The following is a 72,089-nucleotide window of genomic DNA, read 5'->3' as shown; positions in this document are numbered from 1 at the left end:
GACGACGAACCCCATCCGAGCGAGGATCAAGGATTTAAAAATGAAATAGTAATAGAAGGGATAAATGCAGGGGCGGCGCGGGATTTTTATTCCTGCAAAAGGTAACACTGGAGTAAGTAAGAAGTATGTACAGCTTGCAAATTTATGAATTTGTAGTTTTTGAAATTAGATTGTGCGAGTAGTAATTTGTGAACAGCAACTCCAGACAACCCGACAAGTCAAAGTGAGAAGGGTTGGATGTGACATTTCTTTTAAAATATATATATATATATATAACGCCATTACTAAGAACCAAAGATTGAGAGATCTCCTAACACCGATAAGAATTATTAATTTCATTTTTTTTTCATTTCGAGCCAACGAACAAATTAATATTTTCACTTATTAAAAAAATAATTTTATTTGAATGATAATAAATTACTTTGCATACAGCACACCACTATAAAATCAAATAAATCGACATGTTTCGAAACCAAAAAACATAAAAAGTGATATATTTTCATTAAATTAATCTTTACTAAATTATATCGCAAGATTTCCGCCACAGCAATTTTTTTTTTTTTAACATAATAGATTATTTCAAAACGATGGTGTGAAGTATTAGTGACTTTATATAAAATTTTTCAGTAGACATCAAATAACAATGATCTACGGAGTATTGTGTCTTTGTTGATTTTACTGTGTCTTTAATCATGACAATGCGTGTGCACAGCTTTATCACTCTTGTCAACAGTCGATGGGACACAGGTCCTCCTTACAAAAATCGATTTGATTTTTTTAAAATGATTTTAACCTTTATGTACAAAGGTACTATATAATTAATACATTCAGAATCGCTTGCTCTAAATATTTCTTTGTAAAAATACTTGATGCATACATTAAAAATATTTAAGGCATGTAGCTTCTCTGACAGCCTTGGAATAAATTTAATAATATTTTTTTCAAGGTAACCGTCGTCACCACAGTCAACTCGTTAAACTGACGTGTTCAAGTGCACACCGGGATATCGTTCAGTTTTATTTTTATAGTTTTGGATTTTTGGTAAAGAAAATAAAATTATGTGTGGACATTTCGAATTATTTTACCCATGTCGGCTAATATCTTCATAATATAATAATTCAAATGTAGCACAAAAGTGCACGAAGAGATGTTTTAAAATGAGGGAATATAAAGCCAAATAGTAAAGCTTATAGGTAATTATGAAATAATTGATTCAGGTGAACACAAACTCGTGTAAAGAATTCTCGATCCAGGAAGGGAGTTGTTTGTTCGGCCGAATGGTTTAGTTCGGGTTTCAGCCGCCCCCCGCCGCCCCTGGCCCGGAGTAAGTGGGGCCGACGCTGGTTCTATCTAGCGGCGGTCTCCGTAATCCTAAGCCGATTGGTGTTCGCCTCCTCGGCTGTAAATAAACCAAACCATTTGAATACGCGCCGCTACTGAATGCTGTTACTAGCAACGCCGCCGCTACACTTCGTAGGAAAAATACACTTCGCTACTCACTTTGATAAGGTGTAGGTTTATTTGTGTTCTCTTGGTTAGAGAAGATTACTTAAATTGGTGGTCTTGTTAAATTTCTTTGATAGGATACGTGAATTTTTATAATTATAAAAAAAAAAGATTTATATAATATGACATAGTGAAACAATGTCTCACGCGGTAGCGTATTTCCTTTTCCATGTTAAGGCGAAGCTTAATGCTAAATCACTATTTTGACTAATCTTTGTACGAATTGGTGTACATTATGAATACCAAAAAATATGCTTTAGATTTATTTTTATTTTTTTATTTATGTCTATTCTTGAATACACATTTTACAATTTTTTACAGTGGTTTATATTGTAGTACAGAAAAATAGGTATAAAAAATAAAGAACATAGGTTGATGTAGGTAAAACTGTGTGTGGTTGATATTGTATGTTACGTGAACACCTCACTAGGAGAACCTGTGCTGAGGTGTTTACGTGTTTGTGATTAAGTGTGACAGGTATTTATGTGTTGTGGTAGAAAGTTATTTTATTTTATTTTTTTTTTCACAGACATATTGAAACATGAAAACACACATATATATGTGCGTGTATGTAATTTTTGGATAATTCTTAAAGAACGTGTATAATATTTAATTTTATTTATCATATTTTCGTTATGTTTGGTTTGGAATTATAATCTTTTGAATAAAGTGAATCTCTTGATTTTTTATCCAGGCTACGATATGTTTTTTGAGAAAGTTTGTAGATGTATTTGTAGTCATTAGTTGTTTCAAAGTACTGGGCATACTGTTAAAAAGTTTGGTTGCGTAGTATTGAAAGTGTCTTTGTCCGTGTGTGGTGTGTGTTATCGGAATGTTCAGTGTTTTATTTGTTGATGACCTGGTTTTTATTATGGCTTTTGGTTGATTTGTAATATGAAGATTATTATGGATGAGATGTAGGAGAGCAGTTTTGGCGTAAAGTTGTCTTATTGACATGACGTCTAGAGTTTTGAAAATTTTGTTTGAGTCTGTGTAGAATGGTACTTGCAGTATGAGTTTTATTATTGCCTTCTGAACTTTTTGAATTGGGTCAATTGTTATGTTTGTAGCGCTTCCCCAAGCTAATATTCCATAAGTGGCAATGGATTGACACAGTGCAAAATATATTGATCTGAGTATTGTTAGTGGAAAAATGTTTTTGATGGATTTTATTAGGTGCAAGACTCGTTTTAGTTTATTAGTGATAAAATTAGTGTGTTCAGTCCATTGTAAGTGTGTATCAATAATAACTCCTAGGTATTTTATTTGTTTTACCCTTTCGATGTGTTCGCATAGGCAATAGGATGATGTTTGTTTACAGTCATGCAAAAACAAGTTCAAGTTAGAAGGAGGTTGACCTCTTTGTGTTATACTATGTGTGATGTATTTTGTTTTGACTGTGTTAACGGTAAGAGTATTTCTGTTTAGCCATTTTATGACAATTGACAAACTTTTTTCAGCTGTTGTGAATAAATCTTTCCATGTGGCTGCTTGACACAGAAGAACTGTATCGTCAGCGAAGGTCACGATTTTACCATCAATTTCAATGTCACATAATTCGTTAATGTATATGAGGAATATTAGTGGGCCAAGTACACTCCCCTGTGGGACTCCGTACGTGATTAAAAGTGGTTCACTTGTCTTGTTGTCAATTTTGACTTGTTGTGTTCTGTCAGACATGAAACTTTTCATTAATTCCAATTCTACTCCATTAATGCCAATGTTTTTTAGCTTCTTGAAAAGTTGTTTGTGCGAAATTGTATCGAAGGCTTTAGATAAGTCCAAATAGATTGAAATTACTTTTTTTTGGCATCTAAATTATGTGTAATAAACTCGGTTACAGTGGCAATTGCGTTTTCTGTATTCCTATTTTTTCTAAAGCCGTGTTGGTTAACTGAGAGTATTTGCATGTTTTCCAGATAATGTTGCAGCTGTTCTTTTATTGCTTTTTCAAGAATTTTTGACAACGTGTTTAATAGTGTAATGGGTCTGAAGTTGTTTACATTATTTTTAGGTCCTGATTTATGAATAGGAATAACCAGACCCTTTTTTAGGATGCTCGAAAAAATTCCTTCTTTCAGGCTAAGATTAATAACGTATGTTAGTGGAGTAAGTAGTTGTTCGCTTAGTGTTATTATTGTTTTAGAGTCTATTCCGTCAGGACCTGATGTTGTGTTATTCTTTAGGGAATGTATTAATTTTTTGGTGTCTTCCAGAGTTACTCTATGTAATTTGAAAAGACTGACACTATTTTTGTGTTTGCACTGAGTCGGAATTTTTTGAGGTTCTTGATTATCGTTACTAGACGACTTTTGTTTTATATTTTCGGCTAGGCTTGCTCCGATATTTGTGTAATGTCTGTTTATGTAATTAAGGATAAGTGTAGGATTTTTGTGGAAGTCGACTTCTTCGTCGTTGATAAGTATTTTTTTTATTTCATCATCTTTGTTTTTTTGTGTATTTGTACTTTCCCTCAGAATAGACCAAACGCTTTTCGGGTCAAAGTTATCAGTAATCAGTTTGTTTCTGTAATATAATTCTTTGGCTTTTCGTATAATTAGAGAACAAGTATTTCTGTACCTTTTATAGAAAGAGTTCAGAAAAGTATCATTTGGGTTGCGTGTGACTTGTTTGTGTAGTTTATCCCGTTTTTTAATGCAATTTATTATGCTTTGAGTAATCCATTTTTTTAGTCTTATTTTGCGGTGCGTGAAAGATTTGAATGTTTTTGTGGTGTTTTGAGTGATGAGCGTTTGTAGGTATGTTATTAAGTAATTCCAGGCTTCTTCAGTGTTGTTAATTTTTTTAAGGTGTTCCCACGTTTGTTTTTCTAGGCATTTTTTTAGGTTCACGTAGTCAGTTTCAAATTTTGTGATATTGTTTTGAATTGTTGGGTTCAATGTCTGTGTGGTCAGTCCTATCATTGTTGTGTAGTGGTCTGTAATTGTGGATTCAAATACTACGCTACAGAATTTGTTTTTGGATTTGATCATTATGTGGTCTAAGCATGATTCCGAGTCTCTGGTAACTCTGGTTGGAGTGTTGATGGCGCTTATTATGCCATGTTCCAGGAGCATCAGTTGGTATTCGATATTCTGGGGATGGCCTTGTGGAAGTATATTTATGTTGAGGTCACCAGTTACGATGATGTTTTTGAAGTGGGTAATTTTTTTTATATGAGTGTCGAGAGCTGTTAGAAAGGGCGTAATGTTGTGTGATGAAGGTGATCTGTAAATAGCGAGTATGCACGTATCTGGGTCAGCGATTATTTGTAAACAATTTGAGTTTTCTAGGGTGAATTCTGAGACAGATACGTTAAGATTATCTTTTATGTAAACCAGGGGTCTCCAAACTACGGCCCGCGGGCCGTATCCGGCCCGCCAGTATCTTCCATCCGGCCCGCGACATCTTATGACCAGTGTCATCAAGGACCCGCCACAGCTAATGGCTAAGACCTTGCTCAGAAGGGGCGAAAACTCCGCGAATTTTTTCGTGCGAATAAATAAATATATATACGTTGGCGAGGTACTTGGCACCAATATATTGCGTCCACAAGTATCGCGCGAATATATCGAGAGGATTTTTTTTAAAATCTTTATTTGATTCGCAATGATATCAAGGTCTGAGAAACGAGTATCAAAAATTATCTTCAAAGCTACGTTATCTAAAGCTATATTTTCATCACTGAAACGGCCCTCTGAACTCACTGGAGTAGTCAATGTGGCCCTCCGGCTGAAAAGTTTGGAGACCCCTGATGTAAACGACAACTCCATCATTTTGGTTTTGGTATTTTGTTGTGAAATATGAGGAGTAGTTATTTTTGTGTTTTACAGTAAAAGAGGTTGGGATCCAGCATTCTGTTAGTATAATAATATTGAAGTCTATTTTAAAGGAAGACAAGAGTATGTCTAGTTCGTCGTAGTTTTTGTTAAGGGATCTTATGTTTTGGTTTAATAGAGTAAGGGTGCCTGGGGTGCTAAATATTGAATCGCATAGTTTTGTATTATTGGTTGAATAATGTGAGTGAGTGCTAGTTGAGTGGATAGTATTTAGTAATTCGGCCATATTGAATTATTAGCAATGTATTTAATTTACTTTAGGTGGATAAGTCGTCTAAGTTTGTTTCCCCATTTTTTTTAGGTCATTTTCGTGTTTTATTTGGAAGATTTTATCGCCAGTTGCTTTGCGGACAAGCACTTTATTTGATTTAAACCACACGTATTGGTAGTGGGTTTCTTTAGCCGTCTGCTTAGTTTTCCACAGAAGTTCCTTAAAGTACGGTGAGAGCACCTCGCTGATGAAAATGGGAGAATTTGAGTCTATGGTTTTGGCCGCATTTTTTTTTGAGAGCATAGATTCCCTTGTATTTTGATTATAGAAGGTGATGTGGAGTTTGTCTGGGGTGTTTTGTCTTCGATCTTGAGTCCTGGTCACCATGCGTATATCTTGTGGTTGCAAGGGCAGTCCCAGTGAGTTGGCTACTCGAAGTACTGCTTCCGAGGCTTGTTCTCCCGGCCGCAATTCCACGCCCGCCATTTCCAAGCTGTCGGAGAGCTTCACTTGCTCTAGATAAATTGAAGGTTTTCCTATCGTTTTGCTTGAGTAGAATACAAATAAAAAAATGAATTACTCAGTAAAAAATATAAATGTAAACTAGTATTTTTTGTTTTCGATAGTAATGTATGAACGCGTAAAGGAAACAACTTAAAAAAATACAGTATTAAAGCTAAGATTATCTGTGAGAGTTTACAAAATAAATAAAAAACCGTTTTGTGCTTGAAATCGAACGTTTCTAGACTCCTTTTGTCAAGCGATTTTAATGCCTATTACCTACAATTTAAAGGTATACCAAGAATATACACACATTTTTGGCTTGTAGCTTCCTCTTAAATAGGAGACAGTTCTTCCTTGAAACAGGAACGGGTTTGTAACGCTAATTTCCTTTCTAAATTCGTGTTCAGGTTTATAATTATCATGCGCATTGATTGAACGGGATGCAGTTTGCGTTGCAAACCCGTGCACGATTGGAAGACCCGCGCTTTTTATTAAACACGAGTTTTAGAATAGAATTAGTGTAACAAACCCGTGCGTGTTTCAAGGCAGTACTGGCTCCAATTGAACACGGAAAAGTTAATATGGCACGCGGTGTACAAACCAGGAGGTCTAACACGGACGATCGATAAAGCACTATGTCAACACGATATTGACTCATCCATGGTCAGTTAGCGATATTTGCAAGTACCGTCAGAATATGATGACTGCATTCAGTAGACAAAAGCCCCTGTTTTTGGCGCGGCCTTTAAGATGTCGGATAAGTTGTCGACATGCATAACTTTTTAGACTATTACCTATGCGTTATTTTCAAAAATATTTTTATTTTTGTTATATTTTTTTTTTTTTAGTTTTATAACGTTATTTAAAAGCTCAATATATACATTTAAAAAAAAAAAAATTAAAAAGACAAACATTCCTGGGTAACAAATAACCTGACAATACTTGGAAATGTATTACTATGACAATAGTAAGCGGAAAATGTTGCATTTGTTGCAATGAAGGACTTAGCCAGTCGAGGAATTGAACACACTACGCCTGGGTGGGACACAATCGAGAAGTCAACTCAGCAACCGACCGGTATTTTTTGTCGAAATGTCTACTTTACCAAATTTCCTTGCAGTCGTTGGCATTCTAAGGTAGATGTCATATAAAGCAATAAAAATGCAATCATTCTACGGACATTCAATCAAATTTCAATCCAAATAAAAAAAAAACAGGAAATTGCAGTGGTTCCACAGTAGTACAAAATAGAGTCTTAATTGACATGAATAGTGATGTGAAACACTCTTGGGGTTTGCAGTGTGCATGCGCCCAAATGTAATTAGTGCACAAATGTGATTACTTCCCGTGACGCCTGCCCTTGCGCGATGACAATTTCCTGCCAATGAAAAAACCAATCAACGGCCAGTAATTGATAAGGAAAATGGCGAATATTGAAAAACGAATTAAAAATTCAAAATAAAATTACGTGAACCGAATTAATTAAATAACATACATCTTTCAATATTGCGTTCTTAAACTGTGCAACCATTTATGACAGGTTTATAAAACTCTATTAATATTGGTATCCCCCACTAGGTTAAATTCGTGTTTTTGTACTGCACTTGCGGTTAGAACTAAAACATGAATCTTTCAGACTCAACGTCGAGTGTTAATCAAAAAGCTTCGGCGGAGATGCCCAACGGTTTTGGGCCCATTGCCCACTTTGCAAGTATATATTTTTACCACCCCTCGTCAAACATCTCGCATGCTACAGATAATAGATTTTTTTGATGTATTAACATTAAAGGGTAACGAATAACCTTTAAAGTTGAACATCTCCTACTAACACCACCGTAGGAGGAAAATTTTGTTGAGATTGATTTTTTTGATAGAGGACTTAGCCAGTCGAGGAATTGAACTCACGGCGCATGGGTGAGACCTTGAAGAAATACCTTCTCAGCCACCGTCCGGTTGAAATAAATTATTCTATATATATTTAAATAAAAATGTAAATGTTCGTTTGTTCAAAATTTTAAATCTCTGAAAGCTCATCACCGATTGCTTTGAAAATTTGACACAACTTTGCATTTGAATACTCGTTTGTTTTTATATACTACACAGATGTCACTTGTGACAGGTAAAAACATGCTTTTAAAAATAAAATATAACAGCGCCATCTGTTGGATGTAAAAGCAACATGCGATATTGTTTCTCTATCTGCACAGACAGACTGAGAGACATTATTTTTTTTTTAATTCTATGATCACTCAATAAATTTACTAGGCCCAAGGCCTAACAAAATGTTTTTCTTATCAGTTATAGAGTCAGATTTGAAAGAAAATTTAGTCGCGTAAACTTTTGGAACAAAAACGCGCTTTATTATCTATTACTTATAAATAAATACAGAAAGTATGCCCATCACCAAAGCACTTTTAAAACGTGATCTTAAGGGAGTGAACACGCCTGCGCTATACTCTCGTGCCTTAGACTATTTCAGCATATCGCTCGCTATATATTCCTATTGGCATTGTGTGGCGAGGGTGAGCGAACGATATGCAGAAATAGGCCAATCCACAAGAGTATAGCGTGATCTGACCCAGGCATAAATCTCTCATTGGTAAGCAATATTACCCAGGTTGGGTATTAGTTGGGTATTACTAAAAATATGAATTTCTGATACAATCGGTGAAATAAGATGTTTGCAAATGTGACAAAACTGGTTTGCTTTTAAATACTCCAAAGAAATTGCTTACAGATTGCGCTGTACACATCTTGGCTTCGCCTATTTCAGTATATCGCTCGCCATACTATCCGAGTGGGAATGCATGGTGAGTGATATGCTGAAATAGGCCAAGCTATACGAATATAGCGTAGCCTGTCACAGTTGACATAAATAAAGTTGATTGTGATTTGCATTGTTCCAATGTGTAAAAAACCATTATAATTACGAAATAAATCACAATAATGGTATCATGGCAACAAAATAATGAAATATACCGTGACATTAAGCCCGCTGCTCTAGGAATAGGAGGGGAGGAAGGGGATGGACGTTGATTGCATTATCATTGCAAAGTAAAGCAGGAAAGAATGGGGACGGAAGAGCGGATTAAGTGGGAATTTATCATTTCCATACATAAATTCTCAGCGTCTCAAATAACTTCCGCTGTTTTATGATTAAGGGTTTTAAAAGATGAAGTAATGTTAGCATACGATGGAAATGTAAAATATTATATTATTAAATTCAGTTTTAGTGCCTGTGCTTTTAGGCTACTATAAGCATTACTTCATTACTCGTATATACTTTCGTATTTTATTACTTTCAGTGGCATATCTTAGCGAGCATTAGCATTATTTTTTAGATTAGAAAAAATGTTTATTTTATTATTTATAGATGAAACAAAAAAATATTTTTTTAAATCTGAATAAATTTGATTGTAAATTTTTATAAAAATCATAAAAGTGTAAAAAAAATTATAGTAGTAGAAAAAAAGTAATACATACATTTTTAAAATGCATCATTCATTTGTATTATTTTTTTTCGAACTGTAAAGATTTGAAAAATCTCTTCCACACAAAAAAGTATTTTGAATGTGGAAAAAATTTCATTCGGCTAATTACGGGAAAAAGTTAATTAACATTAAAAAAAAAAATTCGGTTATCTTTGCGTGATTTGTCAACGTGAAGTCTGATTTAATGAACTCAAATTTACTTTGAATTTAATAATCATTTTAAAAATTCACGACCGAATTATTTAGATACTCGCTTGTACATAGATTACACGCACTTGGCAATAATTTAGTTGAAATTGTAGATGTGTTTAACTTCATGGAATATAGTTACAAGAAGGCTATAATAACATTCTTCGGAAATAATATTAAAAAAATGGGTTCAGTATAATTTGGAAGGCAAATTTTCACTTTCAAAGTTCCACTGAATTATTATGTACATACATATTGTCGCATGTTTGTATAAGCCCATATGGGCGTATAATGTATAAATAAAAGTGGAACTGATTGTAGGCACTTAACCTATAATATAATAAATTAACAGAAAAAATTGTCTTTTTCACTATTGAATGTCATTTTCAAATTTGAATTTTTAATATCCTGTGATTTTTCACTGAAATGTGGATGTATCATTAAAAATATACATTTTTAAAATAATTTATTTTTTCTGCAACAAAATGCAGACTGTCAATGTTTTGAATCCAAACAAATTCGTAGATGATAAATATAATATTGAGGTTCCATCACAAGATTCATTTCAAGGAAGGACGATTTTTCACTCTTGAGCTTCTCCAGGTCTGTTAAACCTGCTAATATATACATTTTTATTACTTTTAATTGGCTTAGTCCTCCCCCATCTAACTCTTACGCTGCATTTGTTCAAGGATCTTACAGTTCCTTGTTTCTCCTTCAGTTTAAGGAATATTATTTTAGATGGAACTAGCTAAGTGCTAAGAATAGTCTATATTGGTACATTTGACGTAACCGAGCCTAGCGCTTGACCGGTTAACAGCCGAATGGTCAGAATTGTCGGGTTTCCAGTTCTACTAACTAGCTATAATAGCAAAAATAACATTAGTCATTTATTCAGTTATTTATTTAACGCCTAGAGAACATGTAGGTAGTACAACTAAAGATGACACAATTTTGAAATATAAGAAGAAATAACAAAAATAAAATTTCAGTACATAAAAATTACCATAAAACAAACAGATGATTTACAAAGAGATCAAATATAATTTGGGTTTGAGAGTAGTTTTGGAATATATGTTCCATGTGATCCGCAAAGTTCGCCAAGTTAACATTAAATATGTCAATATCACCTAGGTATTGGTTATTAGTGTGAAACCGCTGTATAGTAAAATGGGTAATATAGTTGCGTTAGGTTATGCTTCATTAGAAAAGTGTATTTTGTCGTGTTGCTCTTGTAGGTATGTGAAAGTTTATGAGTTGCAGGAGTTTGCAACATTCGAAATAAATTTATAATTAGTAGTTGTGTGAACAGTAGACATCGCGCCCTAAAAAGCATGTTTCTAATTTTCTCTAATTTAATAAAGCAAAAATTACAGATAGATGAAACGCCAAAATGCTCAAGTTAAAACAGGACTTCGCTAAAATCTAATACAGGTGAGGATTTCAAATTTTATTCATTCATTTATAGTCTGGAAATGTTTGAGTTTATTTTTTATTAATTTAAAACTTTTTTCAATGTACATTATTCCTTGACAGATTTATTGCGCAAGCTTAGGAGAAAGGTCAACATTCAAACTTGTCCAGTTTTTTCGATTCTCAATCATACAAAATCCACCTTGTATTTTTATTATACATACTATATGAATTCGCACCTCCTTAAGTTTCTATCAAAAGAATACAAAAAAATTCTACTTAAATAAATAATCACGGTAACTTATATTTATTCAGCAAAGTGTCATTTACTTCTGCGAGAATACAAAACCCTTTCCGGCTGTTTATGTATGGAGGGATATCATTAGGAGGCTCACTCTCGGCTAAATAAATATACTGGAGGCCTAACGAGGGGAAAATTAGTGCCTTTAGACAATGGACTAGATTCCAAGCCCGAGAGTTCTCACCCCACTCTGGGAGAGGGGACCAGGGATAGGAAAACTACCCTAACCAAAAATATAACATGAGAGTCCTTAGAGAAAATGTAATAATTATTCAGTATTTTTTAATCACTTTTTGTCCTTTAAAAGCATAAATGATGATATTTCAGTAATAGATCCGCGTTTGAAACCATTAATTGAATAACCATATCTACTATAGATCACCCTAAGTAGATCGCTATGTTTGGTGACTTAGCAGGAGGTGAGGTTTGTTCAGATCTTGGCAGCAGATGCGACTGCCCACCGACCGGTTCAGGGGTCCTGTTGTGTTCATAAAAAGTCTCCAACTCGTCTTGGACGGAGTTTATAATTAAATGGTTCTTTAAGATTAATCAGGGATTTATTAATACTCCACGTATTATAATGGTGACTCGATAGTCGACCTAACTAAAAGCTTGCTAATTGGAATCTAGGACAGAAAGTTTCTCTGAGAGCCTTACCACTGGCCCTGGCGACTACTGGCCACTGGCTCCATCTTGCGGACTTTCACGCAAGCCTATGCACTGCCATCTATGCGTGCATCTATGAAGCTCTTACTTCCCAACAGGTCCCTTTGACTTCTCCAACTCTCTCGATCGGTCGCTTTGCACCGCAGCGAGAGGGATAGTGATCAAATATTTAGTCTCTAGATTTCTGCCAATCCTTCGTACCCGTTTCTTTCCAGAATTTTCTCTCCGTCCTTTCATTAAAAACAAACACACATAAATAAAGTAATTTAAATAAATTGAAGGAAATTTTATTGATGTAAATTTTTTTTGGATTTTTGATTTGTAAAAGATTGAAGTTTCTTTTAATTTTTTTCTTCAATGTTGAAATAAATCAAAATATAAAATCGTGTAAAAAAACTCGTCCAAATTAAAAATTTTCTTGCGGCTTAAATAAAAAAATGTAAGGGTTAAATTCTCTCTTCAGTGTTCGGTGTTCATCCCTCTCGCCCTCTCCCGGACCAGAGATAGCTCCATCCCTGGCGTGTCACAGTAGACACCTGTAACTGAAGTAACGGTTTTCCCCTGTTAGCTCGGAGCAAACAACGATCCCCGTGGATTTGTTTTGTTTGGCGGTAATCGTGTGAACTCATCCTCGTTCATTTCTCACTTAGTTTAGAGAAGTGGATAACTTTTCCTATCGCTTTCTGAGTCATAATCAATGTTTTGCATGAGTTGTATGTTAAGATTGGTTGGGTGACTCTTCAGGGTAATCCGGTAATGCAGTGACTCATATACCATCCCGTGACAGGAGAATACTTCTATATTTTAAACTTCGGTGGGGGTAAGTAGTTTCACAATAGACGATTTACATATCAACGTGCAATAAGTGCACGTTGATATTTAAACTGTTGTGAAACATTAAACAGTCTTACTAATTAGATTCTTACACACCCCCTCAACGTTGGTGTGGTAAAGCCGGTCTTGCACCTGGTTTAAGACCGTTTTAACCAAAATAATACCATTGTAATAAATCAAGTTTTCACTGTTCTGACCTTAAGCGCCGCGTAATATTTACACCCTGTTTTTTAATAAGGCTTTAAAAGATTATCACTATTATACATTCGTAAGCTCTTTTGCTGTGCGTTTCCAGTTCACTGGCTAGAATAAAGGAAAAATAAAAAAAATACATATTTATAAAAAATCACTTGGTAACTCAATTAGCGCCACTAGTGCATACTAATATCTCGTAAGAACTTGTTCTATTATTAGAACGCAATAAGCGGTGTGCGTAGACCGGATTCGGTAGTTTTAGTTAGAGCGTTGGGAGAGTTGGAGTTCAGTTAAAAAAACGGAACCCATCTTTTCGTTTCATATCTCATCAATTCTTGTAAGTATTCTCTTCACCTATACAATTTCTATTTACCTACCAGTAGTTCTGTGTTTTATATATTTTTTTAAATTAATACATCATAAATGAAATTCGCAGTATGTAGGTACTGACACACCCACCAACTTAATTATAAATCACTTATTTTACGTAACAGTATTGTTTTATTTCAAATAAGGAATTATACAATTCGTCCAAAGAAACATCACTAAATCGTATTTCAATGACAATTCTTTTTTAAACTTTTTCGGGCAGGTAGGTACTATAATATTGAAAATACGAAATATGGTTATTTTTGGTAATATTGTACAAGTACACATTTACCAATATATGAGTTGGGTCATCTATGGAGTCGCTACAACGGAAGAAGACGGTCTGAATCGTGTCAAGTCCTTAGACTATGGTAAATAATTATAAGAATATGCTTTGAATAAGTGAATATGATTGAAGCAAACAGTGTGTAAATGCTTTCATGCTATCTGCCGATCTCTGCAAGGAGACAGTGCATTGGTTATTTAGTTATTTGGTTGGGTACGTAATCACAATAATTTATAAATGTATTTTTTTTATGTGAAACCAAGTGCTCCCAACCATATGGATGATGACGATGATGATTAGATTATTTGTATAGCGCCGTTTTTGTGAGAAAATCACCAGAAGGGCGCTTAACCATTTAATTTATGCATTAAATTAATTCTTAGCATTTATACTTATAACTTATTAGTTTTGGCTTATAACTAAGTTTCATATCTAGTGACTTATAACTAATGGAGCCAATAAGACTGTGGCATCCCCGAACGGGGTGTGTTGTGAGGGTGAAGGTAGTGGGGAGGAGAATGAGATGGCAAAGGGGAAGGTGGGAAAGTACCTGGCTATTTGGATATGGTCAACAAACACGGCTAAAGCCATTTCAAGCAACTTTTCGATTCGGAATCGTGGTCTTTCACAAGGGCTATACTGAGAGAATTTTCCACTCGAAAATATACGACATATTATTTTAAGTTAGTAAATTGTGAAATTACACAAATCGATCAAATAAATTTTATTACGGAGGCTGGGATTTGAACCCACGTCCTCCAGCTTACTAGTCGAGGGCCTTACCCGTCAACCACGGAGGCCGTCGTGTATATTAACTAGAAATTTACCGTCATGTATATTATTTTGATTAATTAATTAAAACAATAACATTCTTCAAGTCATGTCTTACTATGATCATATACATAATAAAGTAACGCAACACAATTTACAAGTATTTGATGTTTTGTGAAATTTAAAAAAAAAATGTTGGAAAAGAGTTAATAAACAAAATGGAATGAATAAATAACAAGATATTCCAAACATCTAACACTCTTTCCAGTGAACGACAGAATTTGTTATTTTCAAAACATTTTGTTCGTTTCCCCTTTTGTACAGCTTTATTTAACAGTGTTGTGTGAAAATTTCTTAAAAAAGCTCTCCGGAAAGAAGCAGGGGAAATCGGGAAAATCATGATGTAGCAGTTGTAACTGCCGAGCTGTTTGTCCTGCCACGTTTTTTGTTCCTCTGTTTGCCGTTTGCTTGTTTACTTCGGCGTGTGTCGACTGATTTGAACAAATAATCAATCGCCTACAGTTCTTGTTGGAAAACAATTGTTTTGAAACAAGTTCCCGGCGGGACGCGTTTTATATCAGTTTTTAATATTTCATGTGTCACATGGCAATTGAAAAGTAAGGCGTAGTATTTTGACTATAGCTATCAACTTCTATGTTTACTTTTAGTTTACCACATATACACAAATGCTTTAACAAACTACTTCTACATTAACAAACAACTTCTGAATTTACTTTTAGCGTACCCCAGATACACAAATACAGTTATTAACAAACAACTTCTAAATTTACTTTTAGTGTACCACGAATATACAAATACAGTTATTAATGAAAACATATACCTAAATTAATAGATATGTTTCATATTTTATATTAAATGTACCCACAATACACAAAATGTATAAAAAAATATTCAATACAACAATTTTTTAAAGAAAAGCAATTAAATAACTTACAACTCCGTATATAAGAATAATATTAAAATCACAAAATTTAATAACAAACACATTCAAAATATTTATCTCTATCTAGGTATGACTTTAACAACCTACAAAATATTCATGAATTTCATGTAAAATTGAAAAATTATCTTTGACTACTGTAGGAATTCACATTTCTATAATTATTAAAAAAAAATCTTAATATCGATTACAGATAGTCATTATTTACAATATTTTAAAAATTGTTTAAATATTTTTTTTGTAATTGAGCTAGAATTCCCTCACCAAACACAAGAGCCGTGTCTCTATATGGTAAGGAAATACTATTTTTTCAACATTATCTTACTGTATGATATGTAAACATTGTACATTTATTGTAAAACATATAAATTTTTACCGTGTCAAATTTTCTCATATACCAACAATGAGAGTCACAAATCAAACACTAAACAATATAAACAGCAAAACGTGAGCAAAGGCAAAAAAAGGAATATTAAAAACAAAACATAGAGATAAATATATGATACAAAAAAACAAAAGAAACAAAAATAAAACAGAAAACAAATAGAGCAAATAAAAAAAAGAAACATTCACAATCTACTGCTAATTTGATTTTTAAAATAAGCGAGACTATTTGCATATATATCTATGTAGTTACACTCAATAATGACAATGGATTGAAGTATGCAATATTGTTCTTAAACAATTCTAGAAGGAATATATTCTGATTCCTTAGATAACGTCTATTAGGAACTTTAATAAGAATATTGCTCACACAATGAGTCGCTTCAAGCTTGTCATGAATAATTTTGTGTATATTATTATTATTATTTTTTTAAACTTCCGATTTAGTTGTCCGGGTTAAGTCTTCCCCAAAGGAAAAACTTAACCCTTCCACTCACTTTTCCACAAATGATCATCTAGTCAATCAACATTATGTAAGTGCATTATATAAGCAAAATAAATACAAAACAATACAAGAACAACACGTCAAATCACCAGAGATCAAATGGGAAAATAATTCACCGTCTCCAGATATTTTCATATCAGAGGGTTCGGCTCGGTAGAACTTCTAACAGGGCCTATAAATCCTACTGATCCCTCAACATAAATATTTAAAAAATCTTTTGTTATCCTACATGTATTCAAAATGACCGACTTTTGCATCTTTATATATAATTTTTTTGATAGATCTAACACGCCTAAATTTTTAATTAGAGAGCTAGGTATAATGCCAGTAGCCGAAATAACGAATGGTAATATTTTTATAGTCTGAGAATGCCAAATTCTTTTTATTTCATTTCCTAAATCTGTGTATTTTCTTATTTTTTCACTAACAGATTTTTGAATATTACAGGAATTTGGAATAGCGACATCAATGATATAAGTTATTTTTTTAATTTTGTCATGTAAAACTATATCGAGTCTATTATGACTAATCGCTCGGTCTGTTAGTATAGTTTTATCATAATATATTTTATAAAATTCGTTTTCTAAAAATGAATTTGGTTCGTATTCATAATATGGTACTACATTACGGCAGTCAATCAAGTTATGTTTAATTACCAAATTTTGGTGAATTATTTTTAAAACTTGATTGTGCCTAAATGTATACTCGGACGGTGCTAATATAGAACATCTTGATATAATATGTTCTATAGTTTCCGGAAAAGCCAAACATTTTCTACACAAATCATCAATTTGATTTGTATCTTTGATTATATGCTTTCTATAATTTTTAGTATTAATGACTCTATCCTGAATGGCAAGCATAAATCCTTCTATTTCTGCGCTCAACTCTCCAATACTCAACCATTTTTTTTTTTTTTTTTTTTTAAACTTCCGATTTAGTTGTCCGGGTTAAGTCTTCCCCAAAGGAAAAACTTAACCCTTCCACTCACTTTTCCACAAATGATCAGCTAGTCAATCAACACTATGTAAGTGCATTATATAAGTAAAATAAATACAAAACAATACAAGAACAACAACACGTCAAATCACCAGATATCAAATGGGAAAAAAAATTCACCGTCTCCAGATATTTTCATATCAGAGGGTTCGGCTCGGTAGAACTTCTAACAGGGCCTATAAATCCTACTGATCCCTCAACATAAATATTTAAAAAATCTTTTGTTATCCTACATGTATTCAAAATGACCGACTTTTGCATCTTTATATATAAATTTTTTGATAGATCTAATACGCCTAAATTTTTAATTAGAGAGCTAGGTATAATGCCAGTAGCCGAAATAACGAATGGTAATATTTTTATCGTCTGAGAATGCCAAATTCTTTTTATTTCATTTCCTAAATCTGTGTATTTTCTTATTTTTTCACTAACAGATTTTTGAATATTACAGGAATTTGGAATAGCAACATCAATGATATAAGTTATTTTTTTTAATTTTGTCATGTAAAACTATATCGGGTCTATTATGACTAATCGCTCGGTCTGTTAGTATAGTTTTATCATAATATATTTTATAAAATTCGTTTTCTAAAAATGAATTTGGTTTGTATTCATAATATGGTACTACATTACGGCAGTCAATCAAGTTATGTTTAATTACCAAATTTTGGTGAATTATTTTTAAAACTTGATTGTGCCTAAATGTATACTCGGACGGTGCTAATATAGAACATCCCGATATAATATGTTCTATAGTTTCCGGAAAAGCCAAACATTTTCTACACAAATCATCAATTTGATTTGTATCTTTGATTATATGCTTTCTATAATTTTTAGTATTAATGACTCTATCCTGAATTGCAAGCATAAATCCTTCTATTTCTGCGCTCAACTCTCCAATACTCAACCATTTGTTTGACTTAATTTTGTCAACATACGTTTGGTTGAGATAATTGAAGTGTTTTGCGTGTAAAATTTTATTTGACCAGGAATCTAATAATTCCTGGTTGGGATTTATAAAAATGTTGGCATTCTCATCGTATAAATTTAAAGGTGTAAATTATTAATTTATTATTATTATTATTATTATTAAGTCAGCAAATTGTCTTCTTTTATCCAGGGTTGTAAAGATAATTTTTGGATTTCAAAACGATTAGATGCAGGAACAGATAGGAATTATTTTAACAATAATGTTTGAACATAATTATCAAAAAATATATTATTTGCGATGCGAGGGAATTAAACTCACGATGTCCCAAGGACTCACGACCTCACAACCTCACGACGTGTTTCCAACTCAGTTACTGGTATGCCCCAAAAATTATATTAAATTGTATGTTTTTTATTTAAGTTATCCTCTTAATGTTCCCTATTGAAAGTGTGATAATCTCACTGGCTTTCAGGCAGCGAAACAATTAAACGACATTCACATATCGCAAAAAAGGAAAACACATAACTGCATTCAAAACACACAGCATGCAGACAAAGCGCGCATATATTTAGGCGCATCCACCTGCAGCTATTGTACCAACATATATTCTGCATGTAGGTTTGCCAGATCTGTTAAATAATGCAATATAACATTTGCGTGAATGATGCATGGAGCAAGTTTCCCCATAAATCACTGAGGGGATTTCCCCGCCATGGCATTGCAGCTAAACAGGTACCTGACTACCTAGAGCAAGTACCAGTATCTGGTAGTTGGATTGGTAGGTATATAGATACTTGAGACGGTTCTGCTCTCGCGGCGCTTTTCTCCCGGAACAACTTCGAGACTTCTTGGGAGATGTTGTGCCGTCAAAATAATATTATTACGCTCAGTTTTTGAGCACTTTGCAATTATTGCAGATATTTAATATTTTTAAAGAACAATAATTTTAACTGATCGAGGTCGTACTAATGTATGTTCCATCACTTCTACCTTCACCTATTTATATTGTATTATTTTATTTTAAATTAGTAGGTTAAATTAAAACCGTTTTTTATTTTTTATTATACTTTTTTTTATTTCAACTGACCGGACCGATTTTAGACAGTCACATCCGTCTTCAAATTTGTAAATTTTATGTTCAAGTTACGATATTTATACCACTTTTGCAGCATGGGTGGATAAATAATGTAAAGATTTTATAAATTGTAGAATGTATCTCAAAAGGTTCGTGAAAATGTTTTACAAAAATTTCCGTAGAAGGTACAGTTATTTGGGAGATTTTCAGTCAGCGCAAAACAATAATGTTGTCATTTGAAAGAATTGAAGGAAAAAAATTGTGATTTAAGTCAATATACTGTACGAGAGTACCTACCCGCTACCAGTAGCAAGTAGGGCAATGGCATCGCTAACTGTGGTACGATGTGAGGATCAAGGGAGTGGGATATAAAGGATGTGGTGAGAGGAAGGTTAGAAAGTGCCTGCCTATTCAGATCTCGTCTCTAAACATGGCTAAAACTATTATGCGAACACACACATCTCTAGTTTTCTAGTCAAGTATTACATTTTCACGTTACATTGTTGCTTCAGAAATAAAAAAGTAAAAACCATTTTCAGTTTTATATTTTAAAAAAATTACTGTACAAGTCAAATTTCAATCTTCAGAAAACTCACTTTAGCGTTGGAAATAAATAATACAAATTTGTGATGAAATCAACGAACTGGGCATAATTTAAGACTCTAAATTTAACTTAATATCCCATATAAACGCTATTTATAATCAGGGAATAAAAATGTTTGGCTTCATTCTTCCAAATAATAAATAAAATTATTTAATGTCCTCCTTCTTGCAATAAAAACCATAAAAAAATAACCGACTACAAAAGAAGTATTAAGATATGGATTATGGACACGGTAAGGAAGAATAAAGATAAAATGTTGCAACCTAACAAAGACTAACGTTATGTTATGTTTTCTTTTGTATGTTTTTCTACTATACATTTTTTTTCTCTAATGTTAAGTTTTTCTTCTCTATGTTTTTCCACTTTAAATTTTTCTTCTATTGTTTCGCTTTGTAATTTACCTCTTGTCTATTTTGAACGTTTACAAAATTACATTAAAAAAATTAACTTACTAAAAAAACTTATAAAATTCACACAAATTAACATGTACAATGTGTTTAACATTTACTACAATAAGGTCACATTGAAAAAAAATTAAATCTAGCGGCTTTAGGAATATTTCAACCTTGAAAATTTTTTATGCTTATTTAGTTCGAAGTTTAGTCGAATATAACCTTTCGATCTAGTCCCCCCCCTCTAAAATCCATTCAGGTTCAATAGAAAAATATCAGCATACACTCATAAAACACATTAATTCTTAACTGGGTATTCCCATTGAAAGCATAAACTACAATTATTTGAAGAAATAATTAAATTTATTAAAACTCTCGAAAAATCGAAGGATTATATTCGTCTCAATATTTATATTCAAAATTGAAAATGGTATATTAGACAGCCATGATTTACTTATGTTCATTAAATGTCATTGAGGTGCCTACGACAGCTGCTCGTTCCAAAATCATGTTTAAATGTAACAATACCAGGTGTGAGCATTTCAAACACTCGCTTGTACCTTGATACATGAAGTAAGTAATAGATACGTAGATGTAGTGAATCTTTTTAATTGTACGGAATTTAGGTACAAGAAGGCTATAATATCATACATTTTCAATCAACACTAATTTATCCTAAGTCTACTTAGAAGTTTTGCATGTACTTTTATCTCTTACTTTCATATAGGTCTAGAGTTTCTGTTATTTTTATACTGATATCATTGTAAATGGTGTATTTGTTACGTGTGGTATATTTATCCCATTGATATTTAATAAATACATCGACTTAAATGCAAAACTTTCTGAACATTATCAATTTATTTTATGGGATCTTGCTATTTTATGTTTTAAAAACGTATTACGTTTGTAAAACGTAAAAATTTATTATAAATCATTTTAAATAGACAAGTTTAGATGTATTTTATAATTGATACATATTAAGCGCGCAGTTTTAAAATAAAATTTCCGACTTGTTTGGAAAAAATAATACCTATTAATAGTAGGTATCCAAGCATACTATCTTGAGGAACGCTTAAGTTAATATCTTGTGGAGTGCTCATTTAGCTAATTCAACCATAACTCACTAATTAAAAGTGTTTTAAAATGTCCAGATAATACTCATAATCCCAAATATAAAATCTAAACTTTTCTGTTTCATATTACGGAGTTGAAAATCTCTCTAATATTGAGTGCAACAACTAACAAAGTTTGGTAACGTAGTGGCCTAGTTATAATCTCTTATACACAACAACGTGCGCACTAATCTGTGGTTGGGTTAGGTAATGTTAGGTTGTTGGGGTGAGTTTTGTAAAGAGAAGGGGGCCGTACTACTGAGTTACGTGACACTGAGAATGCTACTCAAGGTGGAAACACAAATTTTATGCTGATTATGCAAATCGGCGTGTTAGACAACTTATTTAAATCGCGCTCAAAATGTTATTATTCACGTATTTCGGTGTGGTTTTAGCGGTGAAATTTTGCATTGGATCCAAGATTTGAAGAGTTTTTCTGTACGTTTTAATAACAACACAAAATAAATTTTTTTCTAATAATACCTTTTAAAGATATCTTAACATTTCTCTCATTCCACTCTATCTTAAAAAGCTCAGTATCTTAAAAGCTCCTTCCACAAATTTAGTTACCCGTGGTCATACATTCAGTTGCATGTTGGCCTCCTAGCCACAATACTTCACACCGCGATAACACTACAACAACCCCATAACTCCTTCCAGATGATCAAATCTCATCCAGTAAAATGCACGGCGTGTCATTGCTAAACGGCCTCTGATATGCACTACTAGTTGTTACAGTCTTTGCAAAACTTATCTCGTGTGTTTTATCATAAATGGTAACTTTTTCGAATAGGAACGATATCATTGTTCAATAGTCCTTTAAGATAAAACTGGAGATATTAATTAAAATTAGAGACCTCGGAGACAAATTCAATAAAAAAACTAGAATAAGTACACCACATAAATCACATTACAAATATTAGTATGAAAACATAAAGATTTTTGCTATGAACCATTGAAAACTTTGAACCACTTCCTGCCATGAAAATGTTATTTGTCACATTAGTTCATTGCCAATTAGAGTTTAATTCCGTTATTTAGTCACCTCACCACGTTTACGTTAAAAATGTTGAAATAATTGAGCGAAAGTTTTTAAGATTTACTAATTTTAAGTTAAACATCCCCTCAGAACAAATTAACTACACTTTTATTATCAAATATCTTAATAATACAAACGCTTGAGGGACGGCGAAGGATAAGCGACCCATGCTTATTTTACGAAATTAAAATTCAGAGCTCGACTGTTGCTGGTCTGTTTAAGAGGAGCACCTATAAAAATTGCCACCATTCAAAAAAAAGTTCTGGTGTATTCATTAGCTTAGCAAATGAATACACCAATGATATCAACATTTTTAATGTAACAAATTCGATGTTTAAAACATATTAAAACTATTTTTTATGTCAAGATTATTATTATTTAATTTTTTTTTAACCAATGCAATGTAAGATGTTAGATATAAAGACAATATAGAATTATAAACTTTCCCACGTGTTTGATCTTCTTCATTCGTATGGTTGGGGGGGGGGTCGGATAGGAACATCTAAGTTAGTGAGCCATTTTAGGGCCTCCGGTGTCGACATGTGGATCTCATCAATCCCGCCGGGGAATGAAAGCGGCGGGCACTTTTTGACTCTATGTGACCCCAGGTGCGGTGCAGAATACCCGCTCGGTATTCTGCACCGCACCGCATTTACACATCGCCGACTCTTTAAGGCCCTATCTGTGCATCACATGGGCACAGTGGCTATGGGAGGACCTTATCTTATTGGTTGACCACAGTTTACGTAGATGTGAGAATCCAGGCTGTCATTTGACATTTCTCATGTCAGCCGATTGCCACTCAAGTTTCCGCCTCTATTCAGTGGATTGTCGATCAGATGGACCGCCCTCCTTTGCACAGTATCAACTAGGTTTATCAAGTATTGTGGTACCCCAGCCCAGAGGTGCTCCCAAATTCAATTGCAGGGTGTAGTTGAGATTTATATAAGGTTAGCAGCTGGTTGAAGAACCTGCTGGTCCCATACAAAACGTGCAGTTTCTTGTAGGCCTACCTTTATATATGGTCAACAGCTAGTTACTATTAAACAACCTGCTAGTCCCATACAAAACGTGCAGTTTCTTGTAAGCCTACCTTTATATATGGTCAGCAGCTAGTTACTATTTAAGAACCTGCTAGTCCCATACAAAACGTGCAGTTTCTTGTAAGCCTACCTTTTTATATGGTTAGCAGCTAGTTACTATTTAAGAACCTGCTAGTCCCATACAAAACGTGCAGTTTCTTGTAAGCCTACCTTTTTATATGGTCAGCAGCTTGTTACTATTAAAGAACCTGCTAGTCCCATACAAAACGTGCAGTTTCTTGTAAGCCTACCTTTATATATGGTTAGCAGCTAGTTACTATTTAAGAACCTTCTAGTTCCATACAAAACGTGCAGTTTCTTGTAAGCCTACCTTTATATATGGTCAGCAGCTAGTTACTATTCAAGAACCTGCTAGTCACATACAAAACGTCCAGTTTCTTGTAAGCCCACCTTTATATATGGTCAGCAGCTAGTTACTATTAAAGAACCTGCTAGTCACATACAAAACGTGCAGTTTCTTGCAAGCCTACCTTTATGTATGGTTAGCAGCTAGTTACTATTAAAGAACCTGCTAGTCACATACAAAACGTCCAGTTTCTTGTAAGCCTACCTTTTTATATGGTCAGCAGCTAGTCACTATTAAAGAACCTGCTAGTCCCATACAAAACGTGCAGTTTCTTGCAAGCCTACCTTTATGTATGGTTAGCAGCTAGTTACTATTAAAGAACCTGCTAGTCACATACAAAACGTCCAGTTTCTTGTAAGCCTACCTTTTTATATGGTCAGCAGCTTGTCACTATTAAAGAACCTGCTAGTCCCATACAAAACGTGCAGTTTATTGTAAGCCTACCTTTATATATGGTCAACAGCTAGTTACTATTAAACAACCTGCTAGTCCCATACAAAACGTGCAGTTTCTTGTAAGCCTACCTTTATATATGGTTAGCAGCTAGTTACTATTTAAGAACTTGCTTGCCCCATATAAGACGCACAGTTTCTTGGAAACCTACCTTTATACAGGGTTAGTAGCTGGTAACTATTAAAGAATTTGATAGCCCCATACAAGATGCCCAGTTTCTTGTAAACATCTTTTTACGTGCTGTGTATTGTTCTATTTCATTTTGTTTACACATTAATATTATTTTCTTCTTCAATGATTTGATGATACATTGAAAACCTGCAAAAATAATTACAATAAACTTTGACAAACGAAAAATTGACACATTAAGCTACTGTCCTTGAAACTATTGGATTGGATATTAAATAAAACCTCGTTAACACATTCAGTGTGGTAAGAAAATGAAACTCCGCGTTCCATTATCAAGAGAATTTTATTCGTCCAACTATTTACCTGTATAATATTCCATGGTATTAAATTTCTCGGCTCCATTAGAGTTAAAGTAGAGTTGGGGCTGCGGTTAATCTCAGCGCTGTTAGAAATAAGTCCCGTGGATTATCATAAAACTCAAACAGCGCGTGGTTTTAACACCTCCAGCGCAATAATGTTCAGCAAGATGGGTACGATTTTAAATTATGATCGGGCAACTTTCAATGGTTTAATCAGGAACATCTTTTTATATTATACTGTTAACACATGGTCAATTTTGATCATCAAACATGATTTACATTGATCACGATTTACATGTTTGACTGCCCGTTAAAATTAGAGGCAAGCGGATTTTACCATTTCTTGTAACTAATCATTTTTGTTTTTGGAAGTAAATTATCGAAGTTTTTCACTCACATAATTTTGTATTTTTGCCATAACTTTTTTAAAATTTCAAAATTAATATATTGCCACTAAAATGTCTTATGTTCTTTAAAACGTACCTAGTCCTTCATGAAAAATTTCGCTTTAAAATATTTTCCATTTTACGAGATCTAAAAAAATATTTGATTTTTGTTATTAAATTTTTAAGATCATCAATATAGTCACTGACTATTTGTTATGTTTTTGTTACGTTTTTTCAATGTGAATATGCACAAGAGTCCCGAAATGCTCCCAACCGTCTGGAAACAATGAGACTGTGGCATCCCAATTGGGGTATGTTGTAAGAAAAAAGGTATTGAGGACGAGAAAGAGTTAGGGAAGAGGGAGGTGGGGAAGTACCTGGCTATTCAGATCTTGTCACCAAACACGGTCAAAGCCTTTTCAAGCAACGTTTTAATTCTGAATGTTGGTCTTGCACCAGGGCTATACTATCTTCTACTGTGAAATAACACAAATCAATCAAATCAAATTTATTTGCGCACTCCGGGATTTTCACCCGTGACCTCCAGTTTGCTAGTCTAGAGCCTTACCCCTCGACCACGGAGGTTTAGAAACCGATAGCTAATACCAATATTCTTTCTATTAGTGCATGTTCGGAAATTAATCTAAAAATGTTTCTCATTTCAATCTTTTCCGATTAACTTCAGTGAACAATTGTGTTTTAAATAGTTCATTTAGAATCTTTTTATACCATACTTGGTAGACAAAGTCTTAAAATGATCATTTTACATTTTTTTACAAAAAAATGTATTTTTGGCAGCAATCTTCAGCATTTGATGCCCAGTCGTATAATATGTTTCCACTAAAACAATCATTGACTACAGTGGTGTACCAGTACAGGAACATCTGAAGAAACACGTTGCTTAAGTGCTGATAATGAATATAAAGTTCATCATACAGTCGAAATGCATTACACGCTTCTAAAAATGAATTTAAATCAAGCATTTACTTTCAGGGCAGATACAAATAATACCGGGAGATAAAATAATATGTGATTTAAACTTCAACAATAAACAGTTTAGCTTTTTTAATATATTTTTTTGATTCACTCAATATTATTCAGCATTCAGTCAATGTTTTTGATTCAGCCAGTGCATGGAAAATATTGTTTACGCTATCGAGCAGAAAATCATAATACAAGTAGCTCCATGTCTTGGCGTTCTGCCAGTACACGATCCCCAAGCGAGTGCCATTATTATTTATTAGGATGCAAAAGGCAGGTTTCTTCATAACTTTGAACTTACGCCATTTTTTGTGTATTTTATGATTTGACTACAAAGTGATTCAGATAACACTTTGGTTTAAACATTTTAAAACATTTCTTTTAATAAAGCGAGAAATATTATTCATATTTTTTCTTAATAAGTGTTCCAAATTTTATTTTTTCATATTTCTGTAGAAATTTACAATTATTGAAAAAACATTCAGACGGGTTGTTTCACGGAATTTGAACAATTCATCAAGTTTCAAAGTTAAAATTCTAGTTGTGTTACCATCCAAGTACTGTAAAAAAACAATTAACCCACCATGAAATAATAACAAACTTTAATATAAGTTTCACAGAACTTGAATTTTATCTTTGAAATTAGATGAATGGGTTTTTTTCACAAACTACGAATATTAATTTAAAATGTGTGGAAGATTTAAAGTTTATTTTTACTATTATCGTACTTAAAATATGTGTCTTACATAATTATTGTTTTCAAGAACGATCTAAAACTACACATTCCAAATTGGTTGCAACTGGCTACAACGTCAGTATGACATAGAAAACGCCAATGCCTGGTAAGACGGCTGTCCTCAAAGCTGCTGAATTAACGAATAAAAACGAACATGTCGTTTTGGCGACAAATCGAAAATGGCACATTTTAAATCGATAATTAATATAAATTAACCCGTTCAAATTTTGTGAAACAATCCGTCCTTACCATGATCTTTACTTCATTAAAATGTTTGTTTTGCAAATTTTAGGAGGAGGAATAAAAATTGGTAGAATACCATTATTTATTTTGAATGCGAGCTAACGTATTTTTCTCAAATAATCGCTAAATATTTTACAAAAATAATGTTGAACCAAACCAGTGCAACGAAATATTTTTTAATGACAATTATTATTGAAGTTTCAAACTGATCTTCTGAATGTATGTTTCACGTTTTTATTATTTGAGCTTGGATATAATCAAACATAGTACTAACTTGGATAAGGGTCTGTCTGTGAGTGATTGTAACCCAGGTTCAAGGAAATCGAATTAATTTTGAATGTTTTTTTTTTCAAAACTAGAACTGATTGTGTCAAGAATTCAGACAAACGGTGAAGTAATATATTATTTTTTACCACATATTTTAGTTCTATTTGTGAAAAAATTTAAATTAATTTTTTTAAATTTTGTAAGGACGGGTTGTTTCGGAGAATTTGAACAATTCATCAAATTTCAACGTTAATTTCCGGGTTCTGTGAAAGACTTATTCAAGTTCTGTTTTTATATCATTGTAGGCTAGTTGCTTGACAAAACTGAAATAAAAACAGAACTTGAATAAGTCTTTCACAGAACCCGGAAATTAACGTTGAAATTTGATGAGTTGTTCAAATTCTCCGAAACAACCCGTCCTAAGGTTAATCTTGACAGGTAAATTGAGATATCTGATTTTTCAAGGGTCTGCGCTTTTTCCTTTTTCAAGAAAGCGTTATTATTTCATAACTAGATTTAATAAAATAATATCACGTGAGTGTTTATGGGTCTTTGCTAGTTAAATATACTAACTTTATAATAAAAGTTAGAAGCCGAGACGGTAGGTTGGTAACTGACCAGGAAATAGCTAATATTAAACGTTAATTAGTATAACATTCTAGTTGTAGTAAAGTTAGTTTGCAAACCGCAGCCTGGCAGGAGGAGCAGGGACGGGGGCAGGTCGGGACCAGGTAGGGGTGAGGAGGCGAGGGATGTATTAGACCGCGGAGCTGGGTGAGTTTTTAGCCGCCGCGGGTTCCGTAAATGCGCGGTCTGTTCCGAATCCACTATAATTTATGTGTTGTCCCAAACTTCTTTTAGGCGTAAAAGTTGCCCGCGCATTATTTGACACCGGCCGGAGTTTGGGGCGGTTTGGTCGGGAAGTTGGACTCACCTGATGATTAAAGTTAATTTATGAGATCATTTTTACCCCCTGTCTCCCAATGATGAAGGTGCTTTTCAAGTATGTGCACGGTTCCATGATAAATCTACAAAATGACAATTCTACACAATTAAAAAAGTGAAATAAATACATTAAAAGCGATGAAAAAAGTAACCCATTGACGTATTTAACCTTTTTTTTGTTTGCTAGTTTTATAAATTAACTTTAGTTGTGCGGTAATTGAATTCTACAAAATTCTGAAAATGAACCTTAAATTCAAAGCAAAAGTTCTATAGACCACTAAACCGGAATTATAGACAGACCGAAATTAGTATTTTTAATGATACCCAGCAAATTTGAAATCGACCTAATCGCTAGTTAGTAAATGAATGAAAGTCTCCACTCTATCTAACCGGCGAACATACCTTGATCTCATGACTCTGTATAAAATCTGTAACAACGTTATTGACTGTCCCGACTTACTGAAATTAATAAACTTCAAAGTACCACCCAGAGTAACAAGGCTTAACGACTTATTCCACATTAGCAGGACGCGTACAAATGCTGGTGTCAGGGATCCAATCAGAAGAATGTGCGAATCACTTAATCAGAACCAAAACCTCAAGGACTCTGACTTATTCTTTGATACACGCACTACTTTTAGTAGAAAAATGAAGACTGTTTTCCTACAAAGTTCACAGTAAAAAACTTAGACATACTTGTTTAAATATGTATATATTTTTTAATTTCTGTTTAACATTGTTTATCTATTTATATACATATATATATATTTTTTTTTTTTGTTTTACTCTCTAAATTTTTTCAAAAATAATTTGTAAATTCTTATAAGGATATTGCGCATTTCTTTCATATCTCTATTTGTAAAATAATATTCTTATGTATATATTTTTCCCCCATTTATAAGTCAAAATATTTGTAAATGTTTTTAACTGCTGTTTAAGTTAATTCGTGAGAAATAGTTTGGATGCAGGTAAATTCTCTAGTTGATGTTTTGTATATTCTTGTCAATTGATATCTGTATCTGTTTTTTCTCCTAAATAAAAAAAAAAAAAAAAAAAAAAATACGGTTTCTCAGTCTAGGTGAAAATCCTTTTTGGCAAAGGACAGGATACATTATATTTATTTTTATTTCTTTAGGAATCTTAAGATAGAAGTAATTAGGTACATTCCAGTAGCAGGTTCACAAGTATAAAAAAAGGACGAGAAGTTAAAAAAGGATCTAAAAATGTCGTAACGCCACAAAGTGTTTGAAAATCAAAGACAACTGCAAAGGCGGGTTATTAAAAAAATCTTTGTTCTTCCCAACAATGGAGACGGTTTCGCAGAGGCATCGGAGCGCGGAGAGCGGAACACACGAGGAACGGAAAGACAAAGATGTGTGTTCGGTGTTCACTTGGGATCCATAGTATGGAGAATGAATGCAAACAGTAATGAATGTGCATTTTATATACCTACCAGAAAAAAACTGTGATTATTAGCGCCGCCGTTATTTTGTTCTATTGTCGTCTCAATGATTACTTCAGCACACCGTTGGAAGACACGGCAAATAAGTTATTTAATTTCCTTTACACAATAATATTATATCTTCAAAAATACTAACATTCGTTTTATAAAAGAGTATCGCGGATTAAAATAATATAATACTAGAAGTGCTTCTATACAAATTTGAATGGAAACTGATGTTCCATTTAACCCAGCCGCCCAATTACATTTGAATTTCTATAAGGCAGTTTTGTATGAAAATATAGGCACAAATATTTGGATCACAAAATACGCCACAAGGCACTTCTTAGGTTATTCTCCAATCAGTCCCAAAAAGTATTAAAATATATAATATAATTATAAAATATATCTATTGTTATTTTATTTGTAAATAATTTATAATAAATATGTACCTATTAGTATTTGTATCAGTCTTAAAATGTATTTATGGATACCAGTGTGAGGATGCTCATATAAGAGACAAGGGTACTGCTGCCATTTTTGCATATTTCTGCCATATTTGCCATAGGCCCCACCTATGGCAAATAGTTCCCTATTTAATTATCTAACACATGCCAAAGGCCCCCCCTAGGTCATTCGCCACGTTTGGTGGTTTGCAGCGATGCCTGGGATCATGAGGTGTGGTTTTTTTCTAGGGCCTGGCGGTGGATGGATCTCCTTCCATTTCCTAAAAAAACTTGCACACCATTTCTAAAGGTGACATAGGACATGGGGTTTTTTTTGCTCAGAGCCTCCTATGTGTAGCCAATGTAAAAAAAGAACCTGAAAAGTAATTTTCTTTTTACTTTGCTCTTTACTCTTTACTCATTTCTCTTTACCCTTTACTCTTTACTCTTTACTCTTTACTCTTGACTCTTGACTATTTACTCTTGACTTTTTACTCTTTACTCTTTACTCTTTACTCTTTACTCTTTACTCTTTACTCTTTACTCTTTACTCTTTACTCTTTACTCTTTACTCTTTACTCTTTACTCTTTACTCTTTACTCTTTACTCTTTACTCTTTACTCTTTACTCTTTACTCTTTACTCTTTACTCTTTACTCTTTACTCTTTACTCTTTACTCTTTACTCTTTACACTTTACTCTTTACTCTTTACTCTTTACTCGTTACTCTTTACTCTTTACTCTTTACTCTTTACTCTTTACTCTTTACTCTTTACTCTTTACTCTTTACTCTTCATTAGGTTGATGTGCTCTTCACATTTACTCTTTACTCATTTCTCTTTACTCTTTACTCTTTACTCTTGACTCTTTACTCTTTACTCTTGACTCTTTACTCTTTACTCTTGACTCTTTACTCTTTACTCTTTACTCTTTACTCTTTACTCTTTACTCTTTACTCTTTACTCTTTACTCTTTACTCTTTACTCTTTACTCTTTACTCTTTACTCTTTACTCTTTACTCTTTACTCTTTACTCTTTACTCTTTACTCTTTACTCTTTACTCTTTACTCTTTACTCTTTACTCTTTACTCTTTACTCTTTACTCTTTACTCTTTACTCTTTACTCTTTACTCTTTACTCTTTACTCTTTACTCTTTACTCTTTACTCTTTACTCTTTACTCTTTACTCTTTACTCTTTACTCTTTACTCTTTACTCTTTACTCTTTACTCTTTACTCTTTACTCTTTACTCGTTACTCTTTACTCTTTACTCTTTACTCTTTACTCTTTACTTTTTACTCTTCATTAGGTTGATGTGCTCTTCACATTTACTCTTTACATTTGGTTTTTTAATTTTTCTTTATAGTTTTTAATTTTTATTTTTACATTACGTTTATGCTTGTTACTTTTATAAGGTTGTTGTTCTCTTCACATTTTGTTCGGTGTACATGAAAATAAAATTATAATATTTATCAATAAAATAAAATCTTTGTTTACACCACTATTTAATCAAAATAAGAGACATTTTTCAAAACCAATGGTCTATTACATAATAATATAACTAACGGATAATGAAATTTAACAGTCGTGTGTAAAAGTTATTTATTTGGTTAAAAATAAATTATATGTCGTGCGTACCAAAGAAGGTTTAATAACGTTTTATTAATTTCAGAAAAGATTAAAAGAGATTTTTTTTCAATTTCTTGTCTTTTTCTTTTATTTTTTACAGAGCTACACGTACAAAGGTAGATTCTTGCAAAACACGGAATCCATATATTTCCAAAGAATATGACGACAGCTCCCGTAGCACGGTAGACGGAGAAACACCTTGATTAGAACTGGAATTAAAAATGTAAATGATGATTTCTCACCCTCCAGAGACGCAAAGTATTTTATGGAGAGCTCTGAGAAAAGAAATGAGAAAATACGTACGTTTCTTCGTCGTAATTACGGTGTTTTACGCTCTCCTTTCGGGAACCTTGAATAGCGATTACCGCGTTATCACCCCACGTAGTGCCGTGCTCTTAGCTCTGAGCTCTGAGCTCTGAGGACGGGAGACGGAAACAATGTCTCCTTCACCATCCCGCAAAGTATTAACGACTTTATTATTTATTAAAAGTGATACTAAAAATGTTTCTTAATATACGTATGAACTTTTTTTTAAATACTTTTCTCAGTGGATGCTACTTTTTTATCAGAAAAAATTCAAAATTTTAATTTTGTGTATTTTTAATCAGTATTTTGCCAAGGTTTTATCAATATTTCAATTATTCCGTAAACAGAGTTTTAATTATCCATAGTATGAAGTGTGCATGATGGGCAGTAGAAATTGGACGTGGAAGATTGGAATGTTCCTGAAAATTGTATCATACAAATTACAGTTGCATTTGTTTCTATCCTAACAAACGGATTGCAATCTTTTAAGCTTATGTGTCGGGTTCTTGTTCTACCGGTATTTCAATGAAAGATGCTTCGATAAACTAGCGTCATCGGTCCAATTGGCATAGTCGGAAAACTCGCTAAACGCGCACCTTACGTTTGTACATGGTTCACATTTGTTAAATGCGAACGGCAATTTTCTACGACCCGTTCTTGAGTTCAACAGCTCAAAGGAAATTATTTTTCTCAGGGCCGTTAAACTAATGCAAAAAAAAATCTTAGCTACCAAAATCGTTATGGAAAATCAATTTTTAAAACACAATAGAAATATCCATAACAATTCGTTGTTCCTTTACAAAATCAGTCGCCGACGACGTATCTTTAATCCTTTCACTTCTAAATAAATTAAAAGCGATGTTCTTATGTGTGCGCGGTATAGTTCGCCGAAAATTTCAATGTTTATTCTTATTAGTGTCTTAAGTGTTTAGAGATAAAAGGTTAGGTTTTAATAGTAGAATATACGCGGCAAAGTGCTACATTTTTCTGTGACAATTTTAAAACCAACTATGAAGCTCATACACCTATAAATAGACTACATCATTTTGGCAATAAATTTGGGAATATTGTAGACATGCTTAAAGATTCCGTATTAGTTATAAAAAGAAATCTTTTTAATCATTTTACTGAGATGTATGAATTCACAACTCCGTAGTGAATACACTTTTGTTTTTATATTTATATGTTCCTTGACACATATTTAGCTTTCTGTAATCCACACTATAAATTTGAATTTACCTTAATTTAATCAAAAATCATAATTTATTGTAAACTATGTAACACAACTGTATTACTTGTTAACTACTTTTGTAAAAGCCCATTAGGGCGTAAATAAATAAATAGATAAATATAATATCAGGGAAGCCCGAGGAAGACTTTAGACGTATCTCTGCATTAGAAAGATACATGGAGTTGAATACAAGTCTATATAATGTTGCTTTTTGATAGTAATGATGTGGTATACAGTAGTGAATATCGATAATCGATATAATATAGTACTTTAACTATAATAATGTAGATTCATGATACTGTATGAAGCGAATGGTAAAAAGTTTAAGAAGCCCGAGAAAGACATGACAAAAGGGAAAAGCTATAAAAAAAATATTATTTCCACATTGAAATGTGACCAGTTTGTACACCAGAATTCCCAACCCCAAAACTTTACTCCAAGCCAATCAAAACCCCACACAACGTCGGGTACATACATGTCAGCTGGTAAATTAAGTAAAAATAATACATTTTTTATATACATATTTAAAAAAATAGTGTTTGTTTTTTGTTTGTTTGTTTGTCCCGCATAGGCTCAAAAACTACTGGACCAATTTCGCTGCACAGAAATGATATACGGATTCGAATAAAAGACTCAGTAATGTAGTTTTTTTAATAATATCTAACTATGTGGTGAACAGTAGTGAATGGTGGAAAAAGTTGAGGACGCCTGATGAGACTTAACACATTATCTCTGCACTGGAATAAATGAGTAAAGTCGAAGTGATGAAGTTTTTTTAACAGTATCAATGTGAATTTCGTAATACTACCTAAAGTGAATGATAGAAAAAGTCGGAGATGCCTGAGGAATAGACGAATCAAATAATTATTTGAGGTCAAACGAGTCGTAAATGATGAACGAAGAAAGAGGTGTAAGGAGAATGTATGACTTGGAAGTGAATGGTTGGAGACGTCTAGGACGCCCGAGGAAGACATGGCACGATCAAGTGAAACAAATAGTTATTACAATAAAATAATATTATTTTTACCTAAAACATTCACACACACTATACACTAGAATTTTTAACCTTAAAACTTTAGCAACGCCGGGTAAATGTCAGCTAGTATTAAATAAACAAAAAGACCAATTTAAAAGTTCCTCTTTTCTCTCCTTACCCTTACCCCTAACTTGCCCTCACCCTTCACCCATTCCTGTCTAATGCTCTATTCTTATCTAATGTGATTTTCTTCTCTACTTCTTTTAACCTTTTTTAAAGTTAAATTATTTACTGACGTTATTTTATATGAATTCTGTCCTAAAGAAGGTCATAAGTTATATTGCCATGACCTTCTTTAGGACAAAATTCTTATAAATTAACGTCAGTAAAGAATTTAACTTATGACCTTCTTTAAGACAGAATTCATATAAACTAACGTCAGTAAAGAATTTAATTTGTGACCTTCTTTAAGACAGAATTCATTTAAACTAACGTCAGTAAAGAGTTTAACTTATGACATTCTTTAGGACAGAATTCATATAAACTAACGTCAGTAAAGAATTTAATTTATGACCTTCTTTAGGACAGAATTCATATAAACTAACGTCATTTAAAAATTTATCTTATGACCTTCTTTAGGACAGAATTCATATAAACTAACGTCAGTAAAGAATTTAACTTAAAAAAAATAAGGTTAAGAGAAATAGAAAGAAAAATCGGATTTTTATAATGATTTATAGAAACCAGTTAAACGAGACATAATGGATAAAATATAATGAAGTGTAAATAAAAATTAATTCTATTATTATGTCAAGCTACAGCGATTGCTTTCATCGGATAATATTTTTATTTGCTAAATAATTGTTACCAACAATTCACGTTACGATGTTCTTCATCTGTCATCACAAGAACTTCATTATTTGCAATGTTTTTGAGATGTTTAATGTGTATTCTAGGGGTAAGAGTGAAGTGTATTTTATTTAGCTTTTTTCATACAAAAACATGTTCAGATGCCGAGAGTTTTTTTCTTCAGCGAAACAAAGGGGATCGCATCCTCATTATTTTTACCAGTCAAATTATCTCGCCTTAAAAATGCCCACACACGGAGATCAGGTGCCTGCTAGGCTGGAGGGGTAGTAGGGTGGTAGTGGTGGGCCGTTGTGGGCGGGGGGTGACCAGGGGTGGGGTTAGAGGTGAAAAGGTGGATAAAGGTTGTGTCGCGCGGGAATTTTATTATAACACAAAACGAATCGTGAGACGGTTTTTAAAAATTAACGAACTTTTTCTTACAGCAGAAGCCTAAAACCGTATAAAAATACAAAAATATTTTATTTTCTTATTTGGTAAAGAAGTTAAGAAGTACCTTATCCTAAATATTTATACAAATTTCTTAATTTAAACACAACGTGATATTCGTTTAGTAAACAATGCCGTTGGTACAATGATCAAATATTTTATTAGAAAAAAAATTCTCTTGTTAGAAAGCGATATTTTGTTGTTGTTTAAACATAAATAACCATACATAAAAAATGTGTTTTTTTTATCTAATCATTTTATTTTTCTTCTAGATTAACAACGACGGTTAAAAAATAGTTGTTTTCAAATTAAGGTGCACTTTTCGAATTACAAATAATGTTCATGACTAAAACCAACTGCAACATGATAATATGTATTATGTTATTGATATTTTGTAAGAATCTTAATTTTTTTATTTTATATCAAGACAGTTACCGGTTTCAGCTCATTATAGATGTCTTCAGATTAAAACAATTATTCCTTAAACGATGATTTATATACGATGGGGTGAGGTAACACAAGTTTGATGTCCAAAGATGTTGTTACAATTAAATGCACATGTAACGAAGATGAGAAAATCCATATAATTGTGATCAAATCATTGAATACTATCCCTGTGAACCACCACACCCTTCCCCAAATGTAATTTACATTAACGAAATTTTAAAGAATAAACCAGTCTGATGATGGCTATAAATAGATGAGACCAGTAACGGTAAAAAAATTAAATAAGAAGAAATAGTTAAAAACTATTTCAATACATTACTAGAATGGGATTCCACTACGAAATATTTATTTATAAAACTATTTAATATCCTCCCTCTTCCAATAAAAACCATAAAAAAATAACCGACTTCGAAAGTATTATAAAGATATGAATTATGTACATGGGAAGGAAGAATAAAGATTGAATGTTGCAACCTAAGAAAGAATAACCTCATGTTATTCCACTATACATTTTCGTTGTATAATGTTATTTTTTTTTAATATTATTCCGCTTTATAATTTACCTCTTGTTATATTTAGACACGCTTACAAAAATTATTTAAAAAAATTAACATATTAAAAAAACTTGACCAAACTTATAATTCACACAAATAACCATGTACATATACAATGTGACCTTAGAACAGGATACCCAAGGAAGTCATAAAAAAATTATATATATATATATATATACTTTATAATATTACCATATTACCATATTACCATATTATTATATATATTACCACTTTATAATACTAAATAACACTATACGGAGAAATCTTGGATGAAATTCAACTAAATATTATCTCTTATTTTATTATACTGACTATATATATATATATATATATATATATATATATATATATATATATATATATATATATATATATCAGTATAATAAAATAAGAGATAATATTTAGTTGAATTTCATCCAAGATTTCTCCGTATAGTGTTATTTAGTATTATAAAGTGGTAGAGCATAGAATAGGGTGTGCAGTTGAAGAAGTATAGGTACGAGTTGTGGGGTGTGAAGTGGTGGTAGCGAGAATGAGGCACGCCGGCATAAATATTCATAGAGTTCATGGATTCCGCAGTTATTGTAGTGCATAATTTCCTTCCATCAGCGCCCCTAGATCAGTTAATCGTTCGAGCCGAGAGAACAGAGTTCGATTGATTGCAAGACATTGATATTTAAAACAATGGATGGGTCGCTTAGAGACCAACCTTCATTTTTTTTTAAATAATTTAAGCTGAGGACCACTATAAGCAAATCTTAAGAGGGGGCCTTAAGTTGATAAGAGACTAATAGTCCATAAAATTTTGGAGTCATAATATATATTGGGGGTATTTCAAGTTATTGATAACTTACTTATAGGATAACGTAAATTAAAAATAAACAAATAAATAATCACGTTAGTTAGAAAACTCGAAACTTCAGTTAGAAAATTTAACTTATTCGTTATATAGCTACTATTGATAGGTTCGTTTACCGAATTTGAAACTTGGAATTTATAAATTAACTAGCTTATGTGTACCCGGCCTTGTTCGGAGATGTTTCTTACAATTTTCTTTAAATATAATATGGATGTCTTGTATTCATAAACCTTCTGGAAGAAATTCTCTAAATGATAGTAAAAGCCTTACAACATTTAGAAGAACTAAGCGCATAAACAGACAGACGCGGATAGCGACTTAGTTTTATGCTATTTAAAGAAAAACCGTTTAAACATACATTATCCTTCGCTATGAAGATCGTGGTGAAATATTCCCTTTTTATCATTTGTTGTATAGGTTTATTGAGCTGAAAATGTTTTTTTTTACTCCTGTGTGCATTTAAGTAATGGTTGAATGGCAACTCGTGGCAAAATGATACGAACTCATTAAAAAACGACCTATAAACCTAACCTAACACTTTTCACACATTTTCACTTTATCATTTTTATGAGTTTTTTTAATGTGTTGAACTGTCCTGAGTTGCTCAGTTGCTTAAGTAATGCAAATACTTTTTTACGTTTCACAGAACTCACAATTCATCAAATTTCAAAGTAAATTTTCTGGTTCTGTTTTATGATGATTCAAATTATGTTATTATATTGTTATGAGTCAGTTGTTTCACATAACTGAAATGATAACAAAACTTAAATAGAACTTTCACAAAACCGGAAATTTTATGAATTTTTCAATTTTTATGAAACAACAGTCTCTAAGAGTTGAGTGAAAATCGCGTCATAATAATTACACACCAGAACTCGATTATACATAAACTATGTTTTTTATAAATTGAGTAATAATATTATTGACTGCATAAAAGAAAAATTAAAAAATTAATTTGCAAAATAAATACAATTAAATAAAATTAATCTTCATAAAAATAATAAATTCGGAGATTTCCTTATTCAATCTCCCTTAACTGTAACTGTAGACACTGGTGTTTGTCTTTGCTTCTCTTGCTATTTTTTTGAAACGTTATTTGTCGTTACTTTAAAACAAAGATGAAACATGTAAGTAAGTGGTCACTCAGTCGGGTAACTGCCCAACCCTGTCCTCCCCAACCTAATTGTCTAATACCTACTGAATTTTTATTTTTAGTTGAAAAAAAGTCATAGAAGACCAAAATCTCATAACTTAGGAATCACTGGTGAGGTTAGGTTAGGTTTAGTTTTAACACTCTGTATTTAAAAATTGGAATCAACTTTTGAACTAATAAAATACAAGGATTCCAGATAAGGTTTATGTTAACTAATTTTGGAAGGTATTATGTTTCCCGTGTTAATTGCCAACACATGCCACCGTACCAAGTACCGTCTCCAATAAAAAAAATTTTAGATGCGAGTAGTCAGATTTCCTTTTTTTGGTTTTTGACATTATTTTTTAGGTGAATCGTCCTACCAATGTGCTGTTTAATTCCTATTTTGGAAATATATTGATGATTTCCGATGACGTAAAAATCGTTAGTTGACAGATTCAAACATAGCAATACTTGGCTGCCTTAGTTTCATTATTCCTAGCTCTATGTTCACTCTTGCGTACTTTATATCGCTGTCCCTCAAATAATTACACAAGTGTTTGCGGAGTGAATAAACATTAGGGTTATACATTGATTTTCTTTACCAGTATATCTTGAATCTATTTGATTTGTTTACGTGTTCTGTGGCTGCTTGATGGTGTAGTAATTTACATTTTTCATGATACATAGATTAAAAACATATGAACATAATCATAAAATAATTAAATATATATTTTTATGAGTCAAAAATGATAAACTTAGCAACGAATTAGGGAATCCAAGCTTCATCAAGAAAGCTAGGATGGATGGAAGTTAAATGAACACACGTTACATCTGAAACTGGAACATTCTGTGGGATAGCAGTCTGGTCCGGTTTCAGGCTGCAATAACGTTATAAATAGATTACACACCTTTGGTAAATCGAATGCTATGTTAGCTGATGTTTTCAATATGCCTCTATTGAATTATGAAGCTGTACTAATTAAACATTCTAGCAGCGCAAATTCTAACGAGGTCACAGCATAACAATATTTTTGGTTTTGTTTGTTCTTCATTTCTTTCATTTGTACTAATTTATATTCCTTTAATTTTTATTTAAAAAAAAATATTATTTCTTATTTCTGTATTCTAGTGTGACTATCAATAACTATCATTTATGTAAATGGTACTCTTTCCGTTAATTCTAAATAAATAAATATGGTAACAGTCCCATTTTTATACATAACGTTGCTGTGACTCGTTCTCTCTGCAGATAGAACGAGTAAACAATAGAGCGTTTTGTTTTTATGTCCAATAGATGGCGCTTTAAAAAAAATAAAATCATATTTATCCAACAGATGGCGCTGTTTTTTTTAAAGGGTGTTTTACCTGTCACAGGTGACATCTATATAATAATATCTATCTATTTAATCTGTACAAAAATTCAAAGCAATCGTTGAAGAACTTTCGGAGATTTAAGATTTTGAACAAACGAACATTTACATTTTTATGTATGTATTTAGATATACAAAATATTACCGTTTGTAATTTTGCATTTAAATATGTTTCAAAAAGAAACGGGAAAGCGAAAGTAGCAGTACTAACATATGTAGAAGAAGTGTGACAAGATTCCTAAGCACAGAATGTAAAATTGTCGATCCTGAAAAGCCAGATTTTAAAGACGGTGACGCGGCCGTGGAAGCCTCCCCTCCTAGCAAATGAAAAATTCCGGTCACATTTGGCTTTTGTTGTGTTTTGATTACAAATGTAGTGAAGTGAATCGGCCTTTACCGATTGCTGTGCCGTGCCGTGCCGGTGCCGTGCGCCGTGCGCCGTGTGCCAGATGACAAATTGAGATGTGAGCAGAGACCTCTCGTGCCGGAGGAGTTATTAATATTTTATTCTCTAGCTGACTTGAAAGATACGGAAATATAAATCAGAGCACTTTGTGTTGTCACTGGTTGGAGTGGAGGGAATACAATGTCATTTTTGTATCTCTCTGTACTGGACGACACGTTTTATTATTTTTATTTTTGTATGCCTTTCAATCCGTGACTGGCCTACGTATATGTGTTTGCTTTGTAATTCTACAAATTTAATGAAGAAGCCCTAGATATACCTATATATATATATTTTTTTATTAGGTACAATATTTTTTTACAATTCAAGTTTTCCAGTAATGTAGGCCTCACTGGGTGGCTTGCCCGTGCTGAGGCCTTCATTTTATAATATGAAATATAAACTAATAATACATTTAATGAGAAAAATTATACATTTAAAATTAAAAATACATAATAATATATTACAAATTAAAAAAAAAATAGTACATTGAAAATAATCTTGTGTGTTTGTGAGTGATGTGTGTTTATATTGGTTTTGTGTGTTACGTGTAGGTTTTATTTTTATTTTATGCTATGAAATTTTGTTAATATTGTCTTTTTTGTTCTTTAATCCATTTTGTTATTTTGTGTGTGAATTTATTTTTATTTTCTACTACTGTTAATTTAAACTTAGATTTTCTACTTTACTATATAACTTACGAAGACCGAAAAAATTATAGGATCTTATAATTGTGGGATTTGTAAAGTTAAATTAGAGTGATTTAGAAAAAATATTTAAGAAAATTTAATAATTTGTAAGTAGTAAGTAGTTACCATAGAAAGAAGAAAACTGAAAGTGCATTTCATACAAATTTGAGTGGGAAAAAATGTTTCATTTAGTCCAGTAGCCCAGCGCTCATTTACGCTCGCCTGAAATCGTAGACCTCCAACCCATTTGAATTTCGGAAGTACAGTTTTGTATTGGAAATTTAAGCCTCCATTGGGCAAATATTTGGATCACGATACACGCCCACAGGGTATTTCCTATTCTTCTTCATCCTATGGTAAGTAAGCTTTTATGAAATCTTGACACATTAATGTCATTTTGAATATGACAATAAAAAAATATTTTCTGTTTAAATATTATATCGTAGCTAGGTAATTTATCACTTGTCTGAATTTTTGACACAATCAGTTCCAATTTTGAAAATGACTCTTAAATTCAAAATAAACGCAAGTTCATTGAACCAGAGTTGCAATCACATACATAAAGATCTACAACCGATGTAAGGATGGGTTGTTTCACAGGATTTAAACAATTCATCAAATTTCGAAGTTGATTTTGATTTTTGTGAAGGTTATATTCAAGTTCTGTTACTATATCATTATTTGCCAGTTATTTGAACAAATTTGCCAAAACCGAAATAATAAAAGAACTTGTTCAAGTTCTGTGAAGGTTCAATTCAAGTTCTATTATTATATCATTATTGAACAGTCATTTCACAAAACTAAAAAAATAACAGAATTTTAATTGAACCTTCACAGAACTTGAAAATAAACTTTGAAATTTGGTGAATTGTTCAAATTCTCTGAAGCAACCCAACTTCAGTATGTTTTGTGACATTTAAATACAAATCCGGGTTTAAACTCAGCTACTCATATCTACGTTACCTCAAAATTAATAAATATCCTTTTAAATACGATTAAATTTTTTGGATTAGCCAGCTCGCCAGATTACTCAACTTGATTTTATCATTTCCACAAATTTATATTCCAAATAAAACTCAATATACATTACTGTACACTAAAATTCTAATAAAATCCATCATTAACTGTATTTAACGAGACTATATATATATATATATATATAAAAGATTAATCCGGTTTGATTCGTGGGTTTGTTTTTTAAACAGTTTATTCCGAGATTCTGCACATTTGACATTAAAAACATTAGGAAGGTTACGGTATACATTATATTTCAAAAAACCACCCCTATTCCATTTGCCATTTTTCGCACCCCTTTTTGAGAATGAATTTTGATAGCTATTGATAAAATTTTGCACACTTCACATATAACAGGAAAATTACTGTAAATAATTTCGAAAAACTTTACGTAAAGCCCAGAAAAAGTCGGCACCATTACGTAGAATATAAAATTTAAAAACACACTATAAACCTAAATAATTAAGAAAGCATAACAAACTCAAAATTATTCGAGACTAACAAGGCATTGGTACTTATCAAACTCTTTGCTAATACTTTAACTTGAACGCAGTTCTTTCTGATTGCTGAAAAAACTCTTTTTCAACTTAGCTTCACGCGTTACATATCTACATTCAATATAATATATATTGTGATTTATTGATAGAGGCATTAATTAAATCGCTCACAGATTGTTGCTTTTCTTTTCTATAGAACTTGCCTAAGTGAAAGTATTGATTGACAAGACGGGGTGACCCTTGCTGGAAAACGATCACAACCCGGGCCGTGCCGCCGTGCCCGGGTGTCCGCGTGCCCCGCCGTGCCCACAGATTGGCAGTACGAGAGGAAGGCAGATGCGGCGTTTTTTTAACTGCCGCCATTTTGGCAATATAAGCCAGGTGCACCCTCCCAGAAAGTCGGATTAGATCCCAAAAGGAAACAATCTAGTTACAAGAGGAGGCTTGCTAGGTAGTGGGTAGTGGATAGCGGGTAGGGCATATGGAGATGCCAGATGGATCGGGTGTGGGCCGGACTGGATACTTTCTTCAAGCTGGCCCAAATACAATTAATAATCAGAAAAATAAAAACAAATTCCCTTTTTAATATTTTTCAACTTAACCAGTTTTCCCCTTCACCTACCCATTCCACTCCGTCATTAATACATCCGACGATTTAGGTTTGCCCCTCCCACCGCTCTCTAACACCTCTCCTTATTTTATAATTAATTAACTTTATAACATATACAATTCATTTTGATGAAGAGAATAATGTTTTCGAAATATGCAGATTATGTTTATAATAAAGTTGGGTTAGTTAAGTAATTTGACTTAAACTCATGATTTAGGCTACAGCAATGTAGAAACTTTCTGTAAGAACTGTTTTTCGAGACATTATTAATTTTAATTAACAAAATACTGAAATATTGCAATATTTCAATATTGATGTACCTACTAGTACTTCAATCAACAATTAAGGCTTATTATATTTTTTCACCTGTAAACAACAAACTTTATTTTTGTAGGAAAGGCTTTGTTAATGCTAAATTTCCCACAAGATGGCGTCGAGACATATTATATCTACATTTGTTGGTAAAATATGTTGACTCATTTCAAAACTTTTTCCTATAGATATTTGTTTATCATTAAAAAAACAATTGAAATTCTTACTTTCCGAAATCATTCAATTTGTAATTTACATCAGACATTTAAAAATAGATGTATTATGGTAAAATATGTATCATAGTTTTGTACCACTATTCTATAAGCCTACGATGAAAAATTCTGATTTTTACAGATAATGAATTGCAAACATTTTTTTTCTTTGAAGTATAAGAATACCGGTGCATAAACATATTTTAAATGCAATTACATTAAACTCAAAACCTCTGGCGACCACATACTTATGTTGAGGATTTCAAAAGTTCCAAGATTTTGGACCCGTTTTAGTTTAAAATCACACTATAATCGGTAGAAAGCAAAAAAAAAAATGTAAGAATTCGCCTCGCCTGCTAGCGTTACTTTTTTAAGTAAAAATTTTCTATGTCAAAACTCTTGTATGAAATAAATTAATAATGGCTTTATTTTCAGATTGCGGGGCACTTCTAGTAATCCTTTCAGCTTGTAACATACCTACAAGCTTAAATACTTTAGTCTGTTTTTTCTTCTGTATTTTAACAAAAGCTGAAATATTGTCCCACACCACTGGTAACTAGTTGTTGAGTATGAACGCGTGCTCCAAAGTATCACATAAACCTAATATTACAATTGAAACATACATTATTATTCAACATATTATATACACACTACATTAAGTTAGAAGACTGACTTTTTTTAAAGGTTTTTAAAGAATATTAATTATTTACAAACGTAGTTCAAACAGTGAGATTCTACCATCATAGTGATCGTTGTTTAGACATGTAAATAGAAGTAAATATCATAATCCATGATGAAAATTGTGACAATATCAACTGTGAACTACTTAATCCTATGTGTACTGTAATCAACTCCTCTTCTGAAATCAAATATCTTGGTGTGATCATCGATGAAAATCTGAAATGGAAAAGCCATATTAGGGAGTTAGTAAAGAGAATAAGGAAATGTATATATATATTTGTTAGGTTAAGAAATATTTTAAATGTGAAAATACTAAAAAATTTATATTATGCTCTTGTCCACTCCCTGCTTATTTACGGAATCATAGGTTGGGGAGGATCTTATAAAAACAACCTAAACTCAGTAAAAGTCTCGCAAAAAATTATTATAAAAGTAATACTTAAAAAAAACTCTACTTTCCCAACAAAATTGCTTTTTAAATTGTTTCCAGTACCAAATTATGATGATATATTTAAGCAAACTTCCATTATAAAAATGTGTAAAGAAAAAAATAACACAGAATATCAAGAATTTTATAACTCATGAGAAATGGAAATCAATTTATTACGCCAATCTTTAAAACAACTCAAATGCAAAACCATTATATTTACCAAGCCATAAAAAACTACAATAATCTCCCTTCCGAATTGCGCTGTATTACGAACCAACAAGAACAAATAAATAAAATCAAACTTTTTTTCCAAAAAAACTTATATTAAACAAAAATAAAAATATATTTTTTTAAACTTCCGATTTAGTTGTCCGGGTTAAGTCTTCCCCAAAGGAAAAACTTAACCCTTCTACTCACTTTTCCACAAATGCTCATCTAGTTAATCAACATTATGTAAGTGCATTATATAAGCAAAATAAATACAAAACAATACAAGAACAACAACACGTCAAATCACCAGATATCAAATGGGAAAAAAAATTCACCGTCTCCAGATATTTTCATATCAGAGGGTTCGGCTCGGTAGAACTTCTAACAGGGCCTATAAATCCTACTGATCCCTCAACATAAATATTTAAAAAATCTTTTGTTATCCTACATGTATTCAAAATGACCGACTTTTGCATCTTTATATATAAATTTTTTGATAGATCTAATACGCCTAAATTTTTAATTAGAGAGCTAGGTATAATGCCAGTAGCCGAAATAACGAATGGTAATAATAATAATAATAATATATATATATATTATTATTATAATATATATTATTATATTATTATTATTATATCTCATTATGAATTATGAATCTAAGTAAGAATCGTGGCTCCCTTATCAGGCACTAGAGCTCCTCTTTTCTGATAAGGTATACATGACCATATATGAACCTTAATATTATATTTTGCAAAATATGTATGTATTAATGTAACCCATATGATGTATATTAAAATAATAAAAAAAAAAAAATAAAAAAAAAATGTAGCGGTTATGTCACCGCTCCTAGAGTCATTAAAATCATAACCAGACGGCATGTGTTAAACAGCCGAGACAGCAATCATTCTTACGAAACTTCGGTACCACCATACGTAGACTGCTGACTTGCATATAGGGTGATACAAACGCTCACACAATAAACCGAGTCAGCGGTCCTGCGGGTTCGAAGTCCAGACGCTACTCCAACCCGTGGCAGACGAGAACAAAGGAATCGGCAGCTATATAAGCGGTGGGAGGACCTAAGTACATCAGTCAGTAAGTCATCAACCTGCCGCTAACGATTTACTAATCTCACGAGTGACAACTGGGGGGCCCCGCGCCCCTCCGCGAAGGACACATACCCGGCTTCGCCCGTACCATCATGGACTCTATCGAGACATCAACCTAGCGCCTTGTCCGGATCGCCGTCCCTGGCAAGCGCTACTCGGATTACAAGCGCCCTGTTCCCAGCATCTCTGACCAGCGTTTCTTCCACGCATCATGACCACCACGAGGACACGCAGCATCCTCACTGGTCACACCGCGCCCGTTCAACCGCATACAAGGTCCACCGCACCTTTGGCCGTCTCGTCAGCACTGGAGTGCCTGAAGACCTACGTTCTTCGCCAGTGCCTGACCTTCATCGAGTCCTGGTCACCAGCGCCCGGCGTCGACTCACTGACCCGCGCTTGACCACCACATCATCGCAGCAACCGGAGTATTCAACATCTGTCCTACATCATCTCCTCGTGACGGCAACTGACTCTCAATAAACACCACAACAACAACATCCTTATCTTTCATTGTCTCACTACCAATTCTCATAGACACAACCAAAGTTTACCGCTATCACCTTGTCTTTATATTTCACCCATGTGTCCAGTCCCGGCCTGGATAGCGGCGCGGCGCAGTCTTTATATTGCTCCTGAATACCAACAGGAACTTTAAAGAATGTAATGCGGCCCGCGCTATGACGAATTTCGCCTTGTCGTGAAGTTTATTTATATTTTCAATGATATTGAATTCTTTTCTTCTTCAACTTCCCAAATTCAAATATAAATGTTAACCGCAGCTATTCCCGTTTGATATCTTGCTCACAAAACGGTACAGTCTCTTTAACTCGAGATGTCTCTTTAGAATGGCAACAAATTTAAACGATAACGGATAAAAAAATTCGCCTGAAATTTTTTTGATCATTTAATTAATTTAGACCATTAAATATTTGCCAATATTGTTAATCTTTTAATGGATTTTTTTCCAAATGGGACAATTCATGATCAAATAAGACTGAAGACAATTGAGTTGGATCGAGAAAAATTGGAATATAGGTACCTTACTATCCTACTCTAGTTACTAAAAAGCTTAATCCATTTCAAGAAAGGTTTGATTTGACTGGTGGGTTTACACCGGGGTGATACTAAGAGTATTTTTTATTGTAACCATAGCAACATAACCTATAATTTTTAACTGTACATATCATTCTTCGACTGATGGCTGATATCTTTATATATGTTTGCAAAATTCTGCACGAATTAAATGCATAGATATAATATCTTTATAGTGTCTTGGATTAATGATTTAAAATTTAATGTGCGACATCTATTGACTTTTTCTGATTTCTTGAATGAATATTTTTATGATGTAAAAGCTTGATGATTCAAACCTCGAATTGTAATATTTAATCATTGAAGACAATATTGACGCTCTCATACAAAATATGTGAAATAGAAAGATATGATACAATTGAAAATAACGTAAGTATGTTGATATGGTCGAATAAACTCAGTAATTAGACCACTTCCCCTGTAAGGAAGAGGACTGATAATTTTTCTGTCTTTCCTTTTTCACGTGTTTCGTTTGAGAGTCGTTAATATTGCCATTATATTATGAGGATCTAGAGGGTACATGCATGAAGGGTGGGTTGGAATCTGAGTGTCAGTGTGTCCAGAAAATACTGACGTATGAATCCATTTCTTCCAATGCGGAGCAGGACGATGGGTCGATAGAGTCCTGTTGGAGAAGCTGATATGTGTTTCCCTCAACCAGTGTCTCCTGATCGGCCTGATACGCAGTAGTTGGGCAGACACAGCCGCCGCCAAGACAAACCTCACCTCATAAACCCGGCCACCCCTGCTAAGTCACCAAACATAGTGAACCACTTGTTGTGAAATATGGTAGAGGTTTTGGTTATCCGATAAATGGTTTCCGGAGCGGCCGTATCCATACCCACCTCCCAAATTAATATTAAAATTTAATTTGTTTTATTTTTTAGATACGTTATTTCATTGTCAAAATAGCATTTTTAATTAATCCTCGTTACACCAACTAAACTGATACGTGTAACTCTTTCAAATTTTGCTTTTAATGACATTAAAATTGTAAAAATCTTTAAATTTCTCCACATTTTAAGGTAATGCAGTACTTTTCAATGAAACTGGTATTTTTTTACAATGATGTCTTTCTCCGCAATTTATTTTTACAAGTCACCCCCTAATCAGGTTACGGGAGACGGACAAGAAAATCCTCGGAAACTGAGAAGATGGTGATTGCTTAGTGCCTTTTTCAGGTAAAACTACCCTTAGTACTGATAGGAAACAGCTGATAGGGTTTACAGACGCTGAGACCGAGGTCAAAGGTGGAAAGCTGCTTAGTTTGAAATCTACCCCCGCCCGGTATAAAAGTATGAATAGAACTTCTCGGACGCACAAACATTAGATATATTTTCACGATAGGCAAGTCATTTTCTATTTTTATACATAATTAACTTATTAAATAAATATCTGTCTTATAAAACACAGATTGTGAAACAAAAAAAAAATGTTTTTTAACTTCTTCATTTAACAGATAACCGGGACGCCATATTAAGATGCTCAGGAATTGATCACCTTTGTGTTCTATCTTATATACTCACTCATACGTTCGGTGACGCGGTACAAAAGGTATATTCACTGAGGAAATTAGTTAAAGCGAATTCAGAAAAAAGTTTAGCTGTATTTTAGTATTTATTAGGGCAAGATTTGATTTTCTTGGCTTTTACTATAGAAGCTATTACGAATTTTGGAATACTTATGTAATTACGATGTTTCTTATTGTATCTGTTTTACAAAAAAATAACTACTTAAATCAATTCTCCATAACATGGTGTCCAATGTTTATTGTGGACTAGTAACTTTTTATTTTTTATTAATGAACTAGCTTCAGTCCCCAGCCTTGCTTGGATTTTGCACTTAGTTTTTCGAAATCATATGTAGACAGTAATTTTTCTCTTTATTTGAACGATAATTGTGCAAAATTTTGTCAAAAAGTATCAAAGATCTGTTTTGGTGTGTGAGAAAAAAGGATGGAGGTTACAAAATCTCACGTAAACAACCATCTTCCACTTGTTTTGAAGGTTAAGTGTACAAAATTTCACCAATCTCAGAATAAAACTGATATACTTGCCTGCAATAGAAGATTCTCCACACGCTATTGTGCCCTATTCAAAGTGGATCACTGAATAATAAGGAATATGCAATAATTACAATAATATGATATTATCAAAAGTGTACATCTTCAACTGCGAGCTGAATAAGTATAAAATAATGTTTTTCTGGCATCACTGTAGTAACTTTTCAGTTGTCGTGTTTTAAACCCTGTCTTCAAATGAATTCAATTTGTTTTGAACCCTGTCTTCAAATCATATTTATAATTCCGTTTTATTTGTTATTAAAGGTATAAATCACAAGGAGGGAATCTTTACTAAATTTATTGTATTTTGGTATTTATAAAATGACAAAAGTCAAGTAACCATTTCCCGAAGATTACTAAAATAAATTCTTAAATAATTATGTATTTACGTATCATTATTATTTTTATGTATTTGACAGGTCAGTGGTTGAGTTGGCATCCAGTTGGGTCCCACCCAGGCATCTTGCTTTCATTTCCTCGGCTGGCTAATTCCTCCATCGCGACACAAACAACATTATCTGCTTAGTGTGTTAGTACCAAGAGATTTTCAAATATTGTTAGATTATTATTTGTTACCCGGGAATTTTTGTCTTAAGTAAGTAAGTAGTGGTGTATACAAATACGCTCTTAATAGTTTTTGGGAGCAAGGCTTTTTTTCCTAAGCCCATGGTTCTTCAGAAAAAATTAAAATCTTTAAATATATATTTATAATACATTTATAACTTATGTTCTCATCAGATATTGTTCGTTAGGTAAAAATATTATAAATTTTCAAAAAATATCATATATTTAGGATTGATATTGACATTATTATCGTCGTAACCTTGATTTGCACCCTTTGAGAAGTGAGAAAATGCGGTGTGAATTTAATAACCCTTCTGTAGGAGTGAAAAGGCATTTGATGCGATGGGAATACGTGGGTACGGAATTGGAATAGGAAGGAATGGGGGTAGTTTGTATTCCGTTAGTCTAGTGACACGGGGGGACGTGCTCACTCAACTCTTGCTTGCGGTACAGACATGGCAAGGTTAATAAGAGATTCGTAAGTTAACCATTTTACATTAAGCAGGCACTTAAGCTTGTTACCTAGACTATAATTATGCAAATTATAAAACGTAAAAACTTTATATAAAAAAAATATTATTCTTAATTTTTTTTTTCTTTTGGGCGATTATTTTACAGACTGCGATTTCTCAAGTTGGAAGGAAATTGGGAAAAGGAATGAGAAGTAACTGAGACGAATAATCATCAATCTGTCATTATTTATGTTCTGTCTCTTTTGAAGATTAATTCCATGTTTAAAATTATATTTTGTGAAAAATATTTTTTTGGTTAATTTTAATTTTATTTTTAAACTTCACTTTTTTTGCCAAATCACATTTTTTGATTGTTAATTTATTTTTATTTTATTTATCCATCCTTAAAATTTTTTTCGGAGAAATCCGCGTGTGTATGCGTTATTACCACAATAAGTTGACAGACTATAAAGCCATCGACAACGAGTCTATTTGTCGAGTTTGAGCTCGATCGGATGTCGGAAAGTAAGTTAATTTACAATTTCAAGATTTGCATTCACTCATTCTTGAAAACAAAAGTGAAATTTAAAGAGATGAAACTAAACATTTAAAAATAATAAAAGAGAACGAATTTCAAAATTATGCAATTATAAGATTTTTTCATTTTTTTTATTTCATTATTCGTAATATTTTGTTGTTTGCACATCAATAGTTTCAAATCAATTTATATTTTAAAGCATGTCTCTTATATAAAAATATTTTCTATCACGTTTCCGTTTTTTTCCAATGTTAAGAATTAATTTATCGTTATAAGTTTATTTTGTTAATTCACATAAAAAACAATTAAAAGTCTAGACACATGAAGGTTTGAAAGTACTTCTCGCCCAATGCGGTGACATTGCCTTGCAATGGATATTTTTTTGTCATTTTGCTCTATTGGAAGAAGCAAGATTTTCCAATATATATTTCTTTGTGCAATAACCATTAGACTGCCGGCCTGCCCACGACACTCCATATTATTGCCTGCATGCATAGTATACCGTGCATGATGCACATGCACATAGGCGCTTCGTACATCGTTAAACGTACGCCCGATCACAGCCCGGCCTATTCAATTTCACGCTTCAGCTAAGTGAGATATTTATTATCCAGCGAGACGAGGTGACATCAATGGTGGGAGGTAGAAGACGCTGCTATCTTGGGGAAGTAGTTGTGTAATGGGAAACTATGAACAAGAAATTGTAATACTGTACCTCCCCTCTTCCCAGTATCGGTTTCAATAAAGTCTTAAAATTACATTAAAATAAGGATTAAAACATACGTATTACTAAAACGGTGTTTTTTTTAACGATCGAAGGAAGGAAATAAAAGTAGGTTGTAGACTTTCTTTTGTTGAATCATATTATTTTTTTTTTTAAATAAATAAAAAATAATAATTTTAGTGGTAAAACGGAATGATTTTGTTTTACGAACCTATTTATATAATAACCGAACATCTTACTAGTTAGATTGTTACGCGCCCTTTCAACGTTGGTGTGGTAAAGCCGGCCTTGAGCTTGGTTTAAAAACTTTTTAACTTTTCGGACACCATAGCAGTAAGTCAAGTTTTTCACTGTTCTGTTTCATATTTTTACAGTGTTTATAAGTAAGGGGGTGAGTGTTTGTAAAAGTTCAATGTTCTTCCGTAAATGAGTACGTTTGTAAGAAATCAGTATAAAATCTTAAATAAAATAGTATGTCTTCAGAAGTAACATTATATATTTAGGTATCAATTATAAAAGTGATGAAGAGTTGTGTGGATTTCCATTACGTCTGTCTAGCCCTGCGGAGAAACGGCGTGATGGTTTACAAACTACCCGCAAACACGGTAGCAGAATCAGTAAAATTGTAAAGCTGTTTTTTTTAAATATAATTCAAACTTACAAATATCACTCCAGCAAAACTCAACTCTATGACTAAGGAAAGAACCTGAACTTTGATACAAAAGGCAAAGAACACATGCACTTTTTATTTGTTTCTCATTTAGTTTGAGAACAGCGACTCCCTACCGCTGTGAGTATCGCTACCGTTGCCTACAACTGAACAGTAAACTGTACTGGTACATTGTGTGTGAGAGTGTAAGTTTCAGTTCTCCGCCAGGAACCGGCAGGTGCGGCGGGCAGATAAGGGAAAGCTAAAAGCAAAACTAAATAAGATAGAGCTCCCTCTATCGACGTGACCCATTAAACTCTGCCTAGGTCAAGAAAACAGACTCTGAATGTTTTCCACGATTTCTACGGTGTTTTCGGAGTTAAGTAAACAATTTATTTGTTTGGAGTAGTTTCCGGCGAGCGCCAATATACACCGGCGCCAATACGCCGGCGCTGCGGCGCTTAGAAACCTGCGATTTCAGTACATTCTACCCAAAACTAAAGAAAATGTAACAAAAATTATTTGTTCTCATGCATTTTAAAAATAGAGGTAAGTAGTTCAAAAAATAACAACGTGGTACAAAAATGTTGTTTTTTTAACTTCATCCAAGAGGGCAACCAAAAGACTTGTTAATAAGATAATTAATACAAAAAGTTACTGGCTATGAATTTGAGCTTTCTTGAAGTGGTTACTTTCAGTATCTCCCTTGTTGCCCACCATTCTGAATTAAAAAGTTGCTGATTAGATCTTCAAAGGATATTTGATTGAGGTGATTTATGGAAGATACTATTATTTATTTATTTTGGGAGTTTTATGCCGTGTAGCGCAACACAACATCAAACCGATCGCAACCTTTAGAGCACCCACCGTCAGGAGGAAATGCCGTCCTTATTCTACCTGATACACTGCTACACTGATGTCTTTATTTAAAAAGGAGTTAGCTCAAAACGGCACAATTCCCCTAAAATAAATTACTATCATACTATTGCTTGTTTAAAAAGAAATAAAACGTTTGTTTAACTTTGAAAGTTGTTTTTTTTTTGCCTTTTCACAGAAATCACTTTTATAACATTATATCCATTTTTTTAGCTCCACACAGGAGGTCCAGAGGAAAAAAATCTTTATGGCCTATGGCATCTTTAAGGATGCTGTGCGGGGGGTCTTTTTAGGAAAGGGAAAAGGCAGGAAAGGGTAAACAGGAAAAAAAGGTATGAGGGTTCTGAATCTGGGGTCAATGTGTCTAGGAATGACGGATGTCTGAATCAACCCCTCCCAATGCAGTGCAAGGCGATGGGTCGTGAGAGATTATAGCTGAAGAACTCAAAAGGTCTCCCTCAACCAGTCTCTCCCGATCCAACCCGCCACGCAGTAGATGTGCAAAGCTAGACAAACCTCACCCACGAGGGCAACCCTGCAAAGTCACCAAACGTAGCAAACCACTTGGGGTGATCTATAGCAGGAGTGTTGGTTAATAAATGGTTACTGGGGCGGCGGTACCCATACCCGCCTTGCAAACTTGGCATCATTATCAGAAAAAATTAAAACTTTAATTACCCACATCTATTTATGTTAATTATTAGATATCTAATGTACAATATGAAGCTGAAAAAAACGTTTCGATCAGATAAGATATTTAATGAAAGTGAATGTTGCAATGCTGCTAAGCAGATAAATATGGATTCCATCGTTCATGCCTATCTCTACTGAAGAGAAATTGAAAAGAAAAATTGCATTTCAACTCGTATAATGGTTTCTCTGTTAACAATGTTTATTATTCTCATACAAGAACCAAATTACGCATTATTTTGATATGCACATAAATAATGCCGAGAGCGAAATATTTCATAAACATCGTTATTCAAATATTGGTATCAATAATTTGTTTGTCCTTTTATTTGCGCTTGCGACTAACTATCATGAGGACATTTAAATATTAAAAAGTCAAATTTTAATCACGATTGGTCAGAGTTCAAAATGAAAATAAACGGATTAAACAACACAAAATGAGTGCGGTTTTGTCGTCGGATTACCAGATTATTATTTTTATAATACATTGAGTACATTTGAGACCATTTCGGTAAATCCCAAACTGTGTTTAAATATTTGCGCGTTAGCCTCTACAAATATTTACGTATCTGCGAACGCATTGCGATAATTATTATAACAAATGCGTCCATAAATTTATAAATAGAATTAAATTACATTATTTCAGTATTAATTGGAAATCATGATCTATGAACATAGTACGTACTAGAACATTCATTCTGCAGTGTTTCGATTTACTTCACTGCAATGTACGAAATGATAAATATATATTTTATAAGTGTAACAATTGTTAAGCGGCAATTTTGAAGGTTAGCATACCCCATTTGTTGCTGTGAACAAGTTTAGCTGTTTAGAATAGTAAAGTTACTAGTTGACGTATACCCGGCGTTACTTGGCTTTTTTTTACTTTCTGTAAAAATAAAATTCATGTATTATATTATATATATTTTATAACGCACAAGAAGCTCAACTGCTCTCAACTATGACATCTCCGATTGGGATATGTTGTGTGGCTGAAGGTAGTGGGAATGGGGAGGAGATGTTGAAGAGGAAGGTGCGGAAGTATCTGGCAGTTCAGATATGGTCATCAAACACGGCCAAAGCCATTTCAAGCAACGTTTCAATTCTGAAAGGTGGTCTTACACTAGGGCGATACACTTTGGAACGTGTCGAAAATATACTTTATATTATTTCATATGAGTAAATTGTGAAATAACCTAAATTAATCAAATAAAATTGACTTGCGCACACTGGAATTTTATCCGCGACCTCGCTTGTGAGTCGAGAGCCTTACACCTCGGCCATGGAGGCTCTCTTAAAATTAACTTTCCGGAAGAAAATCTCTATAATAATAATGAATTTCTTTTGCATAGTTTAGAAGAACAAAGCGCACAAACAGACAGATGAGTAAAGCGACGTTATTTTAGTATAATAGAAACAGAGAAGATACGTTGTCATAGTTTCAGTGGCAATCTTCTGATATACCAAGATGTTCGACCGTTTGTGTACCAATGTATGGAATTATTTCTTGGGGAGGAGCAACAAACTCGGCTATCAATTACATAGAAACCGCACAGAAAACGATCTTTTTTTTTCTTTTTTTTATTGTACAACAGAACATTCGTTCCAGTTACAGTACAATTTTACAAACAGTATAATTTTACATCATATCAGCATTTGGGTAAGTGACTCTTCAATAATTGTTTTAGGTCGTTTAAAGAACAGTCATTTACATCCAAATTCTTTGCTAGTTCGTTCAACAGCACCACTCCCCTCGTCATGCTATGCTTTGCCAGGACGTCGGTTTTGCCTTTTGGTACTCTAAATAAGTCATGGTATCGACTTTGGCTGTAGTGGTCTGGTACATATAAATCATAGCATCCCAAAAGGAATGGGCTATCAATAAAATTGTTCCAAATTTTGAAAGATATAGTGGCTAGGCTTGCTTTCCGCCTAGTTTCCAGACTCACAGAATTGGTTTCCTCAAGTAAGTCGATATGGTGCATGAATCTGGGATAGGTTCCATGCGTCCGCATATAGACATACCTGAGGAATTTCTTCTGGATTTGCTCTATCATTTCAATGTACTTTTGGTGATACGGTGCCCAAACATCGCTCGCATACTCCAGCTTGCTTCTCAGTATGCCATCGAACAATGCTAACATAGCATCTTGGTTATTGAACTGCTTGCATGTCCTAATGACGAACCCAAGAAGTTTGTAGCAAGACTGAGTAAGCTGCGATATATGGCCAGAGAATTTCAGTTCGGGATCAAAGACGACACCGAGATCCTTTACGGAATTTACACGTGATAGTGTTTCGCCCTTTATCTTATAATCGTAAAGTATAGTGTTTAAAGAGCGAGTGTAAGACATAGTGACACATTTTTTTGTATTGAAATCTAATTTGTTTATCAACGACCATTCAGATAGTGCATCCAGATCAGCTTGCATTTTAAGACAGTCTTGTTGGGAGCTTATTTCCATTAGAATTTTAAGGTCATCTGCAAACAGTAGACATTTACTATTCTTAACATAGTTTTGGATGTCATTTATTAGTATTAGAAACAACAGCGGTCCGAGGTTAGACCCTTGAGGAATTCCAGATTTCGCTGAGAATTTTTTTGAATTATGTCCATTTACCTTAAAGGTAATACTAAAAAAACATAGACTGACTGATACAGACCAAATATTCAACAGCTGTGACGTACTAGATATACGCCAATTATACATTAAAACACTACTAAACTACATTTTTGACAAAAAAAATAAATTTCAACATACACAAAATAGCACTAACAGACCAGTTAGACAAGCGTACAAAGAAAACATAAAAACTCCGACAGTAAATTCAAGCTTTGGACAAAGACACTACCAATACCATGCAATAAAAGCTTTCAACAGTTTAATACTTGAAATTAAAATTGAGGAAAATAAAAATAAATTCACACACAAAATTACAAAATGGATTAAAGAACAAAAAATACAATATTACCAAAATTTCATAGCATAAAATAAAAATAAAACGTACACGTAACACACAAAACCAATATAAACACACATCACTCACTAACACACAAGATTATTTTCAATGTAATATTTTTTTAAATTTTAAATATATTATTATGTATTATTAATTTTAAATGTATAATTTTTTTCATTAAATGTATTATGTAGTTTATATTTCATATAATAAAATGAGGGCCTCAGCACGGGCAAGCCACCCAGTGAGGCCTACATTACTGGAAAACTTGAATTGTAAAAAATATTGTACATAATAAAAAAAAATGTTTAAAAATAGAAGATATATTTTATAAGAACGGGACGCTTAGATGGTTTGGGATGAACGAATAAAGTAGTGTAAAATACATGACCCAAAAGTATACGGTAGAAAGTGTTGGGGACGCATGTTGTGCGTACGTATAAATAAATGTTTTATTATCTTCGTTTTACTTTGTAACTAGATATACCTATCCTCCCTGGGATCTCACGTGCAGAGGATTATTTTTACATTTGTATTATTATTTAATTATACTCACCCAAATTAGGTACGTGAAGAAAGTAAGTAATAAGGTAGGTACAGTAAGGTTATAATAACATACCTTGTCTGTTTTGTATATTTTTCTTTTATATCCTTTAAGAGCTTGTATACATTTTGTAAGAAAGGTTTTAGGTGGTACGCCTGCTTTTTGAATGTGTAAGAGCGAGATGACAGATAGAGGTATAAAAGATGACGGATGCATCTGCTCGCCCTCTTTTCCAAACCGACAGCTCATAAGATAGAAGTAGTCAATCCGTATTAAATTGTTAATAAACATTATATTCGAACACGCGTTCTATTATTGAGTACCACCAAGTCTATAAATAACAGTGGCGCAGCCTACGGAAATCGTAAAAACATCAATTAAAAGAATCGACGCGCGAGATGTCGCACAAGAAAAAAATACGCGATATTGTCGGAAACATCGGATTGCAACATATTGTTCGGGTCGGTAAAAAAGGCCGGACCGAAATTATTGTTTCTTCACTGGAAGGAGTGAAGAAGAAGAAGAAGCCACTGGAGCCAGCCAGCTTCTCGGAAGGGGGAAGCACGGGAGGGTCCAGGGCGTCGAGCGGCAGCATCTCCGAGGGTCAAAGGATCGGAGGGGTCCGGGCCACAAGAGTGGTCTGGGGCAGCCATCAGCAGCACTGAGGGTCAAGGATCGGTGTTACCAGGTCTTAGGAGCGGTCTGGGAAGAGCCATCCAGCCAACAAGGGTCAAGGAGTGGTTTCCTGAGAGGGTCCAGAGAGCAGATTGGAGAGCGGAGAAATCTCATTGGGAAGTTTTTTTCTGTTTTTCTTTTCTTGTCTTGTGGGTACCTTGTGATGGTTTGAACAATCACATAAATAAACGAAATGAATGTACTCCAAAAATTTTTTGTTTGGGCTAACAGATAAGATTTATTGACAGGCGGGCTTGAAGTACACATGTTCCCACGGGAAGGAAGAAAGAGATCGCATGGCAGTCGGTTTTTGAACTTGGGTACGTTGACAGCCCCAAGAAAGGAATACAAATCAGAAGTGATATGTGAAATTACAGTAAATTAGTGAATTCAAATGGTGTTAGAGAGTATTGTGTAATATTGAATTAAAGTGAAATATTATTGAACCGGTGTTTGTGTGAAGTGAAAGTGGTTGTACTTAGTGGAGATAGGAACAATTGGATAATTTGTAGAGCGCCGTTTTGTGAAAAATCACCCCAGGGGCGCTTAGAGTTGGGCGATCGCGATTATAATATAAAATGTGTTAAATTAAACGTGATTTCGTAAATATGTAGTTCAAACTAAATTATTTGTTTTAAAAACATGAAAATAATAATAATAATGATTGCGTTGTAAAACAGAGTGAACGTATTTAAAGGCAGGAAGTTTTTTAATCGGGCTAGGGAGGAATTGATTTGACGAGATGGCATTCTATCCACGGAGACCGAAATCCAGAGAATCAAACAAATCATAAACTCGGGTTCGAATCCCAACAGAGATTAGGGAGGTACAATTGTATTTACAGAATTATTTAATTACCCTTTTATAGGCGTAGGGAGGGGACCAAAAGTGAACGAATTGCAAGGATTTCGCTAAAGGGAGGAAAGAAGCCGATATGGAGAGGACCGAAAATTAAACTGATTTAGCTATGTAGTGTGTAACCAGGTAAGTTTCACACCAAGATTTGGAGGTGACTAATAGGGTGAGTTTTTTTATACATTTTTTGTTTTTAATGAGTTTTATTAATTCACAATGTACATTTGTTACGTATAAATTTTTATAAAATTAGCGACCGGTTTCGACACGTCCGTGTCATTAACTAGCTATTTTAAAAACTAAATATTTAAGTGCAGAAATATGGGGTTTTATTTAGTTTGGTTCTTTGGTGGGAGGGGATTTGAGGGAGGGGGAGGGGGTTGAGAGGGAAGTGGAATAAAACCCCATATTTCTGCACTTAAAAATTTAGTTTTTAAAATAGCTAGTTAATGACACGGACGTGTCGAAACCGGTCGCTAATTTTATAAAAATTTTATACGTAACAAATGTACATTGTGAATTGATAAAACTCATTAAAAACAAAAAATGTCTAGAAATTGTTACAAAGTGAATGCCAAAGAAATACAAAAGAGTTTTTTTATATTATTTATTAAATTCCAGAGGACCCTTTTAAAAGACGGATACAACCGAGGTACAGGAACTAAGTTTACGACACCTGCCGCCCAAATAGTGTTATCATTAAAAGGAATGTGCTAGGCGAACTGTCAATCAGCTGTGAGCGAGAGACGAGCCAACGACCTTTTCATATGTAGGCCGATAACTTTTGTTTTAGGGGAACGCCTTGGACCGAGGGTCATATCGAAAATTTACCTACCTGCCGATCTGTTATTCTTTTAAAACATTACGAATCAAATCATGACGTTGTCCCTGCGGTAGGTATTGAATCGCCGACGAAACATAAAATACCTATTACAAATTAGGCCAACCAATATAAATTCGCAGTGTAAAAATACCTATCTACAGGGTACCTACCACAACACTGGCGTACAATTGAAACAGCGAACACTATGAGGGATAGAGACGTTTAGGCTACGGCAGTGTACAGTCAGTCGAAGGAGAAGTTTTGCTAGCGTATGACCGCCCGAATAGAAAGCGATCGGATGCGACCAGACAGAACAAAATTTAATACTTTTCATCTATTGTTTGACTTTCTAAGCCACGAATTGGGATGCACAAAACAAATCTAGAGTCAAAAGAGGGAGATGGTAATCTCCGAAATAAAACTATCAACCGAACAACTTTTCTCAACAGGTACCTTTCGAGAGGTAGGCAGCCTCTTTAAATTAAATGCAAAAATCAAACCAATTATCCGGTTATACCTACCTGAGAGGATAGGTATTCAATAGAAATTACCCATACCTAATACACGAGGGTGCTAGTAACCTCATAAAATAAATACTGGAACCAAATATTAAAATACAGACAGTCCTCATCCTAAATTTGGCATTTCGAGTAGACCTTACATATATCTCACATGATAATTGGCTGAATGGGTAGGCACACAACCTATCGCTAAAAGCAGGCTAAATGTCGACAAAATCGTCGTGTGTTATCTATGTTATTGACCTAGAAAGGGATGTAAATTCCCGACGACGTGGAAGTTACAACGTTTTCTGGAGGTGGCGCGTAACTTAGGACCTTACGTGTCACATTTTCGCGACTAGATTCGTGACAAGGGATGTCATGGTTTTCCCCTTCTACACTCAGTAAAGTAGATTTTCCTGGAGGTGCATGAGGTTGGGGCAATTCTGAAATTGGTGATGAGACCTGGTTTTCTTTATTCTGGCGTGACGGTTACCGATTTGGAACAAGGGGAGACCCGGCCGCTTGTGATATCCAGACACGCAGATATCGATCGCCTTGTTCAAATTATCATCCATCGGTTTTGTTTGGTAAAGAGGAGGAGCCAATCTTAGCTTGAAAAAAATTCATTTCCTTTCCTCTCCTTCCCCTCCCAAAATATTTACATGGATGGCGCCGACAACTAGCACCATAAATTTATCGTATGTATATCACATATATAAAATCTAACACTTTATTATATTCACATTACCCTACGATAGATAGAATGGCGTAGCTAGTTGGGGAGCAGGCGACTTAGAAGATAAGGTTTATGAAATAGCTTTAAAACACAGCGGTAATGGATTCAACTCACTCTATCTCAAAAGAACCGAGGGATACCACACATACATAAATAACTAAGTTTCTATACCGAGAAACAAAAAAAAACCAACACAACGTTCGGTGAAGCCTTTTTATACTGAACCGTCACGTGAAATGAGTACGTTCAAGGTCGTACGTCACGTAGACAAACTAGGATGTACACACTTGAAGGGGTGTGTAATAAAGAGAGGGGCAAAGGCTTGAAAGACGGCAGGGAGGACATTCCTACCCCGGATATATACATAACCAAAGCCTTATGGAAAAGTTACCTATGGGACTTAAAGAAAATTTATCGTAGAAAGAAGAGAAGGAAAAGTTTGAAGTAGAAAGGGCATATCATTACAACCTTCTGGGCAGAGGAAGCATGGAGTCAGGATTGGGGTCCTTCAGTTTGCGTGACAGTAACTGGGAGAACTTCAAGGTCCGTCTCGAGCAGTACCTCCTTGTGAATGATGAAAAGTACGCATCGGATGTTAAAAAAAGAGCTATTTTCCTAAATGCTTTGCAAGATGATTGTTTTTCTCTACTGGTAAATTTGTGCATTCCAAAAAAAGTAACAGAGGTTGATTTAAAAGATTTGATATCTAAGCTCAATGAATATTGTTGTGCGACAAAATGTTTTTTTGAAGAAAGATCGCAGTTCTATTCAGCTAAACAAAGGAATGACGAATCAGTTCGCGATTTTGCTGTTCGTTTAAAATCTCTTTCTAGCAATTGCAAATTCGGGAATAGTTTATCAGAGAAATTAAGGGATTTCTTTGTATTAGGTTGTAAACCCGGTAAGATTAGAGAAAAAATATTTCTCGATAGTGAGTCATATACTTTCGAAAAATGTGTGCAAGTAGCAGAGTGTATTAAACTGGTAGCTTCAACTCAATCTCAATCAGCTGTTAACAGCGTTATAGCTAATGTAATAGACAGCGGAGGTCGTGTTTCACCTAATACGCATGTGAAAAACAGAGATGGATATAGTTTCAAGCGAAGCAGTAGCAATAATCGGGCACGATTGCCGGTTCATCAAGTTACAAAACGTTATTGTACGGTTTGTGGATATCATAACCACACGGCGGTAGAATGTAGATTAAAAAATTATGTATGTAAAATTTGTGGTACTAAGGGTAATTTAGCAAAGCAATGTAAACATGTAACAACACGTAAAAACGTGAATACTTTGTTATCGGATGGAATGGTTGGTGATGTACTAAGTATTGAGCCATATTATATAGAAGTTTCACTCGACGGAATAAATAATAAATTCATGGTAGATTCTGGAGCATCTTGTAGCGTAATTCCCGAAGAGTGTTATTTCAATAAATTCAGCAGTATTGAGTTAACGCACGAAAACGTGAGCTTACGGAGTTTTGACAATACGCTCATTGGTGTGGTAGGTACTTTCACACCGATACTAGAGTTTAACGGCTTAAGCCACCCACTCAAAATTATTGTTGTCAGTAGCTCGTCTCTCTCCATTTTAGGACGTGATTTCATGAATCTCTTTAACGTGGGAATAACTGGGATCGTTAATTGTGTAAAACAAAATACATTAAAGGAGCGATTAGTAAAAAAATTTCCAGAAGTTTTTACGGATAAATTAGGAAAGTTTAACAAGTACGAAGTGAATTTAACGTTAAAAAATCTCTTCCACTCCGATATTTCGTAATCACAGAATAATGCCGTTCGCTTTGAAGGAAAAAGTTGAAAGCGAATTAAATAATTTACTTTCAAACGGTATTAAAGAGCAAGTTCAATATAGTGATTTCGCGAGTCCAATCGTGCCAGTGATCAAGAAAAATGGTAGCATTAGATTATGTGGTGATTATAAATCTACAGTAAATAATCAGTTATTAATTGACAAGTATCCGTTACCTAGAATTGAGGAATTATTGACCAAAGTGAATGGAGGCAAGGTTTTTGCTAAAATTGATCTAAAATCCGCATATAACCAGGTTGTTTTGAAAAGGGAGTGTAGACGTTTCACAACAATCAATACCCACTTGGGATTATTTCAATATAAACGGTTAGTGTTTGGGTTGTCACCAGCGCCAGCAGTTTTTGCTAAAGCAATGGCAAATTGTTTATCAGGATTACGGAACATGACGTTCTACTTGGATGATATTATTGTGATAGGAAAAAATGAAGTCGACTTAGAAAAAAACGTGTGTCTCGTTTTAGAGAGGTTAAAAAGTTGTAATTTAACGGTGAATAGTGAAAAGTGTGAATTCAATTTAAAAGTTATTGAGTTTTTAGGTTATAAAATAAGTGAGCAAGGGATTCAACCGTGTCAGCGGAATAAAGAAACCATTTTAAACGCATCAACGCCTAGTGATTTAAATAAATTGAGAAGTTTGTTAGGTATGGTTAGCTATTATCGTAATTTTATTCCAAACATGGCAAAAATATTGTCACCATTATACGATTTACTTAAAAAAGATGTTAAGTTTCGATGGGGTACGGAACAAGAAAACAGTTTTGCGATAATAAAAAAAATATTAACTTCGGATAGGATTTTAACGCATTTCGACGAGAATATTCCTGTGAAACTTGTCACGGATGGGAGTTTGAATGGAGTCGGAGCAACGTTAATCCACGCCTTTAAAAACGGCGTAGAAAGACCAATAGGGTTCGCAAGCAGAACTTTAAATAAAGCGGAAAAAAATTATTCGATTTTGGATATTGAAGCAACAGCTATAATTTTTGGGATTAAGAAGTTTTATCAATATTTGTATGGCAGAGAATTTATTTTAGCTGTAGATAACCAGCCTTTGGTCAGAATTTTCGGTCAGAATAGAGAAATTCCTAAGATTGCGGCGTCAAGATTACAGCGTTATGCAGTTATGTTAGGATCGTTCAATTTTACGATTGAATACGTAAAGTCGAAAAATAATTGTTCAGACTTTCTGAGCAGGTGTCCAATTGAAAAGGTTAGCTGTGAAGATAATATAGAGTCTGGTTACATTAATTATTTTGAAAATAACGGGTTTAATTTGTCTTTAGACGTGATAAGAAGTGAGACCGAAAAGGACGAAATTTTAAGTCAAGTAAAACAGTTTCTTATCGAGGGTTGGCCAGCATCAGTAAAAAAGGCACAAAATGTTAATTTTATTAGAGTTTTCTGGGAAAAAAGGTTAGAATTGTCATTGATAAATGGGTGTATTTTGTATCAACATAGAGTTGTTATTCCTGAGTCTTTAAGACAAGAAGTTTTAAAAATGTTACACAGATCTCATTTAGGGGTTTTTAAGACTAAAGGCATTGCAAAAAGCTTTGTCTGGTGGCCAGAAATTAATCAAGATTGGAGAAAATAACAGAAAATTGTTAATTTTTTAGAGAATGAAATAAAATTGTAATATGAAATATGTAGTAATAGGGTATAATATAAGTAGCTAGGGGCATTCAATTTTAGTAGGGGAGGATGTAAAAAAGGTTGGGGAGGATGTAAAAAATAAATGTTTTATTATCTTCGTTTTACTTTGTAACTAGATATACCTATCCTCCCTGGGATCTCACGTGCAGAGGATTATTTTTACATTTGTATTATTATTTAATTATACTCACCCAAATTAGGTACGTGAAGAAAGTAAGTAATAAGGTAGGTACAGTAAGGTTATAATAACATACCTTGTCTGTTTTGTATATTTTTCTTTTATATCCTTTAAGAGCTTGTATACATTTTGTAAGAAAGGTTTTAGGTGGTACGCCTGCTTTTTGAATGTGTAAGAGCGAGATGACAGATAGAGGTATAAAAGATGACGGATGCATCTGCTCGCCCTCTTTTCCAAACAACAGCTCAGAAGATAGAAGTAGTCAATCCGTATTAAATTGTTAATAAACATTATATTCGAACACGCGTTCTTTTATTGAGTACCACCAAGTCTGTAAATAACACATTTTATACTCTCTGATGTCAGTACGATCAGTACGATCGAAAGCCACGTTTAATTGTTATTTAAAAAATAAGATTTAGTGTTTTCTTATCCTCGTATGTGCAAATATTGTTTATGGTATACTTATACCATCGATAGTTAATAAATGAATAAAAAAATAAATTTTTAAAAATATTAAATATTATATACCTATCATATAATATGAGTTATGTAAATAATGCAATATTATATCATGTTGTTTTTATTGTATTTGGATGATTTCTGTTTTAGTAGTGCTTTGGTGTTCATTTTTTTCTATTTGAGATCTCCCTATGTTTTGTATCCAGCTTTTTATTTGAATTTTAAATGTTTTTACGTCATTTTGATTTGTAGAATTAAGAATCACAGTAAATATATATCGTGATTTTGTCCAAACGCTGTATTTGTAGTTGCTTCTTGAATACTATGAAATGTGTTAAGCTAGTGTTTCCATGATGGTTAATTAATTTGTTATGTGACGAACGAAAATACTTCAGATCTTCAAGATTTGCCTTTTGAAAATGTGTAGTCATTTTGAAAGTAATATTAACTAAGCTTTTCATAAAAAATAGTGGAATTTAATTTAGTCTTAAGAGTGGAATAGGATAGATAGATATGCCTTTAAAGACTTCCTATTTAGCCAGGGAAAGCTAACAAATGATTTAGTACTTGTGGTCTAGCGAACTTTTGTGCTAAAGTGTGACTTAAGTAGATACATAGAATAGGAGTAGCAACGTATCTGTTTCCTGTAGGTAAAGTATCTGCACAAGTTAAACTCTATCTGCATGCGGACTGTAAATATACTGTAATAAACCTTTGCAGGTACTCCCACGTTGAACGGGGCTGTTGAAACTAAATTATGATAAATGAAAGGTAATTTGGGTTAAATATTGTGTACAAATGTTAATGTTATCCTTGCTATGCGCGGTGCTCTGCACCCCTTTCACCCCCCCTCCCCCCGCACTCAGAATCCGCAACCACCCCCTCCCTTTGTGGGATGATTCGCGGAGCCAAATTACAGGGTAACCGGAAAAATTATAACAAGTCGCCAAATCGACGGCCGGCATAGTCCAGTGGTAACGCATTGGACTGCCATTCCGAAGGTCGCGGGTTCTAACCCGGCGTGCGCAAATAAATTTTATTTGATTAATTTGTGTTATTTCACAATTCATTAATTAAAATAATATATAGTATATTTGCGGCACGTTCCAGAGTGGAAGATACTACCAGTATCGCCCTGGTGTAAGATCACCATTCAGAATTGAAACGTTGCTCCAAATGGCTTTAGCCGTGTTTAGTGACTAGATCTGAATAGCCAGGTACTTCTCCACCTTCCTCTTTCCTTTCCCCACTTACCTTCAGCCTCACAACATCCCCCAATTGGGGATGCCATAGTCTCACTGGCTCCAGACGGGAGCAGTTGGGACTCTTGTGAGGTATTTACTATAAAAAAAAAATCAACGCTATACAAGCGAAAATTTTTTCAAAAAGAGAAACAATATAAGAGCCCATCTCTTTCCAACTGTCTGGAACCAGTGAGACTATGGGATACTATAAGGGTATTTTGTGAGACTGGAGGTAGTGGGGAAGTGATAAAAATACCTGGCTATTCAGATCGAATAACAAAACTCGGCTAAAGTCATGTAAAAAAAATGTTCAGATTTTTAATGGTGGTTTTCTTACAGGTCTATACTGAAAGTATATGCTGCTCTAAAACATGTTGTAAATAGACAATATATAAAAATGTTATGAATAATCTCTGAAATAATACAAATAATCGTATACAATTAGGAGCATTATATTTAAATATAAAACACACGTTAATATAAAGTTCAGCTGAGGGTTCAGTTACCGTCGTCGCGGCGGCCTGTTTTTTTTTCTCGCAAGATTTTTTTTTCGTTCGTAGGGGTGTTTGTTGTTGTGTGTTAATAATTATTGTTTATTATGTAGCGATAGCTAATCGAAGGTTTTGAAACGTGGATACATGCAACCCGCATCACATTAGAACCTACTAGTGAAACATAGAATGTACGGCGCATTTACTTACTTGCGATTTGCTGGTTTGTTCTTGAACGCATTTGCCCTATATTTGCATACACGTCAGGGTATCTAAGTCAGTCAGTAATTAGCAGCTAAACAAATAGTCAGCCAACTGATTTGGCCGACCCCCGCGCTTTCTTCGCTTTTACCACACCGTTTCGCCATGGGCCACGGACCTACTACGCCTGGCTTTGCACGACCCTAAAGGAGAGGCTACGAATTATCAACGACTCCGTAGGATTACAACAGCGCTTTGGCCTTGTAATGTCATTCCTGGCCTGCGCCTCCTACGCACCTAGGCCCTGCAACATCTTCGCCGGCCTGCATCTCCCACGCATTTGGCGACCAGGTCATTCATACCCTCAGCTCTTTTACTTCACACTGGAGTACCAAGAAGACTGAACGTCTTACCAGTGCGAAACACCATTTACAAGTCTGGTTTCCACCAACGGGGTATCGAGCCACCGACATCATCGCCTTGAATACTCCACCACCGTCATATCCGCTGCTCTGGTGTCAATTTTCAACCCGTGGAATTCGGCACGACGACATCCACCGACGCGGTGTCGATCTTTGGCCCGGGGAATTCACCGTCGACTAAATACACTAAGGATGGCCATTGAAACGAGATTTACCACGTAGGGCGTCATTGTAACGAACATTATTGGCCATCCAACCACGTTGGCGCCATTGAAACGAAGGTTATTGCCACGAGGGCAGTAAGTGTAGTAAATAAAAGAAAGGAGAAAATGAATTCCATAATACAACATTTATTACTACAACATTTAATCAACATGAGAACTCTTTTAATTGATGACAAATAACTCAGGCGTGTGCTACAACCGAAGGTTGAAAGCACGATTGGTAAATTTAAAAATTGCATTGAAAACGACAAATGGATGGTGACATTTATTATAAACTAACCTGATAAATGTAATAATGGGCGCCAAGCGATGCGGTATGCATAGCTGTTATTTAAATACAGAACCAAGGATGACCAAAGGTAAAAACACTAAACTGTGGCGTCATCCTTGTTCGTAATGGAGTTGGCTCATGGGCGAGGTTCGTGTCTTCTCTCTGTGTTCACAACGTCCCGGAACCGTGGCCAGATAAATACTATATGATAAGGAAGTTCTGTGAAAGATTTTTTTATGTTCTGTTTTTATTTCAGTTTTGTCTAGCAACTAGCCTACAATGATATAAAAACAGAACTTGAATAAGTCTTTCACAGAACCCGAAAATGAACGCTGAAATTTGATGAATTGTTCAAATTCTCCGAAACAACCCGTCCTAACTGCATGATCATCTTTCCTGAATCATCTCTCACAACAACACTGACTCGATAAACGGTGTGACTTCACAACCTCTTTCAATCGTCTCCTTACGATATCCCCAAACTTATAATAATTTATTATCCTTTGTGCTTTGCATAAAAACCTTGTCATATAAACATAAGTTTATCATCAAAAATAAAAATTACTTTTAAAAGATGGTGAGCCATGGAGTCATCAAATTAGATTTTTTTAAATAACCGTTTGACTTTCAAATTGGTATCATAAAATTTTCATTTTTATAAGCAATAATTATTAGCCTGAAACATTCATCCACATTGAAAAATCTCCTGATAAAAGATACATGACGCCAACGGGACGGTTGGCGTCATGTATCTTTTATCAGGAGATTTTTCAATGTGGATGAGTGTTTCAGGCTAATAATTATTGCTTATAAAAATAATTGTTACCCTTTGTGCTATGCATAAAAAATCTTGTCTTAAAAACATTAGTTTACCAAAAAAATAATAAATAAAATTTTCAATAGAAACTTGATAAATAATTAAAAAATATTTCTTAAAATTGGACAACTCCGTCAATAAGGTTTTATATTTTAAAAATGATTAACGATTCATAATTTTGTATTTAATTTACACACACTTGTTAAATAGTTTGCTCAAAATGAACCGATTTATAAATAAATTTAATATTACAAAAAGTGTTAGGGATAACTGAGGAAGACATTATAGATCGAGTATATAAAACAATACTTCTGTCGGGTCATATGAAAAGCAGTTACCTTTTTATAGGTGATTATAAATGTGAATGAAACAAGGAATGTGTACTACGACAGAGAGCTGTGTGGTGGTCAATCATCCGGGAAAGTAAATTATTAATAAGTTTAGTTCCCAAAATGATTTCTCATAGTACCCACTTAGATATTTTTTTCATAAAATACCAAATACAGATTATTTAAAAATTTAAAATTTAATGTAACAGCTGAATAATCAAGAAAAATTCAACAAACATGACGCTATGCGTATAAATGTTGATATCCAAAACTTTTGTTTTAATTCTGTCGATTATAATCTCGGAACAGAGTGTGGAAATGTGTTGAACTCTGCGTCGGGCCAGGTGCTTTAAATTACACCCATTTATTAATGGTTTTAACTCCAATGCTGTATTACCTGCTATTATCAGCACTTATTTCACATTTTTCAAGCTATTGCACCAGAGCACGCATGCTGCGAGGGAAATGGTGATTTAAGTTTGATTTCAGATAACGTTAATCTAATTATGTTACTTCTGCCAAAATTAAACCTATTCGGAAGGGCGTTGTTTGTCAAAGTCAAAAATATATCAGCTGAAATAATATTAGCGCAGTTGGAGTTATTTCAGACGGAGATATCGTGGTTGATTGTGTAAAACATAGTATTTCGTTGGTTATTTGGTCTTTTGACCACCTGCGCAAATAAGTTTTGACATCATGATACGTTTTTGTTATTTGATGTTCATAATGGGTATAATGCATAACGAAGATAAAACACAATCGTATGCAATCTATTCTTAAGGTAAGTAAAGCTAATTTTGATCAAACGTTCGGCTAGTAGTTGGAAGAAAAGAGTTTGACATGCGTAGAGGGTACCGACTTTTGGAAATCTTGAATGATGTTATATAAGTGTGTGAAATGGCGAATGAAAAAAAAAACTGTCCTAATTATGACACGACACATTCCGTCTTCGTTGCCTACAACTATCGAGCGCCGTATAGCGAATATCAGAATGGAAGATATTATCAGTATCGCCCTGATATAAGACCACCAATTGGAATCGAAACGTTATTTAAAAGTTTTTGCCGTTTTTTAACCAAATCTGAATAATCAGGTTCTTTCCCATTTTCCTGATTCCCATCTCTTCACCCTCTTCCCTACCTTCAGCCTCACAACTTATTCCAATTGGGGTTGGCATAGTCTCACTGGCCCGAGACGGTTGTGAGCAGTTGGGACTCTTGTGCGGTTTCAGATTTAAAAAAATGTTTTAATGATTTTATTTCAGCGAATACTTTTTACTGTAATGAAGCCTACGTGTTATCTCCCTCATACAATATGGGCCTCTTATACCCAAATTTACTCCTTAGGTTCATCAAAAAGACCTTCCACACAGCATCCCCAAAGATGCATGCCCGAAGTAAATTATAAGGGGCCTCCTGTGTTTAAACCGTGTTTTTAATTTTTATTTTTTTTATTATTTAGTGCAATGACTAATGGGCCTTATCTGGTTCAAGTCTCAAGAATTGAATTGTAATTCATTCTTAGAGTTATACTATGTATATTATGGAAGAAAAAAATCTCTTACTACTATTTTCGACCTGCGACAATTTATTTTTTTTCTGCTCGCCACTTCCCTTAGCCCAGAGCTGTTACCTTCACTGTATATATTACGATCGTCCGAGAGAGCTTTCGGAGGGCGCACCTATTGCATACCCGTAGCAGGCTTACTGACAAGTTCAGGCTGTAAGAACATCTTCGTCATATCTTGTACCTATAGCAACAGAATTTATTTCATTTCTGCCAAAATCAAATTGGAAAACTGCTGATAATATTTAAGTACTTCAAGTAAAAAGTCAGAACTATTTGTATTTTAATAATCTGTCATTGAAGAAGAAGAAGACGATACTTATAATTTTAAACGGAACATGAAAAAGAACAAGACACAGAAAGATAAAAAGGTAACAGTCACAACTAGGAATCGAACACATGATCATACCGGGAGAAGCGTCTTAACGACTCTCCATTGGGACCCACATATTAAACGTCATACTTGTTATATATATTAAATTGATGAGTACAACCTTCAAAAATAAATTATAGACAAAAATTGTTCCTGAATATTAAGATTCTATTGAACGGGATTGAAGGCCATTTCCTGATTAACTTTAAGTAAATTCCTTATATATCGGAACACGTGTTCATGCACCGGCATTTGCCTTGATAATATATACAATGACGAAATGCGAAAATGTTACATTTATTATTAACATGCATTTCGACATCGTGATAATACAGGGTTTTCCAATTAGAGATGTTATTTTAAATAGCCCGCTATTTCGGTAGATGTTACTTTTGAAGCTGTCATTTTTTGACATTTGACAAGTAAAAACTACGCCATTAATAAAAATGGAACAATACACGCTTCAACAACGCATTGAAATTATTAAAATTTACTTGAGTGAATCAAATGCAAATCATCTTGAGTGATGAGGCCCATTTCCACCTCGGTCGCTTCGTCAACAAGCAAAATTGTCGCATCTGGGGCTCGGAAAACCTAAGAGTTATTGTTGAAAAGCCTCTCTTTCCTCAACGTGTGACTGTTTGTTGCGGTTTATAGTCCGGCGGAGTCATTGTACCTTACTTTTTCGAAAATGAGGCTGGAGCAACAGTTGCGGTGAATGGATTGCGCCATCGAGAGATGATTAATGAATTTTTTTGGCTGGAAATGGATGTATTGATCTGGACAACGTTTACTTTCAACAAAACGGCGCTACGTGCCACAAAAGCAATGAAACCATTGTATTTGATTGTACCT

General features: G+C 33.7%; 1 long non-coding RNA gene across 1 annotated transcript; it reads left to right on the top strand.

Moving 5' to 3' along the window:
* The first annotated feature begins 40,681 nt into the window (after window positions 1-40,681).
* Window positions 40,682-46,861, top strand: LOC149423855 (uncharacterized). The gene is made up of 2 exons (XR_016302231.1): window positions 40,682-40,706; window positions 46,144-46,861. It is a non-coding gene; the product is annotated as an uncharacterized LOC149423855 (long non-coding RNA).
* The last annotated feature ends 25,228 nt before the right edge of the window (window positions 46,862-72,089 follow it).

The sequence above is a fragment of the Hesperophylax consimilis genome, chromosome 5 (assembly GCF_061612785.1).
Source record: "Hesperophylax consimilis isolate HC1 chromosome 5, BYU_Hcon_1.0, whole genome shotgun sequence".
Classification (NCBI taxonomy): domain Eukaryota; kingdom Metazoa; phylum Arthropoda; class Insecta; order Trichoptera; family Limnephilidae; genus Hesperophylax; species Hesperophylax consimilis.
Note: the sequence above shows the minus strand (reverse complement) of the source record. Positions and strands in the feature narration are given on the sequence as shown.